Source organism: Mixophyes fleayi, chromosome 4 (assembly GCF_038048845.1).
Source record: "Mixophyes fleayi isolate aMixFle1 chromosome 4, aMixFle1.hap1, whole genome shotgun sequence".
Classification (NCBI taxonomy): Eukaryota; Metazoa; Chordata; class Amphibia; order Anura; family Limnodynastidae; genus Mixophyes; species Mixophyes fleayi.
Window position 1 is genome coordinate 327,046,099 of NC_134405.1, and position 72,089 is coordinate 327,118,187.

Genomic DNA, 72,089 nt, shown 5'->3' on the forward strand with positions numbered 1-72,089 from the left:
AAACAATATGTGACACGCATATTAGCTATATGTTTGTTAAATTGAGCATGGTTTCATTGTAGCAGTATTGATACTATAATTTGCTACTAATACCATCAACCCTTCCTTTCTAATCATTAGATAACTAAGAATTATATCAGTTGTTATATAATTATGGGATATTAGCTTGTTTTTATCAGTTTATTTCTAGGTATTCATCTCCATTTTACAATTTTAATATTTCGATTACTTGTCATGTTCTATAACAAAGTTTTATTTTAACTGTTTATCACATATATTTGGAAATATAGGGCCTGATTCATTAAGGATCTTAAATAAAGAAGATCCTTATTTCAGTCTCCTGGACAAAACCATGTTACAATGCAAGGGGTGCAAATTAGTATTCTGTTTTGCACATAAGTTAAATACTGACACACACATATCAACTTTACATTTCAGTGTACAAATAAGCTATCAAGTAGTTGTGTGCTACATGAAAAAACAGACAGTATGTAACTTATATGCAAAACAGAATACTAATTTGCACCCCTTGCATTGTAACATGGTTTTGTCCAGGAGACTGAAATAAGGATCCTCTTTATTTAAGATCCTTAATGAATCAGGCCCATGGTTCATAAGAGTGCCCTATTTACACATATTGCCCTTTACCTCTTTATGTGAATTAATCAGTGTGTGGGTGCACCACCTTTAGGAGGTTTGGCTATAAGAAATATGTTCCGGTCACATATCAGACCTTCCTCCTAAACGGTTGGGGAATTATATAAATACCTGGGGGTAAATGTATCAAGCTGAGAGTTTTCCGGCGGGTTTGAAAAACCAATCAGATTCTAGCTATCATTTATTTAGTACATTCTACAAAATGACAGCTAGAATCTGATTGGTTGCAATAGGCAACATCTCCACTTTTCAAACCCGCCAGAAAACTCTCAGCTTGATACATTTACCCCCTGGTGCGGTATATTTCTCCTTTCTCTTGACCTGCAATTAATAGGCTACTGAGCGTTGTATCTGCAGTCACTGTGCCGGGCTGCCTCAGTTCGCAGTATTGCAGACCTTACCTCCTCTGTACCTCCCCTCAAAGCCTGAGGAAATCTCCCTACGCATGTAGGCACATGGTTTTTCTTGTGAGCATGCGCGGTACAAATTTGCATATTTTCCGCTAAAGAAATGTGTATATGTCCAACACAGCACAAGACTCTCTAGCTGTCTGTAATGTATGTGTAACAACACTTCCTAAACGCCGTTAAGCGCTAATTTTGCACCGTTTGGGCTTGGTACACCCTCTCCCTCTTCAGCAGTGCATGCTGTAACATGGGTTTTCCTGGTGGGCCCTTCATGCTCAAGTCTGATACTGAGTTTTAATAGTAATATTAAACAACAAGATAAGTTTTTACCCATGCCAGCCACACTAGCTGTCCCCAGTGATTTTGGATGAGATCCCCAGGATACCTCTGCATGCTTAGGGGGGGAATTCAATTGTCGGTTATGTGGCGTACAGACATTGCGCCGCCCACATTGCAAGCAATTATGGTATTAATCTCTGCTCATTTTTTCCTCGTAACCCATAGAGGTGAGAGAAAAAATTTGCAGAAATATTTGTACAATCTCCTCTGCAAAATGTCTTGCAGACCTTCCAGAGACACTTCGCGGCTAATTGAATCTCTCCCATAAAGTTAATGGTGAATCAAAATTAACACTCTGCTGCTGACATTTGACACATAAGTTGTGAATAATGGACCTTCCTTAGAAACATCGGGAGCCTCAATAAAGTAGGAACACAAATTTTTTTCAGCACAAAATTTTTGGGGCATAGCTATAACACTGGGGACAGATTTTCCGGAGGCAGTTTTAGGGACCATGAAGAGGGCGCACACCTTGTAATGCCCTAGCCAGACAAGTAAGAACCATTGTGGACCCACAGTGTTTATGGTTTGCGTACGACGCTCAGTGACTCCAAGTAAATAAAGAAAACAGAAAATAACGAACCTGTAATGTTTTTGCCGTCATTGTGAGCCAGTTCTCTATACTTAACGCAAACCATAAACATGCTTTTTTTTCTCATGAAGCCCATTTAAGTAATCTATAAATTAACACAAATAATTATCTACATTATATAAAAGAGAAAGCTGCTTTATAGTTGTTATTTAAATATGATTCTTTAATGCATTGAATGTAAATTGACAGTAATTTTACAGGCTGCCAATAAACCATTTCCCCAAATTTGTACCAACATTTTTGGGGGCACAGTGAGCCGCCTGGTACTTACCCGAAGGAGAGAGAAGAAGCACCGTCATCCACAGGGATAGTAAAGTCATCTTGTATGACCGATAGCTGGGAGACCAGAGTGCTGGTATTATCTGCTGCCTCCTTCTCACTGATGTGGGTGATAGGAGGAAACAACTTGTACTAAAGATTAAAAAAGAAAGAGGAAGTACTCGGGGTTAACCCATTGATGACTGGAGGTCGTTTAATGACTGGACCAATTTTTGCTCAGCATATTTGATAATGTTTTGTCCTGAAGAAATAGGGCTTTAGTTTGGTAACGTATTGTGTTAAATATTTATTTATTTATGGTCATTAGACACATGCTCTGATTTCTTCACACAGCGACTTTTATGCAATTAGTGCAACTCTAGACAATGAACCCCAAATGTTGTTGCCTTCTTCTGTCTAGTAATAGGATACCAAATAAAGCAGCCTATTTAAGGTTTGAGGTTACCTGAGGACCAGAAGCTGTGGTAGAACAACCGCACCGGGAGGTGAGGAGTCAGGTCGCCCCCTCCTCTTAGGACTCCTTCCTCCCCCTCCCGTGTCCCGTGCTCTGCTGTCATAAGAGCAGATTGGAGGCCTCTTCTGAGCACGGGCAGGACCGGTGCATGTGCAGTGAAGCCTCTAGTTGATGGTGACAAATATTTTAATATAGATTTAACAAACAATAAAAAAAATTGATAATAAAACCTGCATGCCCAGCCCCCAAAAGTGACCAAGCACCAGTGCTCATAGCCTGGACTGGATAGCAGTAATGTGGGGGGACGAACAGTGGGGCATCTTCTCCACCTCTCCCTGCAAAAGCTACAGCTAGCACCAGCCTATGACAGACTGGGCTTGTCACACTATAACAGGGAATTCTGCTGTGTTACATCCCCCTGTCTTTGTGGGACACAGTCTGTTCAGCACAGAGCTGAATCCACTAGGGGAACCAGGCCCACAAAAAAGGCAGCCCCCCGTAAGATAAACTGCTGTGTGCTGATAGCATTGGGGTTCCGCACAACACCAGTGGTCAGTGGGCAATGGGGTAATATTGTTTTAAAAGTAAAAAATATTTTTTATAAGTGTCAACCATAAATTATTTGCATATTATTTGCATATGCTGGTGCTTGTAGAACTACAAATTCCAGCATACCCATGGCTGCCAGAGTATACTGGCACTTGTAGAACTGCAAGTAGCAGTACGCCCTAGTATCCTGAGACCTGTAGTGTTACATAGGAAAATACTTCCCCAATCCCCATCCTTCACTTTATTAGGTTCTTAAATCTGAAGAGATTTGATTCTCTTCTTCTTTTCCTTTTTTTATCTCCTTCTTTTCCATGGTAATTTAAATATATTTAAAATCAAAACCTGTTAGACGACAAGTAGTCACACTTTGCGGAGCCGCAAAGCAAATTATACATTGTGGGGAAAAATATTGCGTAAATTTATAAATAATTTTATTAAGAGCAATAAAATTATTATTAGCAGTATTAGTCGATGCAGATTTAAACCCATAAAAAAAATAATTTAACTTGTGATGTAGTTAGAGGTATATATGCTAGATTGAAAATACCACATTTTGGGATCGTTTCGTTCTTGGATGTTATCTTTTTGTTTGAGGCTTTTCCCCTTCCTCTATATCTCATACTTGCCAACTCTCCCGGAATGTCCGGGAGACTCCCGCATTTTGCGAGAGTCTCCCGGACTCCTGGGCGAGTGTGGCAATCTCCCGAATTCTGCCCACTTCACTAGGAAGTGCCCCACTTCCTAGTGAAGTGGGCAGAATTAGATCCCAAACGCCGTGATTCCCGGTGGGGGCGGGACCAAAATGACGCAATTTTGGCCGCCCCCTCACGCCCACCTCCACTGGCTGGCTCCCGGAAGAGAGCTGAAGAAAGTAGGTAAGTATGCTATATCTTATCTTGTATCTTAACATCTTTTTCAACATATAATTACACTTTACACTGTGTGTGTTTTTGACAATGTTGGGTTTCTCTAAAATAAAGAAGGGGTGGGGTGGTAAATTATGTATCCCTAACCTCTGGCCGCATCAGTATAAGTTTAAAGGAATGCCCTTTAAATGTATTTCCATGCAGATGCATTTTAACACACTATGCTGAGTTGTCATGTTAGATACGTGCAACTGACCATAACCAATGTAATTGTGCCATTTTCGTGGCACGCATCTTGCAAGTACGTTTTTGGATGCATCTAACTCTACACGTATAAGAGCTAAAGGCAGTTTTCCATTCATCCCCTATTATCAATCATCGTGGTACCCCCTGATTTCGTCAAACCTCTGAGAAATAAAAGGAAGAAGGTACTTGTTTTTCACAGTTATCTTATTGAGACCTCTTTAACAAATGCACAGACACAAACCCACTTCTTTCTTGGGCACAAAGAAGAAACCAATGGCATGGAAGGTCTATGAACCCTTTCTCAAGTTTCTCCTTAATATAGTCCTCAGTAGCCTTCTGGACCTGTTAGAGCATAACCCTTACTTTTAGGACATTTGTAATGGGAAATAAGTTCAGTGGCACAATCAAAGTCTTTGTGAGGTGGTATTTTGCCTTCCGATTTCACCCAAATTCCAATCAATACTTGAAGTGTACATGCAAATGTCCCAGGGTTGGTGCCACATTAAGTGTTATGTAGGGAATGGTACCTCCAGACAAAGGACCGCCATCTATTCCACAAATACTGATACTAAAACAATGGCCGGAACTTTCAAAGACAGGGATGAAGTTGTATTTAATAAATTGTCACAGTCCCACTATCAATGAAAGAAAAATAGTTTACAGACATATTACCAAAGACTAGTTCAATTAATATGGAAATACCTATGTACTTAGTGAGGCTCCTTTGCAGGGCCGTAACAAGGGCGGTGCAGCTGGTGAGACCGCCCAGGGTGCAATGTCGAGGGGGCGACATGGCCGCCTGCCATTTGCCCCAATCACACCCCTCCTGGAGGAGCAGATGACAAGAGGAACGGAGGAGAGAGGGAGCGGATGACAAGAGGAACGGAGGAGAGGGTGAGCGGATGACAAGAGGAACGGAGGAGAGAGGGAGCTGATGACAAGAGGAACGGAGGAGAGAGGGAGAGGATGACAAGAGGAACGGAGGAGAGGGTGAGCGGATGACAAGAGGAACGGAGGAGAGAGGGAGCGGATGACAAGAGGAACGGAGGAGAGGGTGGGCGGATGACAAGAGGAATGGAGGAGAGGAGGAGTGGGTGACAAGAGGAACGGAGGAGAAGGGGAGCGCATGACAAGAGGAACAGAGGAGAGGAGGAGCGAATCACAAGAGGAAAGGTGGAGAGGGTGAGCGGATGACAGGAGGAACGGAGGAGAGAGGGAGCGGATGACAAGAGGAACGGAGGAGAGAGGGAGAGGATGACAAGAGGAACGGAGGAGAGGGTGAGCGGATGACAAGAGGAACAGAGGAGAGAGGGAGCGGATGACAAGAGGAAAGGTGGAGAGGAGGAGTGGGTGACAAGAGGAACGGAGGTGAAGGGGAGCGCATGACAAGAGGAACAGAGGAGAGGAGGAGCGAATGACAAGAGGAAAGGTGGAGAGGGGGAGTGGATGACAGGAGGAACGGAGGAGAGGGGGAGCGGATGACAGGAAGAACGGAGGAGAGGGGGAGCGGATGACAAGAGGAGGAGAGGGGGAGCGTGAGGATGCAGAGGGGGCAGAGTGAGGATGCAGTACACCGTAATACTTCAAATAAACTGGATAAAGAAGCCGCGATTATTAAATTATTTAATAAATTGAAAAAAATCAATATTTAATCAACTAATTGTCAGACAGTCGAGGTATTTGGCAGAAATAGTTGTTTTGACATCTTGTCTTAACTAAAAAAAAATCAAAAAAATCTGAGATTGGTGGTGGACAATCCTGGATGAACTGACATGGAATGACCCAAAAGCGGAAATTCATGGCATTGAATGGAGGGGACGGGGCTTAATGACATAATTAAGCTCCGCCCCCTCCATTCACTGCCATGAATTTGGCAAATGCAAGAGCTTTGCCTACTCTTCCGGGAGTCTGTGAGGACTTCCCGAAATTCGTGAGCCTCCCGGGGAGTAGGCAAGTATGCATAAAGTTCTAAATATATACATATACATATACATATATTATAAGTTCATGTCTACTCACAATCTGCTGTCACCCGGATGGAAAATGTTCTATAGAAAGCCTAGAACATTGTACAGCCGGCGCCTCCTTAAATTACCAGCTTAACAGCACGAATGATAGTGGGGAGCTTGAAACTGACGTCACTGCAGGCTGCCGGAATGTTCATTCATTGGAACTGTTTCTACTTTTCAAGCTGTCACTATTACCACGCTGACGTGCATGTCACCTTCAGTCTAATCATGTTGGTATATTCCATGTCGGCATTGTCGGCTTCATGATTGTCACTCACCGGACTGTGAGTGCCATTTCTCCTGTGTTCAGGAACCGTGGCCGTCCGCCATCCTGACGATCTGCGCATGTGCAGCCCTTATTAAACCTTCAGTACCTGTTGCTTTTAATTGATTGGATGATCATGCAACCCTCCCTATTTAAACCACCTGTGATCATTACCTGGTTGCCTGATCTTGGAGTCTCATTCCCCATGAGCCTCTGAAGGTGTTCCTGTGTTTCCTCGTGTATTCAGCTCCAGCTGATTCCCGTCTACTACGTTTGTGGTTTCCAGACCACTTCAACTCTCCTGTGTTCATCGTGCCTGCACTCAGCTGATTCCTATCTGCTACTGCTGCTGGATTCCAGTCCGCCTCAACTCTCCTGTGTTCATCGTGCCTGCACTCAGCTGATTCCTATCTGCTACTGCTGCCGGATTCCTGTCCGCCTCAACTCTCCTGTGTTCATCGTGTCAGCTCTCCACTGATTCCTATCTGCTTCTACTACCAGATTCCAGACCGCCTCTACTCTCCCGTGTTCAGCGTGTCTTCCCTCCGCTGCCTCCGCTACTACTGCCGGATACCAGACAGCCTCAACTCTCCCGTGTTCATCATGTTTCCAGTTTTACTTACTACTGCTTCCTGAGTATTGCTCCGTTGATACTGGTTACCTGCCGTGCGCTGCACCAACCTGATTACCGCTTCCATCCTCCAGTGGTCTCTGCTCCTGCCGGCGTTCAGCCTTTCAGGTATCCCTGCACGTCTCACTGACAGCCTGCTCTCCTGAACCGCGGTATGCATACTTTCCATTGACTTTGCTTTTGTATTGCATATCCGTCTGGACTGTGTTGTGTTCATCTCCGGAGTCTTCTATCTACTGAAGCTATTGTGACTATTGACTTTGTGTCCTATTACCTGGATCGCTCTAGTGACTTTGTATACTTCAAGCAGCGCTTGTCAGTTATTATTGTATTGTGGATATCATCGTGGGATCAAGTTCTGTGTGCCCCGTGTATCCTCTGCATTACATTCATCTCCTCGTGTCCCTCCTCACATATATATAGCAGTGGTACAACTTGCTGACGCAGACCACTGACTCCTGTTTCCCTGTGACACCAGTTTCTAGTATCCTCTCACATAAGCAGTGGTACAACTTGCTATACGCAGACCACTGACTTCCCCGTTACCTACTTGCACCTGGAATCCATTCCTTCACTATAGACAGTGGTACAACTTGCTATACGCAGACCACTGACTCTCACTACCTCCTCGCTACTCCTGGACATTCCTCCTCACTATAGCAGTGGTACAACTTGCTGTACGCAGACCACTGACTCTCCTCACGTTTACTTGTCCATCTGGTTCCTCGTGTACATTCATCTACTCATTACCAGTTGCTGCTAGTCATAGACTTTCTTTGAGCATTCTCTCACCATCTGCTGATTCTCCTGTTCCGTTGTCACCCTGCTACCAGAGAACCATAGTACCAGCTATATTACTCTGGTAAGTTCATCATCTGGTGATATCCTGGGCAAAGACTCCTAGTGCCCGTGACAATGATAAAGTACCAAACCCTTTCAGGGATGTCTCCTGGAGTGAGGGCTCACTCCTTCACAGGGAAGTGAATGAAAAATGCAATAACATTAACCAATATGTGATAACATGTCTTGGTATGAGAATACAGGGTCACTGGAAGGGCTTAGCTTCTAACAGAGTCTTTCCATTGTGGGAATAGGAGATTTCTGGATCTACCCCTTCCCAGCAGTCCCAGGTAAGAAGGTTATACCAAGCATACAGTTACCAGGCTGGACACCAGAAACTTGACACATGACCTTCACTTCACCAATGGCAATCTAACATGTCTCTTAGAAGCCTGGATACTTACTGGGTTGATATAATAAATTGTCATAAGTAGGATACATAATACAATTTATACCACTTGGACGCTCACCCATAACTTTGACTTGGCATATTGGAGGCAAGAAATCTGCTGAATGGAGCAACAGTTATGATTTGATTTTGGCATTAAAATGAATAACAATAAATTCATGGGCAATAAACATATATGCTATTTCTGGCAGTCTCGGAGAGACACACACAGTCACAAATCACACTATACAGGAAGTTGAGGGTATAAAAAACAACTTTACTTATCTTCGATTATGATTATCATACAAGGAGAAACATGGTGGAGATCCCGCCTCTATCACTTGGGGAGCCCTCTTAGTTTGAACTCCAGTGGAAACAAACTATATGATGATAGTTAGGCACAATCTCTGATGACGATGAGGTTTCAACTGGGGTTTACCACCCAGCCTTTAGCTGCAATATTTCCAGTTCTGCACCAATAGCATTTAATTATGAAATAATGGAAAGTAAAGCAAAAAAATGAGTAACTTTGCATATTGGCATAACCATGTTGCATTGGAGGGGATGTAAATTTAAAATGTGATGGCAGATTTTTAATTGGGGTAGGGCATATCCTAGATCAATTTTAAATTTCAGTGCCCAAATAAAGCTATCAAGTATTTCTGTACTACATGAAAAAACAGCCAGTATTTAACTTATGTGCAAAATAATAAACTAATTTGCACCCCTTGCATTGTGACATAGTTTTGTCCAAGAGAAAACTTTTCTTTGCCTTACTTTCCTTAATGAATCAGGCCCAATGAGTTTTGCACACGGAACCCCAGCACCACTTGCAAGTAAGTGTGCACTGCTAGCTTCTGTTAATGAAGCTATGATGCTTTGTGGTTTATGCATTTCAAAGCTGTTATAGGAAGTTTCATTAACCTATGCAGCCGCCAAAACTATAAAAATAACAGCATGGAGACCCACCTTTATCACTCAGGGAGCCTCCATAGTCCATTACTAGACTCCCAAGGAAGCAAACAATATGATGATAGTGAAGGCACAATCTCTGTCCAAGATGAGGCTACAGCGGGGATTTACCGCTCTGTCTTTATCTACTTACATTATTTCCAGGTCTGCACCAATAACATGTAATTATAAAATACATATGAGTAATTATAATGAGCTTTGTGCACGACACCCCAGCACCACATACAAGTAAGTGGGCACTGCTAGCATCTGTTAATGAAGCTATGATGCTTTGTGGTTTATGCCTTGCAAAGCTGTTATAGTAAGTTTCATTAACCTATGCTGTTACCAAAACAACAAAAATCAGCACCTGTCCTTACAAAAGACAGGATTTATCTTAGGTTATAGCTCATGCTCTGGTTTTAGAAACTGAGAATTAGCAGGAAAATAACATTTATTGCATCACAAAATAATAGGTTTTGAAGGCTTATTTATAAACTTTGCTGAAAGGTGCAAATAACCACACACAGGCAACATTTAATTTCTGATTGATAAGCTAGAGATTTAGTCTAAATTTTCACCATTGGCCAATGTTTGTAAATAACCTTTATACAGTTTGCAAACTTGTGGATAATATATATTATTCTGTCTATAAGCAGATGATTGCAAAAGTTATTTTTTTCCTCAATCGTCTTTGTATTCTTCAGTTTTTCCGGTTGCTTCAGCCCTGCGGAGAGAAAGTGAGATATATTAATAAATGATAATTTTCTCAGGCTGTTCAAAGTACACACATGGAAAAACAAATAGAGGTGAATTACTAACCTGCGTTTTGATCAAACTGCAGGTTTTTATGCTCTTTGATGTCCGGTTTTAAAGCCCTGCGACTTACTAAAAGTCAAAACGCACATAAAAGTGCATTTTTTAAAACTGCAATTCCGATTTTAATACATGGAAGGTATACAAACCGATCCATGTATTAAGTGGCGTTTTTTCCAAAACAAAACACAAACACGGCTTATAAGTAAAGATGTGATTCACACAGGCACTATTGCTCAAACAGAATGCAGTTTGAGCTTACTTGTCTTATTACAAACTAAAAAAGATAAGTCCATCCCTTCCATTGTCTTACAGCCTTGCCTACTCTGCATTGCTAACATAACAACAAATGGAGAGAGCTAACTAATTTTTATTATAAAAAAATATTAAATAATGAATCTATAATATAAAAGCCTAGCGGCGTGTGTTAGTCTGTGTGTGAAAAAAAAACAAACAAGCTGCAGCGCCACCTGCTGGGCGGAGATATACACTGACCTACTAAATTCTTAGCATTATCTAATATATAAAAGTAAAAGCCTTGCGGGGTGTGTTAGTGTGTGTGGAAAAAAATATTTTCTCAGAAAGGGCTCATCCAATTGACCTGAAATTTGGTATACAGACATTATTTGACAAAAAAATTAGAATAGTGTAGTCAGTTAACTTCCATCATCCCCCCTTCCCCCCGAGGGAGGGGTAGTAAAGGCTAAATTTACGAGTTGAGGGCTCAAACTCATTTTCGTGAGGTAATTTTACCTCATGAACACACATTAAAAAGGGCGCTTGCATCGGGAAGTAACGCTCTTCCCCTGAGGAGGCCTGGGCTAGGCCCAAATGCATGACAAGAACCTTTTTAAGACCTTAAGTAGCTTGATTTGACTTGAATGCATGAGTATCATGCACGGGTTAACTTGTATATAATAAACACCTATGTCTGTTAGTATTCAACAAAATCAATGTTTACTGAAAACATAAAAACACTCTAATGGCCAACTGCAACGTAACCATTTAAATCATAAAACATATATAAACTCTGATTAAGATCCAGTAACCTCTAAGTAATCTGTTACCACCTTTGAGAATGACTGTGACCTTAAGTGACCAAGAGTTCCATTAGTCGCTCAGCCAATCACAAGTGTTTTTCCACTGTGACTGCTTGTGATTGGCTATTGGCTTAGAGTAACCTAAGTCAATTAATGTCACAGTCATTCACCAGTGGGCATTTCTAGTGAACAATTGTGGTGAGTGTTATGTTTTTTTTTTAATCCCATTGGATTATTAACACAGAAGGATTTCCAATTGGATTACAAAAAAAGAAGATTTTATTTTGTAGACAAAATGATGAATGACTTTTGGTGAGGGTTTTATTCATTTAAACTTTATTTTGAAATTCATCCGTGAGTTTCTATTTTTTGTTATTGTGTAAATGCATGTTCCATTGACTGGAAGGGCATCCTGATGCATGTAGTTACACAGTAGGTGGCAGTAGTTACTCAATAGGTTAGGCAGAAACCATTGGGGAATCAGCTCTGCTCAAGGCTGCGCAACATAACTTTTAGCTTCATGTCCAAATTCATGCTCCCCAACCTCTTTTTGTTAGAAATCCGTTGAACAGGAACTTTAATTGGGTGATAATTTGGGTGTGATGAGTGTAATTGTGGTTGTAAAATGTAGCATTTTTCTTTGTGTGAATAAAAAGTTCCACTTATCTCGCTGTACTGAAGCTGCCCCTCTGTGTCTAAGGTGCAGGATTTAAACATTCTCATAGTATCAGAAGCAGGGGAATAGGAGGTGTGTATTTCTGGGGTGGTAGAGGTCCCATATTTCAGACCCCTGCCTTTCTAATGTGTTTGAGTGAACATCTCCTTTAATTTTAATTCTCATTCACATGTAAGCATCTATGAAGTGGCTGGGACTACAAGCCAGTCATTACATTAGGATAGTCATAGACTAATATAAACTAACTAACAGAGCATTAAATAATCAGAGCATTGGAACAGACACGACTAACAACAACATTTAATTTAAACACGTCTGTATATGAAGCAAGGTTCATAGATCCACATTAACGTTTTATAAAGGGGAAAGACTGTACCTGGTTTTAGATGCTCGGAGTGTCGGTTGGGGAAGATTCTTCATTAGTTGGATTTAAATCTGAATCTTCAGGACATTCTTCAACTGAAAATTTATTGAAATAAAATCTTCATTACACTAAGACAAACCAGCTGAGTAATTGCATAGACTGTGGTGTATATTTGAACATGGGATAATAAAAACACAGAACTGTAATACAATATTGCAACGCTCAAATGTAAATCGCAGATGGATTGTCAAGGAAACTATTGTCCAATGCTTTCCAAGTACAACCTGTGTGTAGATTTATCCCAAGTAGTCCCTACTGTGTATAAATACTGTTCAATCAATGCAATTTCTTATAAAATACCCATTATAATATGTTTTGAATATGTTGTTATATTTTGAGTTTTTGCTGTTATTGTCTGTGAGCTATTTAGTACTATCCAAGGCCGTATCTAGGCAAGGATACAGGGGACACATTGCCCACAGACCGCAGGCCAATAGAAGCTTCCAATAGACAGCACTTTAAACTCAAGCACTTTTTATGCAAGCCGGTGAAATTGGACTATGTGTTATTTATGTTTGATCAATTTTGCTATTTTTTTTAATGACTTTATTTAAGTTTTCAAGTATAACAAAACACACCCGTCACAGACATTAGATGAATACATGAAGGCAACAATGATACACAAAATAAACAGCAAAATCCTTTCTGACACCACAGTAATACCCAAGTAGAAGAAGACCTGTGTGCTGTGTATGTATGAATTAAAATTTATTAGGAAGGGGGGAGAGGAGAATGGGGTAGGGGTTACGGTTGACCTCTGGGGATCCTGAAAACTGAATAGATGATAAATTTCATGGAAGGAACAGCCAAGACCAGCACATACAATTTAAATTACACATATGTAACTACCAAATAAGGCCATATTTTGATGTGGCAAAGCTTTTTTTTTTATAATATCATAGGTTCCAGATATGGTTTATATTAGTCATATATTTGGAATTTATTTCTATATTTTGTTTTACACTCATAGCATGGATCTAGTTGTATTGGGAATTTGAGTAGCCAATTTGTTGGAGGTCTTCTCCAAGACCTCAATCGGCAGGAACTGAATTTTTAGAGTTGGGTGTTAAAGTGACATTGGATATGAGGGTGGCAATGTCATCCCAGAATCTGCCAATTTAAGGGGTTGTCCACCAGATGTGGAGAAATGAGCTTAATTCGCTATTATTTTTTAATAATTTAGCAATTCCTACCATTTCCTGGCTTTGGATACTCGTGGTTTCATGGGCCTCAGTGGGTGTGGATTCTACCAATTACTAATTTATTGTTGTGTTTATATAGTACATATCCAGATATCGTCACTACACTATCTCAGCAATACACTAACATTCTAAAAAGTTTACACGGCATTTCCATTGTTGATATCTATTGAATTGTGATTGGCTGATAGGGATAATACTCTTGCAGTATGTTCATACCGTATATCCTATGTAGTAGTAGCAGCATAGAATATTTATCGCACTATAAAAACCAGTCTAGGATTTTTTACAAGAGCCCCATTCCAATGAGCTGCTCCGGGGGCCCCAACAATCTACGGTGTGGCGCTGGTATGTTACAGAAAGTATCAGGTAGTGCCTTTTAAAAATTTTGTCCAAAGTGACAAACTGACCCAGTCTGTTTAATACAATTGTAAAGCGCTACGGAATATGTTGGCGCTATATCAATAAATGATGATGATGATGATGATGATGATGATGATACATGGACTGCAACTAATGTGACCAAAAAACTAAAATGAATTAGTAGCACACATCATAATATGGTCATTTTATTTATATAGTCACATTGTTGCTGACATGCCCGCTATTTGTATGATTAAACGAAAGCCAATAGGTAGATGAAATGGTCATGTCATACTAAGCTTAGCTTCAGCATTGAGCTTGATTTCTTTGCAAAGTTCCCATCCATTAGCCCTGTGAGCTGACATTAATCTCATGGAGGGGATGTCAAGTGGCAAGAGCAGGGAGGCATGAGGCACCAAATCGCATCAGCTTGCTCAAAATAGCTCCATTCATCATGAATTGCATCATTGAGCCCCTCATCTTGCCCTCTACATGTCACGAGCCGCGGCGGTACTCACAGCCGCCGCGGCTCGCTTCCTGCCTGCCCCAGCGCCCCGGCCGTCACCATGACGACCGGGACGTCACTTCCCTCCAACTCCCGACCGTTGCCAAGGCAACGGCCGGACGCTACTCCAGCGCGGCGTCCCGGCAGCCGGGCGCGCACGCGCATACTGTGATTATTAGATTCAGCTTGTAGGACTGAATTAGCAGGCATTAGTCTGCAGGCGTGTATGACAGGGCTAAGCCCTGATTGGTCTCTAGTGTAGCAGGCAATTAGCCTGCAGGTGTGCACTGTCCAGGGGCAAGCTCTGATTGGTCCATCTAGGTATTTAAGGCAATGAGGTCTGCTGCTTCATTGCCGGTTATAGCTTCTGTGCTCCAGTCTGCTGACCTGCTTGTTCCTGTTCCTGTATTCTGATACTGCTTCTGATTTCCCGTGTATGACCCTTGGCTTTGAATTGGACTTCGCTTGTGTTTCCTGTGACCCTGATCTCTGGCCTGTTTACCGTTTCTGCTATCCGCCTGTGACCCCTGACCTCAGCTTGTTTACCGATACTGCTGTCTGCTGCCGGCCCTTGACCTCTGCGTGGACCTCACTCCGCTTACCTGGGTTCTCCCCAGCCAGGACACACTTCACGACCCTCTGTCAGTCTGCGGCCCAGTCTGTCCCCACCATCAGGGGCTCCAGTGAACACCTGATTGGCAGAGTAGATTCCGGGTTGTGTTGTGCCGGCTGGGGGGGTTCCTAACACTACACTAGGAAGTGGGTGGGATCCAGGAGAAAGACCTGCTGTCCCGGGGGTCGGGTGAGGTAGCTGAAATTCGAGAGTTTTAGCTCAACCTTAAATTCTAAGTTTGTAATTTTCCCCCCATGTTTGTAGTGCATATTACCCAGCATTGAACCAGAAATTGCCCAGATTGCAAATGGGCATTTCTGTGTGGAAGGGTTTTTTTTAAATCTGATTGCTCAGAGCAGTTATTTGATGAGCACAAAACTAAATTGGTCAACAATATCTGAAAGGATGTGATCAGCTTAATTAATAATTGTGCTGTTTATTTCACTCATCTCTGAACATTTTTCTCTGTCTAGTTTTGTAGAATTTATGGAATTTCAGTGATATTATGCTCAATCATTTTATATTTATCTACGTTCTTATTTGTCATAGTACCAGAGAAAGTACATACTGTATTCTAGCATCACATTTATCTCCTTTTTCAGGTCATTCCCCAATCCGGAGATCTCCACCCGGCAGCAGTACGTTCCTTCATCCTCCTCGGTCACTCCAGTGATGGTCAGGGACACGTCCCCCTGTGATATGTTCCCCAATAACTCGTATCTGTCAGATGTCCTCTTGGTCACTCTGCTGCCATCTGTCTGTAGGATCACATTACTACATCCTAATAATGTACAGGTGCCTCGTCCCCAGCACATTGAGTATGTACCAAGACTGACAGAATAAGTGCAGGGTAATGTCAATGTTTCATCTACTGATCCTGTCACATTATCAGCTAACATGAAAGCTGTAAATAAAGTAAGTTATAGAATAAGTGTCCATAGAATGTCAAAGCCTTCCTAGATATCTTTCATTCCAAAATCAAATTTTAATTTTGCATTCTGCAATAACCATGGCTTGCTACTAGGTGGCACTACAGCACAAATAATACAGTTAATAACGCTAACAGTCCAGTCACAGTAATGAATGTCCTGAGACATCTGCTTATTACTATTTGTCTATAAATAAAACACATTAAAGGTCGTTTGCAAATGTGCAAAACCGCAGAGCATTTGTAATGGCACAAATGTGAGTGATCGTCAGCTGGCGCATTCATAGGTACGTGCCCACAATCTGGTGACTGAAACAGCCTCCTGAGAATCACCTTGAGCCTACATTTGTGGGATTCCGTTTGATGTCTTTAATTGTTCATGCTGGGACATGTGAATCAAAAGCTATCATGGCAAGGACAGTTTAACTAGATTTTATATTTTATACTTATTTATATAAACTTGCTATTTAATATTACTGTGGTGGAAACATGCATCCACAGCATATTTGCCTTCCCTCCCACCATGCCCCGGTCTCTTCGGAGAACAGACACCCTCCCGGATATCAGACAGAGGCGGGACTTAATGATGTGATTTGCGCCATTACTCCTCACCCCCCTGCTCAGCAAATGCAGCGAATCGAGACATTGCAAGACAGGAGGCGGGGCTATGCTGACGTGTCACCACACCCTCTAGCTACCTGCCAGTTGACCTCAGAGATCTCCTGGAGTTGAGACACAAAGGGCTAGATTTACTAAGCTGCGGGTTTGAAAAAGTGGGGATGTTGCCTATAGCAACCAATCAGATTCTAGCTATCATTTATTTAGTACCTTCTGCAAAATGACAGCTAGAATCTGATTGGTTGCTATAGGCAACATCCCCACTTTTTCAAACCCGCAGCTTAGTAAATCTAACCCAAAATGTTGCCAAGTATCATTCACAGTCCGGAGAAATCCAATACTTAGTCTATTTAAATAAAATAAAAAAATAAAATCATTTAAACACTAAAAGTAATCTCTACAAAGCACACGTAAGAATAGAGTCTGACCCATCTGAAGATACATCCAGCTCTGCCCCAATACCATATGAACCAGGCTTACGTCAGATACACTTACACCCATCCAGGTCATAAGCGCAAGAAAAGTTTTTTGAACATTTTTTTCTTTATAGCGAAATCGTATTGGGCATTAGGTTTGAATTCAATTTTAAAAGACCGCTCTAATGAAGCAGATATAATCTTCTTGTGTACAGATGAAAGTAGCAAACAAAATCACTCTAAAATAACTCTACCAAAATGTATAATATAATGAAGAAAGCTTCAGAGGTGTATCTGCAATAAGACAATCAGAAGTGGCTGCTAATACTGGAGACTGCCATCATCAGCATCATCATCATCATCATCTTCATCGTGTATTTGTATTTTTACTCTAAGGAAACCGGCGTATGTCCAGCACAGCATGACACTCTCTAGCCGTCTGTAATGTATGTGTAACGGCACTTCCTAAACGCCGTAAGGTGCTAATTGTGCAAAGTGTGGGCTTAGTACACCCCCTGCACAGGCTGAAGTCTCCCTCTTCAGCAGCGCATGCCATAACGTGGGTTTCCCTGGTCTGTTACTGAGTGTTAATAGTATTATTAAACAACAAGATAACTTCTTATCCATCCCAAGGACACTAGCTGTCCCCAATGATATCGGATGAGACCCCAAGATACCCCAGCATGCTTAATGTTAAAGGGGAATTATACTTAAAAATAACACTGTGATGCTGACATTTGACACATAACTTGTGAATAACGGGAACACTATTTTTTTCCAGCACAGAATTTTTCAGGTATATCTATAAAACTTGGGGCAGATTTTTCCGGGGGCAGTTTCTGGGACGGTGACGAGGACGCACACCTTGTAAGGCCCTAGCCAGACAAGTAGGCACACCTGCCTACATAAAGAACCATTGTGGTCCAGCAGGGATTAAGGTTTGTGTATGAGCCTCAGTGACTCCAAATCAATAAAGAAAAGAAAAAGTCACAAACCTTTAATGTTTTTGCCATCATTATGAGCTATACTTAGCACAAAACATGAACATTCTTTTTTTTTCTGATGTAGCCCATTTAAGATATATATATATATATATATATATATATATATATATATATATACAGGGTGATTTAAAAGTCGCAGTACACCCTTTTATTTCAAAAACTCGACAGGAATTGGGTCGATTGGCCGATTTCAAGATGGCGCCCATGTTTGGAACATACCGTAATAGATAGACCACGTTACCCATACCTTACTGGAGTATTCAGGTTTCCCAATTTCCTGTAGAGTTTTTGAAATAAAAGGGTGTACTGCGACTTTTGAATCACCCTGTATAATCTAACACAAAGGGGCATATTCAATTAGGATTTGCGGCCACGATTACGGGCGGCCGCACGGGTCCCGGTACCGCAACATCGCAGCCGCACGTAATCGAGATCGAGAATCCTAATTGAATATGCCCCAAAATAATCTACAGTATATAAAACAGAAAGCTGCTCTATATTACTCAAATAAATGATTCTTTAATGTATTGAATGTAAATTGACAGTCATTTTACAGGCTGCCATTAAACCATTTTCTCAATTTTGTACCAACATTTTTTGGGGCACAGTGAGCCTCCTGGTACTTACCTGGAGGAGAGAGAAGAAGCACCGTCATCCACAGGGATAGTAAAGTCATCTTGTATGATCGATGGATGGGAGATCAGAGTGCTGGTATTATCTGCTGTCTCCTTCTCACTGATGTGGGTGATAGAAGAAGCGACTTGTACAATTACAATATATTAAAAAAGAAAGAGGAAGTACTCTGGGTTAACCCATTCATGACTGGAGGTAATTTAATGACTGGACCAATTGTTGCTCAACACATTTGATATTGTTTTGTTCTGAAGAAATAGGGCTTTAATTTGGTCACGTGTTCTCTTAAATATTTATTTATGGACATTAGACATTAGAAAAAAAACACCAAAAAATAGACTAGCCCTGATTTCTTCACACAGTGACTTTTATGTAAGGCTTGAGGTTACCTGAGGACCAGAAGCTGTGGCAGAACTACCGCACCGGGAGGGGAGGTGTCAGGTCGCCCCCTCCTCTTAGGACACCTTCCTGCCCAGAGCCGTAACTAGGGTGGTGCGGGCGGTGCCGTCGCCCCGGGCGCAAGCCCAAGAGGGCGCAGCAGCCGCCCGCTACCTTCCCCTCCCCGCCAGCATGGTTAAAAAAAATAATTTGCGGCAGTGTTAATAAAGAAAAAAAAAAAAAGGGTCACCTGATCCTGCGGCGGTTCCCTTTCTGTAGTACTTTAAAATCTGTAATCCCCATTGCTGACTGATGTCCCTTACCCAGTGGCATGACTTGGCAGACACATACACTATAAACAGTCACCTCACAACAGGACTTGTATGTTATCTATGCCGAGTGCTGCATACCTCAGATTCCTCCGGCACAGCTCTTATCTATCAGACAGTAGCTGAGAGCAAGGGGGAGCTCCGGAGCACGTAACGAGGAAGGCACCGGAGTGTCTGACCTCCTAAAGGTAGGGACCTTTCACCTTAGAGCTTACTTCCCATGTCCAGATGCTGGTATCTTTCTGCATTGCGTCCTATTCTCTTTTTAATGCATTATATCATTTGACACATTATAGTTTTGAAGTGGAACAAAGTCTAAAAAATAATATTGATTTGTTAGAATAATTGGCAATTGTATTGTCTTGCATTCTTTGTATCTCAGAATAGCAGTTTAAACTGCCAGTAAAATGTATTATGTTTGCCTTATTGCCTTTTGTTCATATTTTAGTTTGTCTTTTACAAATAGTCCAGGCTAACATTTCCATTATCTTATACATTTCTGCACAATCAGTGTTTTTACATGTATGAATACATGCCTCTAACTTGGGGGTTAATTCCTCTATCACACACATTAGCAAATTTCCAACACCAAGGTGAGAGTAGCAATAACAAGTACTGACAAATATACACATGTAAGGTTGAACGCAAGAGTTGTCAAACCTTGTATACAACTTCTCCTGACCTCTATATATGTGTCCAAATATTCTATAACCCATAGCAACATGTGTTTTCCTTTCACTTTGTGAACTTTCCTAGACAGTTATATAATCTGATTTATATGGATTACAGCCCATATACTCAATTTTCTTAAATAATGCCTGATTGCAAATACATACGAGACTGTCATAACCACTGCCTGTAGTTGGAGCAAGAGATACGGCAGAAAAACAAGTAATTTTGAGATGCACAGAGCTTGATTTAGACGTGGATGGGTGCACTTGAGTTTTACACCCCTTCCCCACCCCTTCTACAGGCTTTTACTTACCCGCAGTGGAACGTTTCTTCCACTGACAGGAAGTTCGGCATTTGGAACGCAAACTTGCGTTCCAAATGCCGAACTTCCTGTTGGTGGAACGCACATGCGTTCCACTGCGGGTAAGTGAATGAAAGATCTCTCTCTCTCTTTATCTCTCTCTCTCTCTTTTTTCTTTAAGGTACCTTAAATGCCACATGCTGCAACCCCTAAAAGAAACTGTCTATTAAGTCACTCAGGCAACAACAGTTACAAAGTACTTTTGTTGTACTACATAAATGCCGGGCATTACAAAGAGTAAACACATCAAAATAAAAAGTGGAAGCGTTACCCATAGCAACAAGATTATAGCTATTTTCTAACACGTTCTAAATAAATTATAGTTATAATCTGAGGGGAGGTGTTTCTCTCTCTCTCGTAAATTAATGACACTTAATGGAACAAACACCTTCTTTAGGAATATTTATTAAATGCTAGTTATTTAAATTAGATTTTATTGTTCTCTATTGCACAAAGCACCTTTTTACATATCGCAGTGTTTTGAGGGGCAAGGAAGACAAACGGTTGTTAAGTTATTTGAATCCCGTCACTGTATGTGTGTGTATATATATATATATATATATATATATATATATATATATATATATACATATATATACATATATATATACACACACACACACACACACACACATCATGCATTTGCAAATATGTGTAATAGAATTATTTCAGTAAAGTGCTAGCCACATCCCCCACTTTAAGTTGGCCACACCCACATGGCAAATGCCACTCCCACTTAGATGGGGGGCGCCGGTGCCCTGTCTCGCCCAGGGCACTAAAATGTCTAGTTACGGCACTGTTCCTGCCTCTCCCGTATCCCGCTCTCTGCTGTCATCAGAGCAGATTGGAGGCCTCTTCTGAGCATGGGCAGGACCGGTGCATGCGCAGTGAAACCTCTAGTTGATGGTGATAGATATTTTAATAATAAAATAAATCTATAGCAAAACCTAAATGTCATTAAGCACCAGTGCTCATAGCCCGGACTGGATAGCAGTAATGCAGTGGGATGAACAGTGGGGCACCTTCCCCCCCCCCCCCCCAGCAAAAGTTGCAACCAGCACCAGCCTATGACAGACTGGGCTTGTCACACACTATATATATATATATATATATATACACAAGTTAACCCGTGCATGATACTCATGCATTCTAGTCAAATCAAGCTACTTAAGGTGTTAAAAAGGTTCTTGTCATGCATTTGGGCCTAGCCCAGACCTCCTCAGGGGAAGAGCGTTACTTCCCGACGCAGGCGCCCTTTTTTAACGTGGTTTTGTCCACATGTCACCTCATCATTTTTCTCCATCACCTCATCCTTCATCTTTATCGCCACATCTATGCAGATGTCTATCCAGACACAGGGATCTCTCTCAGCGGTCCTGAGTATCACACTCCTCTCACTCTGTCACCCCCTTAACTTTCATTTCTCTTAATTGAATCAAATCAATAAACTAATGTGTAACCTCTGAAAAGGCTATATCAGGCAACTGTTTGACCTTAGTAGGTACTATCTTTCCTTCATTGTTCTTAAGACAAATTATACATATTTCACATTTAAACTTAGCAACTGTTGTAATTTCACCTGTGGGAACAAAAGATTGCAAATGATTCTGCAAATATTATAACAAATAATTAGAACTATCTATGAAACCTTATGAAAATTGAATTATACAATTATATAATTTTGACTGCTCATTTTCACTTATTAACAACTAACAATTAAATAACATTTTAACTGTCTTATTTTTTTTTCACTTTACTCCTATTAGAGAATTTTACCCCTCATTACGTCTAGGGTTCAACATTAAAAATTCCAGTTTCTGAAAAACACATTTCATAACTTATTTGTTATTTTCCCCCTGCACCACTTTTCAGAGTTTCATGCGATCAGGGTTGAAACTCTACAGGCACACCTTTGCCCTGGTGCTACCTTTTTCTCTCCTTAGAAATAACAGATCCTATCCTGACTTATGTCCCAGCACTCCTGACTTTGAGGACATCTAGCACCATAATGTAGTATATAAAGAATGCAGTGTGTACATAAAGAGTTCACAGTCTTGGCCTGCCCCTTACATTGGGCTGAACAGTCACCAAAACTTTTGATTGTCCCACTAGAATCACAACATTTCACAGACTGTCCTGCTCTCTCCTACCTGTTCTTGTCACTCTATTACCACCTGTGGCTGCATGTTTCTTTAGTTGCAGCTTTTCTGGATCCTGGAATGTTGGGGGCCCTATTTGGAAAGAAAATGTGTACATTTAGAAAATTCCAACCCTGGAGTTAAATCAATAGCACCCACGATTAATAATTAGGCCTTCCTCCAGCCACGACATTAAAATAATAGTATTTCCATTTAATAAATAAACCTATTTCCCTCCTGCCCTGGTGCTACCTTTTCTACTCACATAATAATTTATTACCTTTCCAAATAAGTCTACAGAGTAGTTCACAAAACATCACAATGCCTTCTGCCAGATATAGGAGATCAGCCTATACTGCAAAAGCATTTCATTTAACACATTACCTTTGCAAATCACATCTCTTAACTTTGCAAACAAGTATACACAGTGTTTAAACACTAAAATGTCTTTTGCCAGTTATGGGTGGCCAGTCCGTCCTGAAGAAAAGCACATTTTAGCAACATTTAAAACTAACAATAGTTTCTGCAGAAACACATTAATCACACATTTAGCAATAAGGTCCTAAATTCTTTACCTCTTAGCATCCACCCTTACCCTCTCTTCACTTACTGCTTCGGAACCTCGATACACTTCGGAGCACAGATATATTTAGCACATCTGATACTCACCAGTGCAGAGGTGTGTCTTCCCCTTGTCGAAGCAGTCATGAAGAGATGCCCGCAGGACGAAAGATCCCAGCTTCTATAAAATTTTCTGTTCTTCTCTTTAAATAATAATTGAGATGAGCAGGTTTCCAAAATATAATATTTCTAATCTTTATTAAAAGATATTATGCATAGATACAGCCATTGCTAGTCAAAGCAGACATACGCCCAGGCAGGGGAGGACTGGCAAATTTCAGCTCGAGGGGCAAGACTCGATTCAGCAGCCTATTTTAAGGGGAAAAAATGCAGGTGGCCCAGTGACTCAGCCCAAGATAGCACACTATGGGACCGGCCCGAGGGCCAGATGCCCCCCAGGCCAGCCTGCCCCTGCGCCCAGGGTCTCAAATGCCAATTGACAATCTATATAAGATTAAGTCATTCTTTTATAGAAAATGTTACTTATCATTGCCAAAACCACACCTTTACAGCTTACATCACTGCTGACACTCTGAGTCTCTATCATTAATCTCATTAAAGTGACATGTTCTTGGAGGGGCCTTTTGGAAGGGTCTTCTTGATCTTATTTGGAGCAAATATTTCCTCTGGCCTTATATTGTGAAATGAAGAACATGTGACCCTTATATAACCTTTTTGTTTTCTGTATTGTGCAATATGTAAGAGAAAGGTCCGTACTTTTCCTCTTAAAAGCACAGACACATAAAATTCAAGTTCATTAGTTCATTCTATTGAAACAATTGGTAAATAGCATTTTTACTGTCTTATTTTTTTCCCACTTTTCTCTTATAAGAGTAAAGGGTTTTTGTTAATTATTACTTCAACATCATTTTGTTCTACAATCTTATCTCTTTGCGGCTTTTCTCCTTCCTCTATATCTTATCTTGTATATAAACGTCTTTTTAAATATAATTACACTTTACAGTGTGTGTGTGTTTTTAGCAATGTTGGGTTTCTCTAAAAAAATAAAATAAATGGGGTGGGGGTGGGAAAGTTATGTATCCATAACCTCCGGCAACATCAATGTACGTTTATAGGAATGCCCTTTAAATGTATTTTTATGCACACTATGCTGAGTTATCATGTTAGATACGTGCAACTGACCATAACCAATGTAATTGTGCCATTTTCGTGGCACGCATCTTGCGAGTACGTTTTTGGATGCCTCTAACTCTACACGTATAAGAGCTAAAGGCAGTTTTCCATTCTTCCCCTATTATCGATCTTCGTGGTACCCCCTGATTTTGTAAAACCTCTGAGAAATGACAGGAAGAAGGTACTTGTTTTCACAATTATCTTATTGAGACCTCTGTAACAAATGCATAGATGTACCACCCACTTCTTTCTTGGGCACAAAAAAGAAACCAATGCCAACTGATGACATGGAAGGTCTATGAACCCCTTCTGAAGATTCTCCTTAACATAGTCATCGATAGCTTTCTGGACCTGCTAGAGCATAACCTTTACTTTTAGGACATTGGTAATGGGAAATAAGTTCAGTGGCACAATCAAAGTCTTTATGAGGAGGTCTTCCGAATTCACCCAAATCCCAATCAATACTTGGAGTCCACATGCAAACTTCCCAGGGTTGGTGTCACATAGGGGCATATTCAATTGTTGGCGTTACTGGCCAAAGTAACGCGGCGCGTGCACTATTACCCTCATTACGGTACCTTTCATGCTGGATTTCATCTCACGGCTCAGGGAGCTGCGAGCTGAAATCCGGCTTAGTATTACCGTAATAACGGTAATACTTTTTCCGCCACGGAAACGGGAACAATTGAATATGCCCCATTGAGTGTGTCGAAGTCAAATAATTGTATGAAGTATGGTAAATTGATTAATATTGTTTTACCGTGAGATTGAGATTAGGACGCTACGGTTAAATAGCACAATTGCACTGGAAAGCAACACACACACTTACATTCACACTTACATTTTGTAAACAGTACACATTTATTAAAGTTCCAATCCACATTCATTTATTAGTAAAGGTATTAGAGATTTATACATAGATAATACTACAGTAAAGGTAACTATGGTTTAGGTCCACAGAAATGTGTGGAGTTCTATCTATATTTTACTAGCTGAAATTCGGTGTCAATAGGGAAACGATCGCATATTGCATAAGTTATGAATGGTATCAGATTAATACTCCAAAGCACATTGTTTATTGGTCAGTTTAAGCTGGTGTTTTGGCGGGAATACACATAGGCAACAGTTGTAGTAAGTTGCCCTCACCTTTGTAGAGAAATCAAATGAACTGGCCTATGACCAGCAGTCTACTGGAACATCATTAATTTTGGACCAATGAAGACCCCTCTTAGTGTTATCTGTGCATATTTGTGATATCATCACTGTTTATGTTAATTCAAACTGTATATAAGCAAACCCCTGGCCCAGTATTAAATCTCTCTTTCTTGACTGTAGACAACAAGACTGAATCTGAACCTGGGCCCAGGATTGTGTATTGTATTCAGCTATACTTTCCTGTATATTGCTATACCTTTTATGCATCAACATGGTTTGCTGTTATCCTGCTATCTTTTGCTATTAAAACTCTTTGTGCTTTGGAACCACATTCATCGCATCATACAATATTTATTGGTAGCGACAGCACGAATATTAAAAGTGTTATGTAGGGAATGGTACCTGCAGACAAAAGTCCAGGATCTATTCCACAAACACTGATATTAAATTCTAAATCGATGTCCGGAACTTTCAAAGACAAGGATGAAGTTATATTTAATAAATTCTCACAGCTCCACTATCAATGAAAGAAAAATTGTTTACAGACATATTACTATTACTGCTATCCCTGTAGTTACACCACTGCTTCTGCTGTATATACACATGCCTTTTGCCCAATGCATATATGCATGGGGCAAAAGCATCATACACACCAACCTCATACACACATATCAAACACATACATGTGCACTGCATCATACACATATGTGCAAAGAGGTGGACCAGCTAAGTCTCCATGAGAAGTGGGGACCTTGGAGATTCCAACATTGCATTTGCTTGTTTGCATTTTTCCCAATTATACCCAAATGTCCATTCAGCCCTATACACAAATGCATTACACATGCCTTCTGTACCATACACACATGCATCAAGCACATGCCTTTTACCTCAAACATACACTGTATGGACAAAGATATTTGGCCACACCTGTTAATTATTGAATTGAGGTGTTTCAATCAGGTCCGTTGCCAGAGTTGTATAAAATCAAGCCCCTAGCCATGCAGTCTCCATTTGCAAACATTTGTGATACAAAATGGGTCATTCTGAATAACTCAGTGATTTCAAGCGTGGTACTGTGATAGGATGCCACCTTTTCAATAAGACTGATCTTGACATTTCATCCCTGCTGGATATTCCACGGTCATCTGCAAGTGATAGTGAAAGTGGAAGCTTTTAGGAACAACAGAAACTCAGCCAGGAAGCGGAAGACCATGTAAAATCACAGAGCTGGGTCAACGACTGCTAAGGCGCATGGTGCGTAAAAGTTTCCAACTGCTGATTCCATAGCTGAAAAGTTCCGAACTTCCACTGCCATTAATGTAAGCACAAAAACTATGCATTGGGAGCTTAATGGAATTGGTTTCCATCAGGGCCGGATTTACCGCTAGGCAACCTAGGCACCTGCCTAGGGCCTAGCAGCTCTCGGGGGCCCAGCTTTTTTAAAAAAAAATAATTCGGCCCCTCCCCCGACTCGCGGCACACCCCCACCCGTGACTCGTCGTGGGGCGAGGAGGGGGGGGGGGGGGTGCCGCGAGTCACGCCACTGTTTTCTTACATTTTGAGATGTATTTAAAGTAAGGTATCATACAAATAGTGCAAGGTATCAGTGCAGCGTCATCCAAGAACAATAAAGCACCATAATGGACGGAACAGCAATAGAAGGCACACTGGTGGTCTCTCCTCCGCATACCCATAAATGATCATTGGCAGAGAGCTGCATAAGTCTGGCGACAAAACATGATATACATATGTGTAAGAATTTCTGTACAGCATATAATTTGGTAATTATGTATTACTGTTGCACTTTACTGGAATGGGATACGGATTGGAGTAAAGGAATAGGTGCCATCTTTACTTGAAAGCCCTCGAATTGCAGGAATTCCAACCAGCCTACGAGATCCAAATTAGAACTTTGGATAATTCGGTTACTTCTTCCCTGTAATTGGAAGTTGTTGCTCATGTCTCTTTCTGTTTGTTTCTATGAATAAAGCAACTTTTGAACGTTTTATCCTTACTTCAAGCATTGATGCTTTGCAATAATTATCGGAAGTTACCGTTGTTCTTCTGGTCTTCCTTAGGCACATTTCATAGCTGCACTTTTTCCTGATGGAGTTAGTTACTATTTTTAGCGTACATGGTGTTTTGACAATAGACTGGTCCTTCTGAAGATCATACCTTGTGCTAAAACCACCATTCAAATTCAAATCGGACTTTAATGTATATTTGATCACTTCAGTGGCATTTCCAGTGTTGGACACTCCATGTGTGTCACATGGGACGTGCACCACATGACAGGTGCCGTCCCATGTGTGAAGGGGATGAAGACTCCACAGCTCCTAATTGGAAAAAGGTACGTTGGGGGAGGGGTAGGGTAGTATATTAAGTGTGTGTGTGTGTCCACTGTTTGTGTGTATTATGTGTGTGAGGGGCCACTCTCTGTGTGTATTATGTGTGTGTGAGGGGCCACTGTCTGTGTGTATTATGTGTGTGTGAGGGGCCACTGTGTGTGTGAAGGGGGGGCCCAAACCGATATCTTGCCTAGGGCCCCATGAGGTGTAAATCCGGCTCTGGTTTCCATGGCCGAGCAGCTGCATGCAAGCCTCACATCACAAGACCAATGCCAAGCGTCGGATGGAGTGGTGTAAAGCACACTTACACTAGACTGTGGAGCAGTGGAAACGTGTCCTGTGGAATGACGAATAATGCTTCTCTGTTTAGCAGTCAGATGGACGAGTCTGGGTTTGGCGGATGACGAGAGAACGTTACCTGCCCGAATGCATTATGCCAATTGTGAAGTTTGGTGGAGGAGGGATAATGGTATGGGGCTTTCTTTCAGGGTTTGGGCTAGGCCTCTTATCTCCAGTGAAGAACAATTTTAATGCTTCAGCATACCAAGTCATTTTGGCCATTGTTATGCTTTCAACCGCGGCAGAATCAGTATCATCATCATCATCAACATTTATTTATATAGCACCAGCAAATTCCGTAGCGCATTACAATTGGGATGTGTATGCGTTCAACTGTGGAACGCAGGGCCGTCACTTCTGGGTTTGAAGGGACGAATAGACTTGCAGGGGCGTGTTTCCAACGCATTTTGTCCCCAAGGAGACGTTCTCAAGGGTAAAGTGGACATATGTACCAAAAGGATTGAATGGACCAAAAGGATTGAATGTTGAATTTGATTTTTCTATATAATAGTGAGGTGGGACTATGCATCATGCACTTGAAAAACAATACCGTCCTTGTTAAATAAAGGCACCCATCAACCATTGTCATTTTCATAGGATGGCATGTGTGGGACAGTTAGTCTACGGTCATACCTCCTTGGCTATGCCCAAACTCGGCCGATCTTGGAAGCCAAGCAGGGTGGAGCCAGGTAAGTAACAATATAGGAGACTACCTGAGAAAACCTGCTATAGTAGGAATACTGTCCCCCCCATGTGTGCCAGAATATCCATATATAGTGGATTTGTCACATGCCGGTCCCATAGACAGGTACCGGCATTGTTACCTTCTGCATGAAAGCGGTGTTCAAACTCACTAACTTAATTATCAAGGCATCATCTGTATTTGATTCTGCGCATGTGCTACTTATTACCCTCCCTTATGACCTCCTACCTGTTCCTATTGGTTGTAAGTATTTTGGAGCACTATTTAAACCTCCCATTGCCCTCTGTTCAAATGCCTGTTCTTTGAGTTACTTACTCTCTATAGGATTTGGCTTCCTGTGCATTCCTGTTTATGCCTTGCTCATACGTCCTGGATCAGCTGGACTCCTCTCTGCTGTTGCTGTAACGAACTGCCTGTTGCACCTGTATTCATTACGGCTGCCCTGGAATCATCATCTACGAACCAACTAGTTCAACACCACTGATGCTTCTCCACTTGAACTGGCGCTGCACCGGCAACTTACCAGCAGTTCTGAATCACCTCCATGGATCAGCTAAGTTCTATTTCTCCGTTACTCCTGTATATTGAACTGCTGTTAACGAACTGCCTGTTGCACCTGTCCTCATTACGGCTGCTCTGGAATCACCATCTACGGATCTGCCAGCTCAGCGCCATTTCTCCTTCTACGCTAGAACTGCCGCTGTACCAGTAACTCACCCGTTGTTTTGAATCACCATTCACAGATCAGCTAAGTTCTATTTCTCCGTTACTTTCATATATTGAACTGTCGCTGTAACCAGTAACTCACCTGTTGCTTGAATCATTATTTGTGGATCAGCTAAGTTCTAATGTATGTCTGCCTCTGTTTGAACTGTCGCTGTGTCAATGATTTGCCTGCTATGCTCTGAGTTATTACCTACGGATCAGCTAAGTTCTATTTCACCATTGTTCTTGTCTGAACTGCCGCTGTACCAGTTGGTTCACCCACCATATTCTGAATTACCACTTTGGACCAGCTAGTTCTATCTTTGTCTCTACTTTCGTTGAACTGTTGCTGCATTAGTGATTCTCCGCAGTCACTTGAGCTATTTATCTCTCTCCATTACAGTTTATATTGAACTGTTGCTACATCAGAGTTTCTTCTGCTGTTGCCCGGAGTTACTAATTACGGATCAGCTAGTTCTATCTCATCATCACCATCATCTGGACTGTTGCTGTATTAGTTATTCTGCTGTTTCCCTGGGTTACCAATTACGGATCAGCTAGTTCTATCTCATCATCAGCATCATCTGGACTGTTGCTGTATTAGTTATTCTGCTGTTGCCCGGAGTTACCAATTACTGATCAGCCAGTTCTATTTCATCATCAATTCCATCTGAACTATTGCTGTATTGTTTATCTGTGATTGCTCTGTTTTGCCAGCTACGGATCAGTCAGCCCTAATCCAGTATCTCTGTGGTTCAACAATATTGTATCAATATTCACTTGCAGTAGCCCTCATCTATATCATGTTCCAGTATTTCCATCATTTGTATTGCCACTGAACCAAAGGCTATTAAACTTTTGCTTCCATTATCTCTCTGACTGTCTGTTACCAACCCTGTTGTTTCAAAGGATATGCGACAGCATCTCTTAGCACTGGTCGAACAGCAAGATAATACACAATGCCAACTTCTCCAGTGCCTCCAGACTCTTGCTGGTCGTCTTGATACGCTTCAAACAACTCAACCTGTTGTCTCTGTTTCTCCTCCTGAGCAACCTCTTTATCACCAGGCCTCTGCTGCAACTTCTTCCACACTCCTAATTTATGCTCCTTCAAGTGGGTACTCAAAACTCATCTTTTCCTCAAAGCCTACCAGCCATCCACCTAACCTTCTATTTATACTTAAATACTGCACCCTCTCTCACCCCCCCTCTCTTTAGGATATAAGCTCTCATGAGCAGGGCCCTCATTCATCTTGTTTCTCTACCTATCTTCTGCTCCTAATTCACTATGCAAGCTATGTTTGGAGTGTTTGAAGCATATTTTGTTTAATGTTTGGTATAATTTTACCCTGTATGGTCTAATGTCTTTCTCTGTACGGTGCTGCAGAATTTTTGTGGTGCCCTATCAATAAAGACTAATAATAATAATATTAATAATAATCATTTTCTGTGTGACTGCTGAAGATTTTTATAAGGGAAAACTGATTTACATTGCAATGTATTATAATAATGTATTATAAAAGCACTTTGTTAAACTCTTGTTGACTGTTGATTAGCACTGAGTATCAAATACCATTTGTTGTGCCTTTGTTATTTAGTTATCTGAATTGCACTCTATTCACCAATCTGTATGACATGCTACTTACAATGTTGTGTTGTATTATAAATTTGCAAAGCAGATGCAGGCACTATTATTGGCTACATGTAGTTTCCATCCTTGAATACTGTAAACAAGCTTATATACTGATGCAGGCTCTCTGATTGGCAACATGTGGTTTCCACAGCACGGTAGCTCAGTGGTTAGCACTTCTGCTTCACAGCACTGGTGTCATGAGTTGAATCCCGACCATGGCCTTATCTATGTGGGGTTTGTATGTTCTCCCCGTGTTTGCGTGGGTTTCCTCCAGGTACTCCAGTTTCCTCCCACTCTCCAAAAACATACTAATAGATTAATTGGCTGCTAATAAATTGACCCTAGTCTGTGTCTGTGTGTGTATATTAGGGAATTTAGACTGTAAGCTCCAATGGGGCAGGGACTGATGTGAGCGAGTTCTCTGCACAGAGTTGCGGAATCAGTGGCGCTATATAAATAGCTAATGATGACTACTGTAAAAAAGCTTATATGGTGACGTGTAAGAAAATCATCTAAAACACTCTCTTCCATATGTTAAAATGGTATAAATAGTGTACACTTTGAAGCATCATTTCAATTAAGCATCTCTTAAAACAAATATTAAAACAAAAAAATCATCAGACTTACGTAATAACATCATGCAATTAGCACAGAGGTGCTGAAACCTAGATACTAACCAGAGATTATATTTTTTATCAGTTTTATGCTTCAAAACTAAAAAAAATAAATAATATCTGGTTGGTTGCAGAAGGTTACATCACATCTGTGCTTCTTGTACAATTTTTTTATACGCCTGGTTGGTTTTTATTTTGAAATAAGTTATTTTCCAGTATAACGCCCCATTATGTAGAAACGCGACTTCATTTTCTGAGTCACTAAATTTATATTTTTCTCCGGTCATTCCACAGTCCTAGGGGGTAACTGACCTATATTAATGAACGCATGCTAGGACAGGGCTGATTTTAGATGATTTTACTACAGCAGAGATAAGTATGTATTCATGTTATTATTTTTGTCATACTTGCTACCATTGAATGCAATTTTCATGGAGCAGTCTTTATATTTGTTGCCTGAGTTGTGGTTTTGGCAAAATTAGAGCACTAATGGATGGATCAGTGGCGTGGCTAACTTGTACCCCATGACCCCCTCCCCCCCAGGAACATTGAGTGTACGGTAGCCCATTCTTGCACAACTGGCGCAGCGAGCAGGAAAGAAAACTGTACAAAACCAAGTTCCTTCCATGAATTAACACGGACATGTAAGAAATATCACTAATTGTGTTATCTGAAGGTCAGCCCAGAGAATAGCAACCAACACCAGCAATTCCTAGTCATGTAATATGTCTATGGGTCCCATTGATAATTTCATGTTGAATAGGCAGATTTTGTCTGCCTATTCGATAATTTTCATCCAAATTAACTTTATTTTGCCCAATAATCATCATAGGCTAGGATAGAACATCTGGTGGGCAGTTGTTAATCATAAAGTGACCACACTGCAAATGCCCCCTGCAATTCAGCATTTTTCCCTCTGTCACGCGCAGTGGCGGATCCAGGGGGGGGGGGGGGCGATCGGGGCAGCAAAAAGCTAGGTCCCAGCCGCCAATTAAAACGAGAGGGGCGGGGCTAAGCGCGAGCAGGGGGCGTGGCTAAATGTGGGCCAGCCAATCAGAGTGGTCCCAGCCGGCGACCGCAATGGGAGGGGGCGGGGTCAATCGCGGGTGGAAGGCGGGGTTAACGCAGGCCAGCCAATCAGAGCAAAGGAGGGGCGTGATTATGCAAAATCGCCCCCCCTAAACATAAAGTCTAGATCCGCCCCTGGTCACTCGTAGCCCCAAATGACCAGATCTTCTCCAGACCTATGGCCAAACTGGTCCCTGATGTAGTGATTTGGTGACCAGGCCAATAGTATTAGAGAACTGCTAGGCTGACTTCTGTGCAATTTCGGTCTTTAGAAAAGTGAAATAATTTTTCGACCATACAGACCACTTTTTTTAATTACAGAGATGCCTCAACGCAGCATTTTTATTAGGAAAGCAAAATGAAGATTTAAAAGATTGAAAACAATCAAAAACTCAATGGTTGTGGTTATAACAAAATAAGAAACCAGTTACATAATGTAATCTGATACATGGCGAATTAGTAGTCTTGTATTTGCTATAAAACTGTGAGATGGAAAAATACATTTGAAGTAAAATGAAATTAGTGTTACTGCTGTTGTACATGTTTGGGATAATATCCGTTATCTGGATTATCCATACGCCGCAGTTCAATCTCTGTCCAAGGTTTGGTTCCTTGGGTCACCCTGAGCCTCATTCATAACTACAGAGAGATTCAACGAGAAAGATTGTGTTAAACAGCAGATAACACAGACATTAGCGTTGCATGCACATTCAGGGCAATATACTATTACACAGGTTATTATTATTGGATTAATGGGGTAATACAGTGGCTCAGTGGTTAGCACTTGGGGTTGGGTACGCTTGAACGATGTCTAGAAATCCGACAGCAACAAGCCCTCCAAATAAAATCCGAATTGCTGAAAATCCGATTGCAAAATAAACACACTTACCTGAAACCCGACGCTGCAGATCTCTGACGGCACCGGGATGCTGACAGCAAATTCTTCCGAATGGACGGGTCTTGGGCGCTGCAGCTTCACGTCATCGGGACCTCTGTCAATGTTAATTTAATGTCGGGACCACTCTGGTTAAGTGTTTAAAGACTTAACCAGAGTGGTCCCAACATTGGCGCTTTAAATTAACATTGACAGAGGTCCCGATGACGTGAAGCTGCAGCGCCCAAGACCCGTCCATTCGGAAGAATTTGCTGTCAGCATCCCGGTGCCGTCAGAGATCTGCAGCGTCGGGTTTCAGGTAAGTGTGTTTATTTTGCAATCGGATTTTCAGCAATCCGGATATTATTTGGAGGGCTTCTCGCTGTCGGATTGGTGGTAATCGTTAAAAAGATTACCAATGAGCACTTCTGCCTCACAACGCTGGGGTCATGAGTTCAATTCCCAACCATGGCCTCATCTGTGTGAAGTTTGTATGTTCTCTGTGTGTTTGCGTGGCTTTCCTCCCACACTCCAAAAACATACTAGAAGGTTAAGTGGCTGCTATTAAATGGACCTTAGTCTCTCTTGGTCTGTGTATGTTAGGGAATTTAGACTGTAAGCTCCGATGGGGCAGGGACTGATGTGAGTTCTCTGTACAGCGCTGCGGAATTAGTGGCGCTATATAGAATATAGGTAGCCGATGATGATGATGATATGATGAATGACCAGGGGTCTACTTACACTATAAAGGAGCCGGTGCAACACTGTATAACTATAATTTGAAATTTTCATTGGGATAGTGTGCTTCATTGACAAACACAGCACATTTTTATCATATGCAATGAAGTAAAAAGCTTTGGAGTTCTTCCAATGAAACTTAGGTACAGCATAGGAACGAACTATTATAATAATGAACAAGGAGTACATTTATAACTCATAAGTAAATAACATTCTTCTACTCCTGCAGTGCCAGATTCTGTAGCTAGATAGAGACCGATGTATGTGCATCTACCGGCTGCTCAAACGAAATCATTGCTGCTTGTCCAGGAATTGTCACAGCGCTAAGAAGGTCTCACAGATGGGGAAATTCAATTGGCTACGATGTCCGGCTATGCACATTGCCAGCCATTAAAGTTAGGAACCGCCACTAATTTTACCTCGCAAACTCTATGGGCAGAGATTCCATCCTGAATATCGGCACAATGTGTCTCCATGGACTGTTCTGGAGACACCTTCTGCTGAATTGAATATCCCCCAGTGAGTGAGGCTGTTTATTTAATTTCCTGCCCTTCCTGCTTTACAGTGAATTGAAACACATAAAGTTGCTCCAATTTACTGTAAACCAAGGACAGTAGGAACACGAAACAGATTTGGAAGCAAGACATTTATGGTGCAGCAAAGAAAAAGGCATCGCCTCCTCCTGTTCTGACTGTCTAATTATTAAAAAAGAAACCCCTATTTTTGGTGAAGATAGCGCTTCTCCTTATTTAGCAAGGGCTTTTTGGGAAAAAGCTTCCTCATGCAAATAGGAAGCCTATTTAACAAGGATTGTGGGGGGAACATATCTTGCAGCAATCCTGCTATCACTATTGCCATCCCAGAATGGTGACAGCAGGTATATTCATAGAAAAAATGCTTTATTTATTTAAAAAAAGCATTTCTTCTAAGAGGAATGCCAGCATATTTTTCCAGTTCCACTGTGCATGCGTTGCACTGGCGAGCAGGGTCACGCATGTGCAAATGCATCCGGACCGGTTGGCGAGGCGATGAGGTTACTGGTGCTTCCAGACAGTATCACAGCACAGCTTACTATCACGCAGCTGCTCTGACGATATTTTCTTGGTAAATCGTAGCGGTAGGAGATTTTCTATCGCTGCGATAAATGGAAATAGAAAACTAGCCCTGTTGCCACATTTTAGTAAATTTACCTGTAAGTCTCACTTCTGTTACCAGTGTTCTGTGGCAGCACCTCTACCTTTTGTTGGCTGCAGAATTGCTGTATAGAAAACAACAACGCTATGGTGGTACCTAGACCAAGTCCATTGAGAGGGTGTCTGGGTAGTTGCCCACCTGTCCTTATTATAATGCTGATGATGGGTCTTGTATTTCCACATTTGCAGGAGAACCACCGATTGTCTGAGCATGGTTCCAGATAACAAGTTCTTAGGGCTAGATTTACTAAGCTGCGGGTTTGAAAAAGTGGGGATGTTGCCTATAGCAACCAATCAGATTCTAGCTGTCATTTTATAGAAAGTACTAAATAAATGAAAGCTAGAATCTGATTGGTTGCTATAGGCAACATCCCCACTTTTTCAAACCCGCAGCTTAGTAAATCTAGCCCTTAGTGTTAAATGGTATTTATGGATCATATCGGGGGTTATTTTTTTATTTACCTTCCTTTCTACTGTTGTGCCTGGAATCCATCTGCAGAAAACATTAGAGAAAACAAAAACATTCAGTCATTAAACTATGATTACAACTAAAAGGTCCATCCATATCCAGCCACAGACTCCAAATAGTGAAAGTAACTCTGGAGTGATGTGTCCGGAGTCCAGAGTGGTTCTAGACATCCTACTACCTGGGGCAACTACTAAAATGAAGCCCTTATTTTTCTTTACACAAATCAGCATAAACGTTTGTATTAGTGTAGCATACACCATGAAAATAAACAGTGTGACTTGAAATATTATTAGATCTTCCATCATGAAAGATAACAATCATTTTGACAAAAAGAAGCCATAAAGCCGAATGCACATAAATTCATGTGCTTGTGCGAATCCCAATCACTTACCCATTCCCCAGCCAATAATATCATCATGGAGGGCCTTTGGCTTCTCTATATATTCTCCCCCCATGCTGGGCCTCTTGTTTGCTGCACCAAATCACAGACGGGAAAGCTTTGCAGTCAGCGCCTAATTCATATGGTGCTTGCGCTGATTGGCCACAGGTCACTGCCCCCTTCGAAGTAACTTGACTCTTGGTCGTTACGTGGGAAGGACCCCTTGACCTGCTTTGTGTGGGCACATCATTGTGAGAAGGGGTGTAGTCCCTCTGTCGCCAGATTTAGCACCGGCCAATCGTAAAGGATTATATCTTGGGACCAGTGGTTTAATGGCAATTTGGCCTTCCACTGTTTGGTTTCTGCTATTAGTTGTTAGCTGACCCCCATTGCTTTCTCAGCCACCGTTCTTGTTTAATAAAATCTGTGACCCTTTGCCAAATTTATATCGGTGTCTGTGTGTTTATTTATTCATTTATAGTAATAAATCTGAACATGCGAGTGGGCTGTGGGTGTAATGAAATAGAGGCATAAACACTATGCAGTTTAAGATTATTGCTGGTTGTAGGCAGCCATCACTGAGCTATCACCAGAAGATGTATTTATAAATGCCCACTGTTTTTCATATTATATATAGCATTCATATTCTATGAAGGCCGTGTAAATATTCTCCTAAAATCAAAGATGCAGTAGAAAAACTATCAACATTTTATAATGCTGGAAGAGAAGATGGACAGTCACCTAAAATAGACTTAATTAATAATGATCTTTTTGTTGTTAGGTGGAGGAGGCCTCAGTGAGGCTATCTATATAGAGCTCTACATGCTGACCAGAAAATCATGTCCTGCACTGATGAGCCTTAACAACTGCAAAATAGTCTGTTGGTGGTAATACTGTGACTCCATGTGTAAAGCATTGACTTAAGAGCTGCTATGTGAATGGCATTTCCCAGAAGTTTATGCTCCTGAATAGGAGTGGTTTATTTGCACTTAAATGATGCATACTTGCCAACTGGGAGACTCACAAAATTCGGGTAGGTCTCTCGGACTCCCGGGAGAGCAGGCAAGTATCCCGCATACGACAACTTGCTCCTCAAAATGAAGTGATTTGCGTCATTTTGGCCCTCCCCCCACTACAAAAATGACGTTTTGTCGCGGGGCAGGGCCAAAATGATGCAATTCGCCATGCCCCGCCCCTCCCGCCATCCAACAACGCCCCCCTGCCCAGGATCTCCCGGAATTAAGTTTCCAACAGTTGGCAGGTATGAAATAATGTGACAATGGCCTTCTGTTCTGTGTAGGAAATACATTAGTAAATAAATGCAATTTATTTATATAAACTAATGCTAGGATTCATGTTTAAATGCACTTTTAAAAGATGAAGCATGTTATTTGTTGATGAAAGGCTCCTTATAACATACTGAGAAGGAACAACTTACCATCCTCTACTTCCAGACTTATTTCCTTTATCTTGTCATTGAACAGTCCGGGAATCTCCACACGGCAGCAGTACATGCCTTCGTCTTCCTTAGTCACTCTTGCGATGGTCAGAGACACATCCCCTTCCATTATGTCCTTCCTCAGTTTATATTTCTCTGACGCAGTCCAGGTCACTACTTCGCCGTCAGTCCAGACAATGGTATTGTCACATTTATTTAATGGACAACTGCCCCGTCCCCAACACATGGTGGTGGTACCTTCACTGACATTATATGTGCAGGGTAACGTCAGTGTATCACCGGCTAGCCCTGTCACCTGATCAACTGTGAAAATAGCAGAGACACAATTACTTCACAATTAATATGTTTCATTTAAAGGAGCAACATAAAAGAAGATTATTTCACTGCATGTTCAATACAGTGAAATAAAATATCATTTTTGCACAGATCATCATCGTCATCCTAATTTATTTAAATGGCGACACAGAATCTGCAGCGCCGCCCAATCAGCAAAAAATAAACAGAAAAAAAAGCAGATAAGTGACAAGAGAAACAATAGAATCAGTAAAAATAAATACAAAAGACTATAGAGAAAGCAGCTCCATAAGAAGACACAAAGGAAATATTACAAAGAGGATGATAGGAGATAGGAGGTAGGGATGATATAGTTGTGTGTAACATAAACTCATGGGCAATGATCATTTATTTCACTCTTAGATAACTTTAATTTATTGGCTTGTTTATGTCTTCCTATAAATTTTTATTTTGTTTACTTATGTGCTATCTATTTAACCAATAAATGTAAGTTATGTGAAGGTGGAGCCCTCACTGTATGTTCTCATCTAGGGTCCATGTTATCCTAACTTGGTCCTATCAATATGTACCACTGATGTGGTCAGTGTTAGATTATATTAGGGGTGGTAGAGCAGTAGGGGTCAGTGGGGGGCATGGATCTGCCCTCATCAGCCCTAGGACGGGCAATATACTGGTATTATAGTCATACTAGGGAGATAGATCTACAGGAGGAAGATTCTGGATGGAAGGGGAGAAGAGGAAGGGGAAGCTATAGCGGAGAGAAGGGAGGGGTGAAATTCATATGTCTGTGTAATATACAAACACAATCAAACAATCACAGGCCATCAATCACATTTAATCCACAAAAGTGTCAATGTGCCAATGTTTCGACCAGCTAGGGATCTTCTTCAGGACATGGAGTGCAGACTTGCACCTAGAGGCGCTCACTGCATTACATACAGCCCAGTGCTCCAGATCATCTCAATCCACCACTGCATTTGGCAGCCGGAACAGAACATGAGATCTACAGAGCTCATCGATCCCTATGAAGATCTCTAAAGGAAAGGCACATCAAGCTCCTTAATGGAAATGAAACATGGACACTTTCCCTGCGTAAAAAGTCTATGGGCTAGATTTACTAAGCTGCGGGTTTGAAAAAGTGGGGATGTTGCCTATAGCAACCAATCAGATTCTAGCTTTCATTTATTTAGTACCTTCTACAAAATGACAGCTAGACTCTGATTGGTTGCTATAGGCAACATCCCCACTTTTTCAAACCTGCAGCTTAGTAAATCTAGCCCTATGTGCCTTGGGTTATGTCTTTCTCTATAGGGATTATAAAAATCCCTAACATTCTCAAATAGAAAAGTTGGGCACATTAGGACATGTTCCAATCTGCTCAGACCACGTTCCAATTCACAAGATCCCACCTCTCCCGCACAGGGTTTGCAGAAGGTTATCCCCCCACCCCTCTTTTCATAACAGATAACCATGACCATTGGGAAGTGTGGGATAAATGAAACCTTTATGGTGAATTCGGTTAATCTGGACCCTTACAGTTTGCTAAAATATTATAGAATTATTTGTTTGCCATATTGCCTGGATTTATTAAATCTTTGGTTAATTTTGTGTCTTTGCAGTGACTGAGATAATAATGCCAGAGAAAATGGAGCGGGCACAAAAAAACAGAGAAACAGCCATGGCATATATAATTAGTTGTTGTAGTCGCTACAAGAGATACTGTACCATCATGGATCTGTAATCGGATTTCCTTCATTATATCATTGAACAGCCCAGAGACCTTCACGCGGCAGCAGTATACTCCTGCATCCTCCTCCGTTACACTAGGGATCGTGAGAGACACATTCCCGCTTTCGATGTTCCCTAGTAACTTGTATTTGTCAGATTCCCTCCAAGTCACTTTGTTGTCATCAGTAGTGAGGATCTCATTGAGGCAAGAGACTATTCCACAGCGCCCTCTCCCCCAACACGTAGGATGAAGGCCACCATCGCCTGAGTATGAACATGGTAACGTCAGTGTGTCCTTCAGCGATCCTCTCACCAGATACACTGTGAATACATTGAATAGAGAAGAGAAAAAAACAAATATTAGGACATGTACGGTCCTCTTTATGTCACAGACGTTGCTCCCAACCTGCCTGTTTCATTGTAATTGGCTATGTGCCATCAAGTAATCAATGTGGTCCTGGGGGTATATTTACTTAAGTGTGTGGGCTTGAAAAAGTGAAGATGTTGCCTATAGCAGATTCTAGTTATCATTTTGTAGAATGTACTAAATAAATGATAACTGGGATCTGATTGGTTGCTATAGGCAACAACTCCACTTTTTCAAACCCGCAGTTTAGTAAATATACCCCCTGGAGTCTGAATTTCTGCTTTCCTTCATCATATATGTTCTTTTGTGAAGCTTCAGAATAAATTTAAGAGTTGTTCTTCAGGTGTGTTTTTGCTACCACAGGTAGAATTTAATTTTCCCATTATATGGTAATAATCCAAAAAATGTACATCACAAAATGTGCCTGTCTTCAGTGGCGGACTATTATCTCAGAGGATGGACAATGGAGCTACAAGAGAACGGACCACTTCTCTGTTAATGCGACCCCCCCCCCCCACCCCTCAACCCCCAGTAAATTTTACTATGTGGCTCAGCTATTTAATGATCGGCTTCTGCCTGTCTGAATGCTTCCACGTAGATCCTTTGTTTGATGACTTGCGGAACTGCGGACTGACATGGGAAAGTGCACGACGGAAAGAATAAAAACTTGCCCTAGGTTATTTCTCAACCAGCTAGAATTAATTGATGGTAGTGATATGACAGACCCATATCATACCCATATAGGGTTAAACCCTATATTTTAATTTTCTATGTCCAGAAAGTATCAAAACATGACACAACCTCCTGAGTTTACCCACAGTGTGCACAGATGGATGATGGAATACTCATATGTCAGGCGGGCTGCATTTAGTATTTTGCAGTATATGTAGACTGTTCTTTTGTGGTGTTTTGTATGTATGTCACATTTTATTTTGTACCCATTTTATCTTTTATTTTGTGATATATTGGAATTATACTGTGTCAAAATAATCCCTGGATAAATAATGCATATATTGATTTTGTGAAGCCCATTTCATCTACAGACACTGTTTATTTCTCTGTATATATAACTGCGAGATAATCAATTTACCATCTTGTATCTTCAGTTCTACGTAATGCTTCAGGTCATTGAAGGGACCCGGGACCCTCACGCGGCAGCAGTACTTCCCTTCTTCATCCTTAGACACCCCCTTGATGGTCAGGGACACATCTCCCTCTCGGATGTTCCCCAATAACTGGTATCTCCCAGATTCGCTCCAGGTCACTGCGCTGCCATTGGTACTCAGGATGGGATTGGCACAGCCACTGAGTCCACAGCTGCCTTTACCCCAACACATCTCCTGTATGCCTTCTTTAACAGAGTATTTGCAAGGTAACCTCAATGTGTCACCCACCGAACCCCTCACAATTTTGTCTTTGGTCATGGCTGTGGAGAAAACAGAGTCATTAAACAAAACATGCTATGAGGCTTTTCTTTTAAGTAAATATTGATGCAAATGTAAGTTTTGGGATATCATTGGCTAGATTTATCAGACCTTCTAAAATGGAGAAGTGAAGGTGCTGCCCAGGGCAACCAATCAGATTTTAACTCTCATTTATCTACTACATTCTATTAAATGATAACTAGAATCTGATTGGTTGCTATGGGCAACACCTCCAGTTTGCCTTTTTAAAATGTTTGATTAGTTTAGCCCCTATTTCTATTTTAGTATGTTTCTTAATGATTAAAAAAAAAAGGAGTCAAGCACAATTCTATAATTATTTTGACTAAGGGGTAAATTTATCAAGCTGCAGGTTTGCAAAGGTCTACATGTTGCCTATAGCAACCAATCCGATTCTTGCTATCATTTTGTAGAATGTACTAAATAAATGATAACTAGAATCTTATTGGTTGCTATAAGCAACATCTCCACCTTTTCATAATATAATAAATATACCCCTAAACCTTCTTTTATTTTATGGATAGCAAAATAGTGACAGCTATGGGTTATAGGAAGGTACAACCCAGAGTATTGGGAGGATAGGCAATCTGCCAAAATCCAACATAATTGTTTACAGGGGTTAGCCAATTTGGAAATCTATTCTTAATTAAACATGCCCCACAGATAAAGAATATACCCTGGGAACCCCCTATATATTACCTGGGGTACATGTTTAATTAAATAGAGATTGGGAGCTACAATGACACATTTGTTAGTATTTGGCCATGGTGGAGTTTGTATGTTCTCCTCGTGTTGTTGCTACGGTTTCCCCCCAAAGTCCAAAAACCTACTGGTAGATTTATTAACATTTGGAAAAAATGGACTCTAATGTCTGTGATTGCTTTAAGGAATATAGACCGTAAGCCCCAATGTGGCAGGGACTGACCGATTCAATATTCTCTGGAAAGCATTGCGTAATATGGTGGCACTATATAAATAAACAATAATAAAAATTGTCCGTAAGTAAGCAAACCCTTTAAAATGGCTAAATCAAGTTGATAATTTCTTTGTGTAAAACGAAAGACGGGCACATCAGAACAGCTTTGGAGACAGGACTGAAAACTAGCAGCAATAAGCCTGTTTTGTGCATTTAGAACACAGTCAATGACACTGCTACATTTCAATGTTTTAAGGGGTTGACAACCTTCTAAAAAGCTAGATTGTGACATTATAGCGCTTTACACAAGGTTTTATTTTGGAATGTGGCAACCAGATTTACAAATGACGAAACTATAAGCACAGAACATTCGGTACCTGCACTCTGATTTCACCACGCTATATGGCTGCCAACATATTTTCTAAGGGATGTCCAATCTCTTTAGATGCAAAATTCAAGCACGCTATGATCTTTGCAGTAACCTTCCCAGACCTTTAACTAACGTCATTTTTAAAATAATTTGAGTAGACTCCCTTCAAATGACTCTTTCTAACATTACACAGTAGGTACACAGGTCAAGTAAAGGGTTATAGAGACTGGATGATCTAATTTTTTCAAAGTGGTTCTCAAACCAACGCTACGGCTTTAGATTTGAACATTTCCTAACCTGTCTGCGCTTAAACTGGCAGCACTTTATACTGGGTTTCCATGAGAAATCAAACTGAAACAGTAATGTCCGCTGCTTATATGCACTTTATAAAAATAAATACTATAAATTTAGCCATTTAATCTTGAAGAGGCAACATTTTATAGCTTAATTAATGTCTTTTAACTGTGAGCTGCTAACTCGAAATTTGAGCTGCTAATTCACCCATGGCAGCCGACCCCAAATCGAACTAGACGGAAAATCAAAATTGTCTGGTGCACAAATTCCCGGTTCTCGAACCAGTCATATTCCATTGATTTCTGTCCCCTTGTTATAATGTGATACAGCCCCAGTCTGTCCAGCACGGGGCTGAATTTCCTAGGCACCCTTGCCCTCTGGAAAACATCCCAGTGCTTTCAGCAATGGCGCCCTTCCCAACAACTATGGTCAGTACGGTAGCTAAGTGGTTAGCACTTCTGCCTCACAGCACTGGAGTCATGAGTTCGATTCCCAACCATGGTCCTATCTGTGTGGAGTTTGTATGTTCTCCCCGTGTTTGCGTGGGTTTCTTCCAGGTGCTTCGGTTTCCTCCCACACTCCAAAAACATACTAGTAGGTTAATTGGCTGCTATCAAAATTGACCCTAGTCTGTCTGTCTGTCTGTGTGTTAGGAAATTTAGATTGTAAGCTCCAATGGGGCAGGGACTGATTTGAATGAGTTCTCTGTACAGCATTGTAGAATTAGTGGCGCTATATAAATAAATGGTGATGATGATGATGGTCAGTGGGTGCTGGGGTAGTAGTTTTAAATAGTGAACAGTATTGTATTTTTCTATGTGGTCCCAGAAAGGCATGGCAGTCAGAAACTGCTTGGGCATGCCTGCGATGTAGAACTACAAGTGCCAGAATGCCTTGATTTGCCCTCTTGGGCCTGCTGGGACCTGTAGTGACAGATTGATTTTAAAAGTTTGGAAAATCGGGCTAGCGGACCAACATTTACTGAGGTCTCGGTGTGAAGTTAAGGGGATCACCATTTGGATCGTACAGAATACTGATTGTGAGCTTGTGGATGCTATATATAACTATACAGATAGGAAATATAACATTTTATTACAAATATGGTGCATCATTATTAAGGTAATTTAATGAGGAGGCAAGATAAATGGATAAATGGATTATAAGCACAACTTGTCCTTGATGCAAGGAATCTCAGTGATCACGGACAAATGTACACATCAACTCATACAACCAACTAGTTAATGACAATGGAAATAACTTACGTTCCTGTATCGCTACAGTTATCTCTTTCTTCAGTTCAAGGCCCAATCCTGGAATCTTCACAAAGCAGCAGTAACTTCCAGCATCGTTCAGCGCCACGTCACTGAGGGTGAGAGACACTTCTCCATTGGTTAGGTCACCTGAAAACGTGTATGCGGCACATTTGGTCCAAACCACTTTGGTTCCATTTACTTTGGCGACGGGATGGTTACAGCCGGAAGCTGAACAGCTTCCTCTACCCCAGCACATGACGGCTGGGTTCCTGGTTACAGGGTAGGCACAGGGTAAAACCAATGATTCACCCACTAACCCTGTTACCTGATAAGCTGAGATCAGGGCTGGGAGAGAGAAAAAAACAATTAAGGCAATTAATATGATATGAAACTATGAAGTGTCAATGCAAGTGAAGAATCCTCAATAGCATTTTAGTGAAGCGTTTACCACCCCAACAAAAGCATTACTCAAACTTTTATCCCATTAAACTTATTAATTAGAAGATCCTGGTGCATCATCCGGATTGTTTGCCGAGCTCTGTCTTCCAGCTAAGTCATCTCATGGCCACTGTCAGCATTTGGGTACATGTAGACCGTTGGGAAGCAGCTCTCCGGTAAGCACAGGCTATATTAGGTGATACTACACCTTTAAAAGACCACTAAGAATAAATGTATATTGTTTTATATATAAGCTGCTAATATATTTCACATTAGATTGAAGAGCCAATAAATTTGCCAGAAGATTTAACTATACTCCCCTATTCCTAAGGCTATATACTCATGAGCGGTTTTGCCCTATGCTGTACTCATTTCATTATTCATTCATTTTAAATGAACCTCAAAATAGTAATACCAGGAATCTGTTTTTTTCATATTCTCTAGAGCAGAAATAGGCCCCTGCTCGATTAATGCCATATTATACTTGGTATCAACTGCATGACAATAGAAATACTCTATACGTATATAAAACAAGAAGACATGTTGTCCTTAACACTGCATATCTGTGTGTATCTAGCAAAATGAAAGCACGCGGTGTTGGTTCATATTTTAATCAAAACTTTCAAGCCTGCATCCCAGCATCAAAGAGGTAGCTCGTTGCATGCAGGTCCTACACTACCTTATATACTTCAATCAGCATTAAAATGCAGTTAAAATCAGATAAAACAAAAAGACAGATGTTGTCAGCACTCGTCCTTCACACTGCATATCTGTGTGTATCTAGCAAAATGAAAACATGACGTGTTGGTTCATATTTTGATCAAACCATTTAAGCCTGCATCCCAGCATCAAAGAGGTAACTCATTGTATGCAGGTCCTACACTAACTTATATTCTTCAATCAGCATTAAATTCACTATATCTCCATATTCACTGCACTTTTTTTTTGCTGGATGGGCTGTCCAACAAGGGCATGGCATGGCTGCAGGGGTATTAAGGCAGGATGAGGACACGCGAATATGGTAATTATATTAATCATTACCATGCAACTTATTAGGTCGCCCCAACCTGTTTCAAATCCGTCACCTCCATTTTTAAGCAGAACTACAATCTATAATAACTAAATATTACATATAGTACGTTTCTGTACCAAAAAAAATAGAGAACAGGGGCCCTATGTATGTTTCCTGCTTACGTACCATTGTGTCTTCCACAATAGACCACATAAGCTAGTCATACAATGCTAGAAGGTCTATGCAATGCGTATAACCCACCTGAGCTCATCAGTAAGACTTTCAAAATTTGTTTGCTATAAAATATATTATTTTCTGCTCTGTAGTGATTCCATATAATATACTAGTGGACTAAATCATAGTGTAGGAGGACTGCTGTCCCAAGGTACATAGATAATTTAAAGTTGATCTAGTACATGCTCTACCCCAACTATAAATCTGTCCCCACATTTTAAATTTACTCCAATGCAACATGGGTTTGGTGCAAACTTACTCATTTTTTATACTTTTCTCTCCTTAATGACTCCTACAAGTTCAACCTTTACTGCATTTGAGTGAAATTGTCCTATATAGCATCCAAACACATTCATAGATTGAGTTTTATATGTGCAACTGAATGTTGCCCCCACATTAATACTAGACTTCCCTGATTTAACATAACTCCTAAACTAAACCCCCCAAATAATGTAATAGATTCTTAATTCTGGTTCCATTCCATCCACACCTGTCTAGTAGCAATGGCAGTGCAGACCGCAGGAGCAGAAAGGGAGCAGGTTGGTTCCTTTATTACAATTATCATATGCAAGTGTAGCTGTGTGCGTGTCCTATTACATAAATCTGCATCCAAAACAAACATGGCTTGATAGTTAAACTATGAAAGTAGAACTTTGGACAAGGATTTTCAACCCAGAACCCTTCACTTCCACCCCTCACACACACCAAAGATTTTATTATAAAAATTGCTCAGTAAGAGTTAAACATCTTGGAATATGCACAACAATAAATTATTCACTGAATTATTTGCTAATAAACTGGTACTGGTTAAAGGTTGCATTAAACATCAAATCAAAGATACTAGTCACATAATTTGTGCAAAGTATACATACGTAATCCACCTACCACATGCAAGTGTCCTGGATGCCCGTATATATGTGCCACTCCCTAGAACCCAGGCAGGCTTATTTACTAAAATTGCTGAAAAGTGCAAAATTGCACTAAAATCTTATCAACCAATCAGACATTTGCACAAGACAAAGGCTAATTGTTGATCAATTTCGAAGGTAGATTTGCACCATTGAGCAATGCATCATTGTGGTTGATTTACTGAACTCCCTAAAAATCTGCAGACCATTGTTATGTTCTTATTAGATATCGTACGAATAGTATTCATTTTGCAGTTAATTCTTAGGGGTAAATGTATCAATCGGTGGTTATATAAAACCATCGATTCTCAGTGGGGTTTTCCGTCAACATTTGTTTTTTAAATAACTGCCGATTGATACATTTACCCCTTAGAATCATAAAATGTAGGAAAGCACATTTACCCCCTTCTTTTCAACATATAGGAATATACAGGGTGACATAACTTGGTTATCGAGATAAGCGTAATACTTAGAAGTCTAATACAACCCAAAACTATATTTATTTCCCCCTTTAGTTCCTAAATCCTCTAGAGACCAAATCTATCTTCCCATATCTATCATCCTATATTTCCAGTTTACTTACCTGGGAATAAGAGCAGGAGCACAGATAACCATACTATGAACAGCCCCATCCTGTGTAATACTCTGGAGGAGGTTGACTGCAAAATAAGTAAATTTGAGTGGTGAGAGGTAGAGATATATATTTGGAAAAGGAAGAGGAAGGACATGTGGGGAAAATCAATTCCACATTGTGAAATTTGAAACTTCACATAAAAATAAATGATTACATGGTGAAAAACAACCGAATTTTGGGAATACTCCAGATAAATGCAAATTAGAGCAGCTATATTCACAAGCAGCACATCAGGAGTCGGGACAAGAGCAGGATTTTCATAGCTTAACTTTTCAGATACTTTGTTTTTTTACAACACACATTTACAGACTTACAATATTTATTCTGGCAGCAAAAAAGCTAAAGGCAAACATGCTTGACTCTTAGCATATGGCACAATCCAGCTACAACAGGCTAAAGAGCTGCAGGTATTTGCTAAATAATCTCTGCTCTTCCATTGTGCTTGTGAATCAGACCTACTTTAACTCTGCATTTTTGCTATGATCTTTACAATGGTTATTTTCAAATTGATAATGTTGTTAAAGAGAACTATTCACAAGTCATCAAACAAATGCGACACTCTTTCACAATTATATATATATATAGCGTCAGGATAGTCCACAGAGCTTTACTTGGAGTTACCAGACAGATAAGAGGTAAGAGGCTCCTGATTTCCAGCTCACGATCTATAGAACAATAGGGGGTATATTAACTAAACTGTGTGTTTGAAAAAGTGGAGATGTTGCCTATAGCAACCAATCAGATTCTAGTTATCATTTATTTAGTACATTCTTCAAAATGATAGCTAGATTCTGATTGGTTGCTATAGGCAACATCTCCAATTTTTCAAACCCTCAGTTTAGGACATGAGGTTAATTGCCCCATGGTCCAGCTGCATTGCAATGGGAAAGGCGTGCTTAGTGGGGCTCTATGATCCAGTCACACATCCATGCTGGTTTAGGGGTCAGAAGGTGGTTTATTTACAGAAGGAGAATAGATCTAAGTTTAAGTTGAACAGGGCCCAGCACCAGCCCACTCCTGATTTACACTTTCAAGAAATTAAACAGTCTACAGCTTAATAAATAAGCAATAAGCGAATCCCATTGAAAATGACAGGTAACTCCATCCTGAGATATATTTCTTTAACACAGATGATATGGGGGAAAGTTTGAGGCTATGGAGCTGTACAGCCAGTGGAAGAAGGTCGTTAATGGCAAAAGTTTTTTATGGAAACAAAAAAGAGTCAGAGTCTGCACTGTCTGTACTGAGCAGGAGACGAACTCTGGTACAATGAACTCTGCAGCTGTCACTCCTGAATCAGCAGCTCTGTGTGTTCCACAGATTCCGCCACTGAAATTATGACGTAGCCCTTTAATTTAATTTTTTTTTACCTTCGAGAGTGATATTGGTGGGAGTGGGGGTGGCAGTGTGAGCCTCAGTAGGGAGTACCCCACCCAATAAATCTCTATATTTCTTCTTCATGTATGAGAGATTAAATCCTGCTCATAAACAGGGTATATTGACTTTGCATGTTGCTAGCCAGAAGAGGAAATAGGAAATTCATTTTCCTCCAATTACTGCTAAAATAAAGTCTAAAATAAAAATTATATTGTTATATGTAGAAGTCAAACCTGCAGAATACAAAGCTCTATAAAACCATACATTCAGGTAGTACGTATATTTTATACCATAAATGTACAATAATCAACACTATAAGTACTATGATATTAGAGGGCAATAAGTTAACCTTTCATGCTCTTACCTCTCATTCGGTTCACTTTTAGATTGATTAAGATTAATTGATTGATTGATAATATAAGTTGGATGTCTAAAGTTTTCGTTTCATGCAGAGGTGGATTTCATGCCACAACATTCCATCACCCATGTAATAATAACCTCATATCACTATTAATTCTTGCTGTGGAACCTGCTCCTTCCATAAGGACTGTACTATGCCTTTGTTAAGTGTTATAGTAGAAAATAAAAACAATAATTAATAGAACTCCACAACATTTCTTTTTTGAAGGGATACAGCCAAGTTTACTGCTGAAAAGTAAGCATTAATAGCAACTTCCTTTTGTATTACCACACCAAAGCTGGCCTTAAAGCCAAACTTGAGTCTAATTAATAAAAATCACCAACAAGTAGTCTAACAACAGTAATATCATGCAATAAAAATCGGAGCACAATAACCTCTTTCCGACCAAACTTTGACCACAAATGGACAAAACTATTTTCTTTAATGTCTCTACGTTACAGCAGGGTGCACAGGGATAGTGCTGCTGGATCTAAGCGGTGCACATTATATCCCATTATTTGTTACATAGAAAGCCCCATGTACAGTGTCTGGAAAATATATTCAGTCCCCATTTTTTCGAATACAACGATATGGAATTTTTTAATTCTCAGAAGGGAAATTTTGTTGGTCACAGGTTCATCTCCACGAAATCTCCCCAAAAAAAGAAAGATAACAGTAAACCACAAAGTAATAAGCTTAATAAAAGTAAAATATCATCATTCAATACTTCCTTGAATCACCTGTGACAACTATTACAGACACTTATCTTTTCAATAAGTTTTATTAGCTTTTAACATGATAGAGCAATATTTTTCCTCCTTGCAAAATCACAAAAGTTGGGACAGTTAGAGATTGGTGATGGACAGTCAGTCTTCCCATTGGTTTTATTAGGGATTAAAGTCATGACATTGGTCACCCAAAGGCATCTGTTTTCTTCAATTCAAGGAAATCCAGGGTTGCTCTTGCAACAATCTTTGTTCTGCTGGAAAAGAAACTTCCTCTCCAATTTTTTGTTTTTAAACTCTTTATTTGAAGAGGAAACAACTGGAGAAATACAATCATATTGAACTCAAGAATAAGAATATACAAGGTGTCTCCTCCATGTTTTATACATTATATCAATGGGGTAAGGGGGGGGAAAGGGGGGGGGAAAGGGAGGGAGAATGGGAGGGAGGGAGGTAGAAAGGCACAAATTACCCACTATTGACAATATTGCTAATAAGTATACATGGAACATGACTAGGAGGAACTAAACCAAACAATTAAATAGGGAATTAAATAGCAGACAGGTGTTACTCACCAACAGCGCGCCGTGCCCAGCCCGGAGGATCCAGAAGCGGCCCAAGAACTATATTCCAACTACAGGAGGGGGAGCCGTACTGGATAGGCAACTACGGCTTTCTAGCAAATGCCACGGGGCCCACACCCTGTCGAAATTGTGTGATTTATCGTGCAGATAGTACGTTATACTCTCCATGCTTGCGACATGCCAAATTTAAGACCGTAGTTCCTGCATGGATGGTGCATTGGGGTCTTTCCAATGCTTTGCTATTAGGGATTTAGCAGCTGTCAGTATACGGGAGATAAGCTTGTTAGAAGGCCCGCTCTCATCAGGTATAGAGCGGGATAGAAGGAATGACCAGGGGTCCTTATTTATCTGTTGTTCTGACACAGAGTTTATAAGTGTAAGGACCATGTTCCAAAAAGGAACTATACGAGGACAGGTCCACCATATGTGTAGCATCGTGCCCCTCTGGCCACACCCCCGCCAGCAGCCCGGAGTGGCCGTGAGAAACATTTTGGACAGCTTGTCAGGGGTATAGTACCACCTATAGTACAATTTGTAGGCCGTTTACTTAATTAATGTAGAAATCGAGCTCTTGGCAATCGCCTCCCTGATCTCCTCCAAGCAAGAGTCATCTGGAGGAGGTCCTAGGTCATTCTCCCATTCCCGCTCATGCCGGCCTGGCGTGTTAAAAGTATATTCAATAAACCAATTATAGATCTCAGAGATCATCCCTTTGGTGAGTGGTGAGTGTAGACACATATGCTCAAAAGAGGTAAGGGTCTGGAGAGCATCAGGGGAGGGCAAGGACATGACGAAGTGTCGAATCTGGAAGTATTCAAAGAAGAGCGGGGGAAAGGTTCAAACCTATGGTAAAGCTCTGACATAGAGGCCCAAGTTCGATCAACCGCCAGGTCCGAGACCACTCGTATCCCCGCACTTATCCAGCGTTTAAATTGCTGTGTCGAGTTACCAGGAGGAAAGTGAAGATTGCCCCAGAGAGGAGTCAGAGGTGATGACAATTTATATTTGGCCCGGCATGAGTCCCATAAGGACATACAAAATTTAAGATTGAAGAGAGGAGGCTGCTGGTGGTCTGTCTATATTAGAAAGGCCCCAAAGTGATGCCATAGAAGGAACCCCAACAAAGTGGGTCTCCAAGTCCACCCATGCTATGGACTGGCAGGGGACATAGGTAACCGCTACCTGAGTTAAATGGAATACTAAATAATAAAATTTAATGTCTGGAAAGCCTCTACCTCCCCGGGCCCTGGGCTTCTTGAGCACTGCTACAGAAACTCTAGGAGGCTTGGCACGCCATACAAACTTAAGGAAGGAAGAATGCAAATCCCGAAACACAGTGTCAGGTACCTTCACTGGAAGAGTCTGAAAAAGATATAAAAGTTTGGGGATCAAATTCATCTTAATAGCGATGATCCTCCCCAGCCACGATATGATGTAGCTCTTCCACGTCTCTAGGTCTTGTTTGATTTAAGTCAGGAGGGGAGGAAAATTTTCCCGGTATAACCTATCATAGGTTGAAGTGATATAGACTCCAAGATACTTTATCTTATTCGCCTGCCAGCGTAGAGCAAAATTGGTCTGTAAACTAGTCCTAAGGGAAGTGGAGGCATGGAGGAGTATGGCCTCTGATTTAGTAAAATTAATTTTATAACCTGAGAGGAGGCCATATTCATCCATAAGTTTGTATAAGGCGGGTAGAGATACCTGGGGGTTCGTCAGGGAGAGGAGTATGTCGTCAGCAAAGAGGGAGACCCTAAATTCCCGTGGTACCACCGTCACACCTGAGATCAATGCCGTCTGTCTGATCATTGCCGCCAAGGGTTCTATGACTAACGCAAAAATTAAGAGTGATAAGGGGCAGCCCTGTCGCATCCCATTGGAAAAGGAGAGAGGGTCAGATAAAGAGCCATTAACCAGGACCCTTGCAGTGGGAGAGTTGTAGAGGGCAGACACTCCGATCAGGAATTCAGCTGAGAAGCCGTACGCCTTCAGGACATGGATCATAAAGTCCCATGAAATTCAGTCGAACGCTTTCTCGGCATCCAAGGAGAGCAACATGGCTGGGAGGCATCTCTGGTTAATGATTTGAACTAGGTCTATCGCACGACGAGTGTTATCCGTAGCTTGGCGACCCGGGATGAACCCCACCTGATCATAGTGGATCAGATCCGGAAGGACTCTATTCAGACAGGTGGCCAGGATCTTTACGTATATCTTAATGTCGACATTAAGAAGGAAGATGGGGCGGTAGCTTGCGCAATCGCTGGGGTCCTTCCCCTCCTTATGAGTGACTACAATACGTGCTTCCAACATCGATTTAGGGAAGGGGTCTCCATGTAAGACAGCATTGAACAGGGTGCGAAGGTGGGGAACCAAGTTCTGGGAAAATCTTTTATAATAAGCCGCGGTGAACCCATTTGGGCCCGGGGCCTTGGAGGTCTTTTGTGCCTTGATAACTGCCAATATTTCCCCCGATGTAATCTCCTCATTTAGTTGTTGAGCTAGACTACAGGAAAGGATGGGGATATTCGCTTGTCTCAGAAAGGCTGCTATAGTATCCGCAGGGGGAGCACTCCCAGGGTTTAGAGCCTCTAAATTATACAATGTAGAGTAAAATTTCTGAAACTCGCGGCCTATCTGGTCAGGCCTGTAGATGGGCGAGCCAGTGGGAGACTTTAGGGCCATAACGTTGTTTTGAGATCTCTGAGCCCTCAGACGGGCGGCCAAGATTCTGTCTGCTTTATCTCGCTTCTCATAGAACGTTTGCCTCAGCCGCTCCAGAGCAGTAAGCAGTGGATTCAGAGAGAAGGAGGTTCAAATTAGATCTCACTTTTAAAAGTTTGGTCAGGGTGTCTTCACCTGGGGAAAGTTTGTGTTGTCTCTCCAGGGCCTGGAGTTGGATAGACAATGACGTACGTTTAGAGACGGCCAACTTCTTACAACGTGAGGCCATGTTAATAAGGTGATCCCGTACTACCGCCTATGGGCTTCCCAGAGGGTCCTTCCTCTCCAATTTAAACTTTTTGTTTGCAAAATGTAGCTGCTTCCCCCCTCCAGGATTTGTCTGCAATGTGCACAATTCCTTGTCCCATCTTAACAAACTTTCAAGTGTTCTCTGAAAACCCACCTCTTCAGACAAGCTTATAATATTCCTCTACCACCCTCTAGGTTACCCTATTACCACCCTCTACACAAGACAACAACCCTCTGACCAACATAGTTGTGTGACTGATCACACAGCCCACTAAATACTTTGCAACCTTTGCATTCTAGCAATATGATGTAGTACTTACCCTTGTGTATCAAGCCATTGTCCCATAGATTGTAAGCTTGCGAGCAGGACCCTCTTACCTATCTGTCTGTGTGTATCACCCAGTATTGTTTTATTACTATTTGTTCCCAAATGGCGCTAAATAAATAAATGTTGATGATAATGATGATCGCCAGTCTCTGCCGATAATAAGCATCCACATAACATGAAGCTACCAGACCTCACAGCGGGTATGGTGATACCTGACTGGTATGCAGTGTTTTTTTGTCTGTCTGAATGGGGATATCATGCATGCAATATTATGTAAAGCAGGAATATGTTCTTTTTTGTTTTCTAGCCATGGCTGATTCCTTGTGACCCTCCCATAAAAGTATTTTTTGTGGAATGCTGCGGATATCAGTGACCTGGGCACACAGTTGTGTAGCAAGGTACCATTGTGCCCGTAGACCTCACCTGCTCTGGTGTGTCTCTCCCCCCCACCAACATCCCTGTTGGTACAAAAGCCTGAATGCCACTATGTATCAACGGTCAGTGTGGAAGGTGGACATTGTATTATACAAATGGGGGGGAAATTAGATACAGTGATATCTATATACCAAACCAGTACTGCCAAACAGATAACACCAATTTTTGGGCATACCAGTTGGTTGGATGTAAAATGTACTGGAAGCACGTGATCTATTTTGTTGGATTGTACCTCATTAATAGTGTTGTCCAAGATGTGATATTGGGGGGGGGGGTAAGATACTGAGGGGGTGGATGTGTGGTATCCTCTGTTGCTGGATACGGTGTTGGACTGGCGCATGAAGGGCCCTGGAAAGAAATGGTAAGGACCCACAAAATAGTGCATGCTCCTCTAAAAGGGAATGGCATGTCGCCAGAAAGGCACGGTCAGCAACTAGAAGGGGGGTGGCAGGAAAAAAAAAGAATCACTGCCCCGGTCACCTCACCTGTGTGATTGTCCTTTCCTTCTGGCAGTGTCAGTGACTGTCCTGCTCTCTTACGTCTTCTTTTTGAGTTTTTCACTCCCTGCTACTTGTGTCCTAAGCTCAGTAGCTGTTTGTATGGATCCTGGAATATTGGGGCCCTGTTTGGGAAAAGGATAGATACAGGAAATATGGAAAATCTAGTAATGAGTGATCCTTCTTGACTCCACTCCATCTGACGCTTGGTATCGGTCTTGGTGATGTGAGGCTTGCATACAGCTGCTCGGTCATGGAAACCCATTCCATTATGCTCCCGCCACACAGTTTTTGTGCTTACATTAATGCCAGTGGAAGTTCGGAACTCTTTAGCTAAGGATTCAGGAGAGCGTTGGCGACTTTTACGCACCATGCGCCTTAGCAGTCATTGACCCCTCTCTATGATTTTATGTGGTCTTCCGCTTTGTGGCTGAGTTGCTGTCGTTCCTAAACGCTGCCACTTTCTAATAATATCACTTACAGTTGACTGTGGAATATCCAGCAGGGATGAAATTTCACGAACCATCTTATTGCAAAGGTGGCATCCTATCACAGTACCACGCTTGAAGTCACTGAGCTCTTCCATATATATATATATATGGATGCACTCAATTCACAATAACTATATAAATCAAAACTTGAAAAAGCTGTGCAGGGCCCATAATTCAAAGAACAGGATTCATAGTTGTTCAACAAATGAATAGACCAGCACCAGCAATAAGAAAAATACAAAATTTAATAGACAATACATCACAATAATATGTCTTTTTATAAATGTAAAAAAATTGCAAAAGGAAGAACGTACAGGGGACATTTGAGCATTGGTATAATATTAATGGAGGAGTCCTGCTGGAACATCTTAAAAGCTACATTAGGATTTGGAAGTCTCGAATGAGGCAAAATTCATCTAAATTCTTTACAATAAGACACAGTTTTTCTATCATGTTGTACAACCTAGTACATCACTTGATTGTGATCCTGGAATATTGCTCCAGATATCATTTCTATAGTTACTTCACTCTCTTATAGTAACTTGCAAGTGATTTCTGTGTGCTGAGGCTCAGATGTGTCCCAGGATTCACTGTATGGTCTCCATTCTATCCACCCACAATTTATTTATATTATCCTGAAACACCGAAGTTGATAGGATAAGTGGGAAATAGTTGCTAGAACAGTTCTATGATATTTGGGACCCAAAAGGAATTGGATTCTAGTTATCATTTCTCTAATACATTCTAGAAGATGATAGTTAGAATATGTTACTATAGGCAACATCTCTAGGCTTCCTTTTAAGAATGTTTGCTAAATCTATCTCTTAGACTTCTGTTTAGGTAGATCCTTTATATGTCTGTAAGCCCAGAGTTACCAGATTACAGCTGAGTAACACCAGTATTCACACCCAACAGAGAGCGCCAGAGGTAAAAACTCCTTCTGGATATGTGTATAGTAAATGTGATCCAGGACCAGTACCACCAAGAGGAATCTCAGGCCCCAGTGCGTCCTTTTCTTGGGGCCCCCACTGGGCAGCACAAGCAGAGGCGGATTAATAATGGACCTAATGGAGCTGCAGCTTCACACCTGCACATTAAAATAGGTCCACAAATATCAGTACCTAATATATTTTTTATATTAGACACTGTTCTACTTTCATATTCTACTTACTGCGGCCAGGCTGCCTTATACTGTGCCTGCCCCACCTCCATGTTGGCTGTTTCCTTCTCCCTCCTCCTTTTTGGATGCTTTCTCCTTTCTCCTCAATACCTCCTTTCCCCTCCTTTTTGGTTGTCTCATCTTCTCCCCACCTCCACATTGTCTGCCTATAACGAGCACCTCAGGATAGAACGTAAGTAAAACAGTAAACAGTTCAAATGCATAGTATCAATGTTACATTACAGACCAGGCAGTGGCGGATCCAGGGTGGGGGGGCGATCGCCCCAATCGCCCCCCCCTACCAGGGGCTTGCTGCCGACAGCTGCACACTGTGCAGGTCCGTTCAGCAGTGACAGTGTGCTGCCCGGCTGCTCTGATTGTGTTTTAAACACAATCAGAGCAGCGGGACAGCACACTTTCACTGCTGAACGGACCTGCACATACTGTGCAGCCGCCCAGCAGCCTTAGAACACAGAAAGGGGGTGGGGCCTAAATCGCCCCCCCCCCCCTAAAATCGCCCGGGGTAGGACAAATGTCTGGGTCCGCCCCTGATACCAGGTTCATCTGCTCAGAGTAGTTCCACAGCTACTCACAGTTTAACTTCTCCATGCTCTCTTTCTGCAGGCATGCTTTAGTCTCTCTCTCTTCTGTCTCCTGCACATGCATGCTCCTTACACTCCAGACCTCAGCTGGATCTCATACTCCCCCTTTTTCAGTGCCAACATTTGGATGCTGACATGTAAAACATTTCCCACATCCAGGGTCACAAGACTCTTCAATGCAGTTCTGACACACTTTCCAGATTGTGAATAGTAACTATGTATTTACTAAACAGGCCTGAAGATTCCAGATAGTCAGAGCTACAAGGACAGGTAGGAAAGAAGATAACAAGGAAGGAAAGAAACATGTCAGCATAATAATTTGCTATCTATCACTAGTGTTACCCTTTTCCAAGTGCCAGTATATTTTGCCAGCTATCGGCTTGTATTTTCAGAACAGGTTGTCCAGGAATGCAATAGGGATTTCTTTTGGCAGCAATTTGAAACGACTATATTTTTTATTTTGTGGACACTATATATAGAAAAACAAACAAACTTAGAAAAAAAATGGCACCTTTCATCGATTCTGCCCATGGCTACTTTTCGTCACCTACTTTTAGCAGTTGTATCAAATTTTTAAATTTAGCTTCTGAACAAAGTCAATAAATTCTTTTAAAACTAACAACGCGAACAAATGTACATTGTAAATTAATTTTCATGGCCTTAAAACATCTTTAAACAAACTTTTTTGAAACATTAATACAAGGTTTATGAATTGATTTGCAGAAAAAATACTTATGGGTCCAATGTTGTGAATTTCTATGGGAACTGAATATCAGGAAATTCGCTCTCTCGCACCTCTGGTTTAGGAATTGGACAGCTAAGGTGTACATGGCCTCATTATGTCGGTGGGACATTTGCCCCAGCAACACCCCTTCAGTCAACCCTGACGATTTGCAAAACAAGAAATATGAGATTCTCCATAGCACAAATTTATAGATCAACACATAGAAATTAAACTCAGCTGCGATATAGAGGATATAGACAGATGTGCACTTTATGCACAAAGACATCTTTTATGTTATTGCGGTGAAGAGAACATCGTAGTTAATTTTATAGTGACATTTATAGTCATTTTTATAGTGACGTGTGTTTCTTAACAAATAAGAGGAGGAAGTTGTAAGGGTGTGAAGTGCCTATCACTTACAACACAGCGATTGTTATATTAATAAAAAAAAAATTAACTCCAAAATGCTTATGGGTTAATGACCATTAGATAACTTATAATGGCATATTCATTTGTTCAAAACACACAGTAAACAGGGACCTACCAGAGGGGTGGGGTAGTCGTCGCCAATGCTGTTAAATCCGACGCTGAGGACACCTACAAAAGAAAACCGATTTGAGAAGACAACGACAAGAATATACACAGACTTACCTGATCAGTGACAAAAAGCGGCAATGTTAACGCAGGTTAACTGTTAAGAGAGGGGTCCCGACATTGCCACTTTAAATGAAAATTCATTGAGGGCGCACTGACGTCAGGCACTACTGCCGGACACCTGTGCATTCGGAAGACGCTGCTGTCAGTGTCCTGCTACGATTGGATATCTGGACCGTCGCTTATCAGGTAAGTCTGTTTATATTCTTGTCATCTTCTCAATCGGTTTTCTTTTGTAGGTGTCCTCAGCGTCCGATTTAACAGCATCGGTGAAGAGACTACCACCGTACTAGGGAAGCATTATAAATGAACATAGATTGACTGGCCAGTGTATTACCTAAGGTACCTAGTGGTGATTTGCTCTTAGAACTGCCTGCATAATTTGGGGCATGAACTCAAAAAGGTGTAGGAAATGCAGCACAAAGATGTTTGCCCAAGGCAACAGCAATATATTCCATAGATGTTGCAAATTGGCTAGAGGTGGAGTGGCAGGGCAGTAACTAACCTGGTATAGGTGAGACAGTTCCAATTTTGAGGGAATGTCCCACTGATCTGACATCTGGCACATTTGTCCCAACTGCTGGTACTGAGAGGTGTGTTTGGCTCGCCACTGCTCAGCGAAATGCTTTACCTGAGGACTCAACAGTGTCGCTCAGCTGCCAGGGCTTGTGTAGCTGCCACCTGTGCCTACTTTAGACCCTGAACACCTCTGCCATGTTAAGAAGGTGATTAATGAGTTCCCCGCTGTGTGTCTGTTGACACCGCAAATGATTAAGACTGCTCCTAGAGGAAGCTATCTGGCTGTAATTTTTAAATATAATTCATCTTAGTCATCTATATAACGAAATGGAGTGCAGTAAGCCCAAGCAATAACGCTACCGTTTCACTAGGCCATTGAAGATTCAACACTGTTAAATTGGGGTTTAACGTTAATATTCAATTTCATCAAGTAGCATTGCAACTCATGATAAACATCTGCATAAGCAAAATACATCCCCTAACGAATCACAGACCTGTATTTATGTATAAGTTTACAAATATGGAGCTGCAAGATGGAACACATTGCAGCACAATACCTCCTAACTTTGTGACGGACACACATTGAAACCTTGGGTTGTGCTAAACAATTCTAAAGTGTTAACCTGGCTCATAATCCTCTCCCCTAAAGCTCACATACATTGCCGCATGCACTAGAGACAGGTTCACGCATAACCTGTTCACTGCTGGCGCTTCTATCCAACTTTATAAAAGAAGTTTACAGCCACTGGGACACTCACTGTTGTTAGACTGTACAAGGGAAGATGTCTGTGGATGTTCTCTGTGACTGATAGTATCTGAGACTTCTGTACACTTGTATGCACTGCATTTGCTACATCTTTGGAGATGTAACACCTACTGCCATACCAAGGCAAACCTTTGCAAACCTGTAGGCTGCATTTTTTTCCAAGTTACTAACTTTCTTCCATTGCTCCATGGTCCAGTTCTGGTGCTCACGTGCCCACTGTAGACGCTTTTGGCGGTGGGCAGTGGTCAGCATGGGCACACTGACAGGTGTGTTGCTACGCAGCAAGCTGCGATGCTCTGTGTGTCCTGACGCTTTTATCATAGCCTGCATTAACTTTTTCAGCAATTTGTGCTACAGTAGCTCTTCTGTGTGATTGGACCAGATGGGCTAGCCTGCGCTCCCCATGCGCATCAATGATCCTTGGGTGCCCATGACCCTGTCACCAGTTGTCCTACCTTGGACCACGTTTGGCAGGTACTAACCACTACATACCGAGAACACCCCACAGGACCTGCCGTTTTGGAGATGCTCTGACCCAGTCTTCTAGCCACCACAATTTGGCCCTTGTGAACGTCGCTCAGGTCCTTACACTTGCCCATTTTTCCTGCTTCCAACACATCAACTTCAAGAACTGACTGTTCGCTTGCTGCCTAATATATCCCACCCCGTGACAGGTGCCATTGTAATGAGATAATGTTATTCACTTCACTTGTCTGTGGTTTTAATGTTGTGGCTGACCGGTGTATGTAACTGGTTTATGACAAGTCGTCACCATCAGTGTTATAGCAGGTGTAAAAGACTTATCTCCTAACATACATATATGCGTGTTTCTGCAGGTGTGCTTAAGCAGGGGCTTGCTGCCGACGGCTGCACACTATGTGCAGGTCCGTTCTGCAGTGACAGTGTGCTGCCCTGCTGCTCTGATTGTGTTTTAAACACAATCAGAGCATTCGGGCAGCACACTGTCACTGCAGAACGGACCTGCACATAGTGTGCAGCCGCCGGCAGCATCAGAAGGCAGAAAGGTGGCGGGGCCTAAATCGCCCCCCCCCTAAATCGCCCCCGGTACACCAATTATCTAGATCTGTCCCTGCTGCCTTGGCTGAAGGAAGCTCAGGTCACAATCCAGCCACGAATCAAGCCAACTTATTATTAAAATGAAAGCTGCCTTATCTGATCGAACATTATACATCCTGTACAGTAAATCATTATAAGATATGTTATCTGGCTGTACATAACAGTAGCTGTCACAGTTTAATAATATATAAACCAAAATACACTAAATAAATAAATGTTTAATTGAAAAACTGTACTCCATCCCCTCCCGACCATTTATTTATTTATAGCACTTGGTTTAAAATAACCTTATTTCTTTCTGGCTTATGTTGTGCTCCTTTCTCATATACTGAAATCAACTCCATGGGGTAAATGTATTAAGTAGCGGATTCTGCAAGAAAGAGTTCTAGTAGTAAGTAGAGATGTTCACTGACCCCCGTGTTTTGGTTTTGATTTTGGATCTGGATCAACTTCGTGTGTTGGTTTTGGTTTTGGCAAAACCGCCCTCGCGTGTTTTGGTCTCGGATCCCGATTTTTTCCTAAAATCCCTTTTTTTTTGTTGCTAAAATCACATAATTTGGCTCTTTTTTTTATCCCTACATTATTATTAACCACAATAACATTAATTTCCAATAATTTCCAGTCCATTTTTGTCAAGTGACAAAAACACTGCTACCCTCTGAGCAATGTCACTGGAGACTGGAGAGTGACAAGAACACTGCCACCCCTGTTTCTGTGTGAGCAATGGCGCTGGATCTCCTTGGGAGGGAGGTACTATGGAATCCAAAACCTGCGAGATCCGACAACAATGATGTTTCGCCTCGATTCAGATCCGAAGACGCGCGAATGTACCGAGCCGGCTCGTGAGCCTACTCAGATTCCCTAAGTTCGGGTGGGCTCGGTTTTTTAGAAAACTGAACCCGAGCATCTCTACTATAAATAAGGAGGGAAGTGGTGCAGTATAAGTGGTGTCTTTGAATGGCGCAGTAAGGAACACTTGGTGGTGGTTGACTCTTACTCTGGCTGGTAAACTAGTCATTGCCAAACTTGAGACAGTTCTCTGTACGTAGCATATCACAACAACTCATCACAGCTAACGCCAAGCAGTTTGTTAGCAGGAGTACAAAACATTTGCTCACACGTGGGTCTTTAGCCACATAACAAGCAGCCCTTTGTACCCACAGTCAAACAGCCTGGCTGAAAGGGCAGTACGCTTAGCCAAACCCTGGCTGGAAAAAATGTTCACGTGATGGCTCTGACATCTTTGCAGCAGTGCTCATTGTGTGAAACACAGCAAGCGATGATCTACCATCAGAAGCAGCTCAGCAGTTGTTTTCTAGGCGCACCAGAAGAGTTATTCTTATAACAAAGCATTGGTTACTGCAGAAGGTTGAAACTCAGGTACCCCATTCACTAACTAAGATGCCAATGTGTGGCAAATCAGCTTTTGACAAAACAGCACATCGCCTTGTTCCACTACATCCTGGTCACACTGTCCGTATGCAAAACGTGGAAATCTGACAAGTTAGCCACTGTTCTAAAAGCGCCCAGTCGACCTAACAGTTATGTGGTCCAGGCTAGTGGTACCTCTTAACAGAACACCGTTAAGTGTGCCCGATACTGTCATCCTATTATAAGCTCCCCTTCTACCCTTCCTGTCCACTTGAATCCATAGACAAAGAACTACAGGTCAAATCTTCTGATTCAAGAGATTTCCCAGACCCTATTAGAACCTCTGAGTATGCATCAGAGAACCTTCCTTCGCCAACAACCACCTTCGTCATAAGATCTGGTAAGGTATCAACCCAAAGTTTCAGGACCTTGTGACTTAAACACCACTCACACTTCACTTCTTCGCGCCTTGCTTATACCCTTTTCTCCTACTGACCTATTAACTCGTTGTTTCCTTTACACTTTTTGTATGTTCATGAAGGGAGGGATGTAGATGCCTGTCCTGCTGTGAGCCCAATGGAACTGACTACGGTGTGAGGGGTCAAATATCTTGTCAGCTGTTACTGTTTGCACCTGTCACTGAGTTTCACAATGCTCTTCTGCACTTGCATACAGTTGTTATTACCCCTAGTATACATCTCCCTTACTGTAAAAGTCCATCTAGTCAGCCCACATGTCTACTTGTTTCATTGTTTTACCTTTTTGTCTTCAAATTTGCCCGTTAGTTACAATCAACCTTCCTCACACTTCAACTGGTGGCAGCTAAAAAGAATGTTTCGGTTCTATGTGTAGTCATGTGTAGTCTATGTGTAGACACTGCAGTCATGGTTTAATCAGGTTATTGGACAGGAGCAGCCCAGAGCTGGTATTGGCAGTAAGTAGTATTTCTAGCAGTAAAAACGGAATTCAAAGAGTGTCTGACAGAGAACCCTCCAAAAAAATCCTTGAAGGTCTCTCCCAAGAGAGAGAATCAACTGCTCGTTCAAGCCCTCAGGGAAAAACTTAATTATTGTAACTCTCATTTGAAAAGTGTGACACTACACCTCCCACGGGGGGAAGGGGGGATGATGGAAGTTAACTGACTTGACTATTCTAATTTTTTTGGCAAATAATGTCAGTATACCAAATTTCAGGTCAATTGGATGAGCCCTTTCTGAGAAAATAGTTTTTTCCACACACACACACACACACACACACACACACACTAACGCACGCCTCTACACATGTGTGTTCATGAGGTAAAATTACCTCACGAAAATGAGTTTGAGCCCTACCAAATTTCAGCCCTTTTTGAATTTTTTTTCCCACACACACTAAGAATTTAGTAGGTCAGTGTATAACTCTGCCCAGCAGGTGGCGCTGCAACTTGGTTTTTTTTTTCCCACACACAGGCGCCACTAAGCATTTATATATTAGATACATGTGTAGGAGCCCCAGTGCACTCCTTTGCCCGGGGTCCCATAATGTTGTTAAGACGGCCCTGATAGGTATGGGCATTATATCTACATATACACAATATATTCTCTCCTAAATACATATGTTGGAAAGCTCCAGGGGGTACAAGTATTAAGGAGCGAATTTTGTAAATCGTTGATATTGGACAACTTTGACAGCTAAATTTAAAACGGCATTGTCCCTTAAAGACACTGGTCCTGATTCATTAATGAACTTAAATTAAGAAGTTTCTTATTTAAGTCTCCTGGACAAAACCATGCTATAATACAAGAAGTGAAAATTAGTTTTCTGTTTTGCACATAAGTTAAATACTGTCTATTTTTTCATGTAGCACACAAATATCAACTTTAAATTTCAGTGTACAAATAAGCTATAAAGTATTTGTGTGCTACATGAAAAAAACTGTCAGAATTTAACTTCTGTGCAAAACAGAAAACTAATTTGCACCCCTTGTATTATAACATGGTTTTGTCCAGGAGACTTAAATAAAAAAACTTCTTAATTTAAGTTCCTTAATGAATCAGGCCCATTGACAATATAAATTTAGCTGTCAAAGTCGCTGAATATCGGCAAATTGCAGAATTCACAGATTAATACGTTTACCCCCAGGAGTTTCTCTCAAGCAGAAGAATCTTGTAACAGGCAGTACAGCATCAGCTTGCATTGGTAGATGCCTGTCTTCTCTGGCAAAATCATCATCATCAAAATGATATGGTCCTCAAAGATGTGTTTGCAAATAGACTTCCCCTATTTGCAACCTTGTCTTCCGCACAAGGACTGCTGTGGCAGAATGTGATTCTCAGTTTCTAGAGAGGAGCATTCAAGACCAGGGGCGGATCTAGAAAACGACCGTACCCCGGGCGATTTAGGGGGGCGATTTAGGCCCCACCCCTTTCTAACAGTTTAGGCTGCCGACGGCTGCACAGTGTGTGCAGGTCCGTCCAGCCGTGACAGGCAGGGACAGTGTGCTGCCCGGCTGCTCTGATTGTGTAATCAGAGCAGCCGGGCAGCACACTGTCCCTGCCTGTCACGGCTGGACGGACCTGCACATACTGTGCAGCCGTCGGCAGCAAGTGTCTGCTAGGGGGGGGCGATCGCCCCGATCGCCCCCCCCCCCCCCTGGATCCGCCACTGTTCAAGACTAAGCATTGTCTTCCACTGAGGGGCTATGTTGCAATTTATAAACAAATATTAAATGTGAAACAATACTTTGCAAGAGGAATCCTGAGGAATCAAGAGGAATATGATAGTCAGCATCGTATTGTATAACAGACCATTATAGCAATGTCTGCTATGTTGGCTTAGGATCTGCATTCGATTTGTGCCACAATTATCTCAGATGTTTGCAGGTTGAGGTCACATGACCACGCTACCAAATTCTGTTCCGTTCTATTTCTCCTGAACAAAAAATTCTTAGCTGGACAAACTAAGGTCGACATGTCCGTGATAGCCTGCTTGATGGTGGTATCAGTTTAAGCAACAGCAGCACACAACAAGTCATTCACAGGCGAGATACTTTTAGTATCACTGGAGGAAGCAACATTGGTTGTGCCTAATGACTGGGTGAGCTACAATTTGTCTTTGCAAAAACAAAGTTGGTGGTCCAGATATCATCCTTCGCAGAGACCAGACAACAGCAAATCGCAGACCTCTAACTCTGCCCCCTTTTTATAATACTGAGATAGACCAAGCAACCTGGGGTACATTGTAGTTTTAATTCATCTGTGTGATAAGAGATTCAGAGATGTTATTACCTTTCAATGTGATGTTGATAAATGTTATATGAGTAAATTTGTTGTATAACCTATACATAAAAATAGGTATACCTGCCTAGGTGTGAACTTTATTCCAAATAGATAGTATCCAAATGGTATCCAAAGTTTGCAAAAAATGGACTCTGGTAGAAGCATATTGGAAGTTGTAGGAAAACTCAACCACAGGAAGTAACCAATCATCTTGTAGATGGAAAAGATAGCACTGGAGTTATTGCTTCAGAGATTGGTCTGTGCTCTCAATTTCTCCATTGGGCTGGGGATGTGGTGTGGATGGCAACACGAAAACAATGTTAAGTGCTGAGCACAAACCCTTCTAGAATTTTAATTTTAATAGCACTCCAGTGTCTAAGACCATCTCATCAACATGGGTATTTGGGCCACCGAAAGAAGTAATTCTTATGAATCCCCCTTTGTTTAGCTGTTATTGAATTGTGTACTATTTTCAACACTCTCAACTTTGCTATTTTTGCTATTTACGCAAATAATGTAAATTGCATCTGAGAAAGTAGGCATTTTGTGCAGCATGCGGAGCTGCCGGTATCTTAAGAGACCTGCAACTCTGCATAGTATGTAAAATGCATATGGTTGAGTAAAATATGCTTAAAGTATAGAGAGGTGACAAACATCATCATCAAATTGATGCATTAATGTGTTGCTTTTTACTTTGAAATATATTATAGACAAATAAAAAAGTGTCCTTACATAGAAATAGTGACTCTGTACAATATTAAGATATGATTATTACCATTTATTTATATAGCGCCACTAATTCCGCAGCGCTGTACAGAGAACTCATTCACATCAGTCCCTGCCCCATTAGGGCTTACAGTCTAAATTCCCTAACATAGACACACACACAGACAAACAGACAGACAGACAAGGGTCAATTTTGATAGCAGCCAATTAATCTACTTGTATGTTTTTGGAGTGTGGGAGGAAACTGGAACACCCGGAGGAAACCCACGCAAACACGGGAAGAACATACAAACTCCAAACTCCACAGATAAGGCCATGGTCGGGAATTGAACTCATGACCCCAGTGCCTTAAGGCAGAAGTGCTAACCACTTAGCCACTGTGCTATCCAAGCATAAGGCACCAAGATATGATCAATAACTGTATTAAAGATAATGAATGAAAGGCTTTGGTGGCAGACCAGTTTACTGTCCAAGCTGGTCAAGCAGATGCCAAAAGCCTGGAATGGATATTTAACCTCCATAATGAAATTATTCTCTCCCACTCGCCAAAGCTCATGTAGAATATTCATAGCTGCTTGAGGAAAGAGACACACTGCTATCACCTTATACTAGACTCCTTATCGTGTACAATACTATTAATATATGATACCCATTTTACAGGGGCACTAAAGCCAACATTCTCCCTCCCCAAGGAAAAAATTACGGTCATTAAGATTTATTATTTGGTGACTGAATGCTGAGCGACACGTCAGGACTGTGTAGCATGTAGCTCTGGTGCTGCATGCTCTATGAGGATGCCTTGTTTGGCAGACGGATGATATTATTCACATCTCCGTTCTCACAGAGAGAAATAAAGGTTTTGTGTTCCTTTACAGATCAAACTGAACATCATTGTCGATAAAAAGTGGAATTAAATAAACAGCCACAACAATATAATAACAGGAATTGAAATTCTAAATAAATATACTTTCACACATTATAGAATAATGGCTAGCTAAATGACAGTTCCTGTGGCAGCTTTATTCCACACTCACATTGCGTGGCTGCATGCACCATCATTCGTCCTGACCTCGGCTTATCCCAGGAATTATTATATTCATTTTCCTGGGACCACTGAATTACAAAACATTACTTTCCTGTTGGAGATCAATAAAAATAAGGATACAAATCAAACACTTGCAGTTCACAAATTATATCTATCAACGTTCTTCCTGTGTAATATTATATCAGCTTCATTTGTGATCAGCACATTTCAAAGTATTTTCACCGTTCCTTATTTAAACTTTGATATTAAGCTACAATCTTTATTGAGCAAAAACGCTGATTAACAATGCTGACATCTGTGCTGATAAATGAGTTAATAATTGCAAATATAAATAAGGGGGAAATTGCTGTTTTTTCATTTCGTGTGTAGATGTTAGAACTATTCATATACTTGATCGAAACACAATATGTTCTTACATCCGATACAATGTCAGCGCTGAACAGGCAGGAAGAGGTGACTATTGAAAAGTTTGCGCAGGACTTATTTAAATGGTAACATCTTCCGGGAAATGCAGAGAAGTAAAAATGAAATATAATGTTATATATTATCTACATTAATGTAGATTTAGCATTAGAAATTAAAGTAGAGGTTAGGTGGCATGTCACCTAAACTATTCATTTTTAATGCTTTTGTGTGTTATGGAAGAACAGATATTATCTATAATTCCATTTTGTGTCCCCAGCAGTTTACCAAAATGTTTCCAGAGGTTTAAAACTTACATTAGACACCTATGCTATCTCTTGCAGGGTTTCCCCTTCCTGCAAACAGTGATTTGACCCTGGACTCTCTCTCCGATTCCAAACACTGTGAAACTTGTTCCCAGAATGTTTGACCTGAAATCACATTAGAAAGTCAAATAACATATAAATGAAAACATCATATCTGGATTGCAGGAGAAGTGATAGGATGAACAAAACAAAGTACATTATATTTCTCTCTGCAGAGGTGACGGAAACTAAAACTTGTCTTATGCTTATAATAATTTTCAAATACTCACAGTTCTGTGGAAAGTCACATTTTTAGATACATTCTGAGCAATGTACTAAAAACACTGAAGAACAGAAAAGTGACACATGTAACAAACACACAGTTACCTGACTTTACCAATGAAGTGTTCTCCACCTCGTTACAGGAATTCACTGATTTGATGTAATTACCGTATTGCTTTAAATCTAAGACTCACCTTTTTCCCCATATAAACATCTCTAAAACCGCGGGTGCGTATTTAGCATTTTATTTTATTCATAGGACTCATTCTTAGTGTGAGTCTTACAATCAATGGCATCTTAGAATTAAAGAAATACGGTACATGTTAAACTTTTTTCCTCCTAGGGGAAATCATAAGGAGAACCGGTTAAAAGCAAATTGCTAAGATTTAAATGAGCTATCACTACGTACATAAGTATAGAGCTCCCCCATTATACCACCAGCTTAATACAAGGCCAAAACTGGCATCTGTCACAATCTGCCTCCGTCTGCATTGTAACATCTCCCTTTTGAATACTGCTTTTCTTCTGCAGTCCTTGTTGGTTTGGAACTGTGCAGTATTTGTATTTAATTTTATGTGTTAGCAGCAGTACCTCTGATCACCAGAGGTGCTGCTATTGTGCCTGCTTCTTGTCCTTAGGAGTTAATCTGGCTGCACTAATTATCCCTTGCACCTGGGTGTTTCACTATGTATACCTGTCACTCCCAGCATACATTGCTGGTTATTGTTGTTACATGATGTTGTTGCGTCCTTTCTGCTGTGCTTCTGGGTTACTTGATGCTTGGGATCTCTCCATACCTCCTGCTTACCTGCATCATCTGTGAATCTGGTATTTACTTCTACATTTCCCTGCAAGCTCATTATTACACATGGTTTATACTTTTCAGCAAATAAACATTGTATGTTTTCACCATATTCGTGGCACCTTAGCTGTATTCCTGCATTGATCCATGACAGCATCAAAGGGAGGATGGCATTATAAAGAGGGTTATAATAACAATTCTTACTATGTTAGACTGCTACATGTTGATCTTTTCTTATACTTATATTGCAGTATACAACTGAAGGGTTTTCTACGGGTGCATCTTAGACATTTTCGCATATAGACGGGGGAGGGGTCAATAATGCAATACAATATTTGAAACTTTAAGGTAAATTTTCTTTTAACATATGAAGGCAGAATTATCTTCTCATTAATAAGCTTATTATTATCAGCACATTATTATCTAACCTGACTGGAGGCAGACACTGCTTGTGTGTGTTCAACACTACTACTGATAAGTACTACAAGCACCAGCATACCCATGGCTGCCAGGGTATGCTGTCACTTGAGGAATCACAAGTGCCAGCGTGCCCTGGTACCCAAGGCCCGCTGGGACCTGTAGTGCTCCAAGATAAAATGTAAATAAAACACAGACACAAGTGCAACAATTATTTTGATCTAAATATAAACACCCCAAAACAACCCTCATTCGCCCTCTTTATTTCTCACCTACAACCAGACTCTTTATCTGCAATAAATCCAGGGAAAATAAAAAAAAACTTATACACAATGCAGTACTATCTCCTAAGAGCTCCTGGCACATATGAGCTCCTACTGGTCGATCAGTCGTATGTATAACATGGGGATTTCCCACACCTGAACTCAAGCTCTGACAGTCGAGACGCGTTGTTCTGTGATTGCAGTGACATGACTGCAATCAACAGTCCCTGTGGGGGGCTCACTCCTATGACTCCTGGGCCCCTTGGAGTTTAAATGGCAGGGAGGGCCGGTTATAGTGTCCTTGCCCTGCAATTGTGTGAAGCCTGCTGTGATACCTCATCTTATACCTATTGATTGTCTACCTGTTGCCTGATCCTGCTTGTTCCTGGAATCTCCTTGTTTGCTGCCCGTCGTGACCCTTTTGGCTTTGTTATTGGACTATTCTTGCTCGATGCCCGCCCAGACTTTCTGGCTTGACCCTTGACACTCCTCTTTGCTGCATTGCTAAAGGGGAAGACCTCTGATCAAATTGTTCTAAGAGCTAATCCAGTTTCCAGTGGGAGCAGGAACAGTCACAATTTTGCACTTTGCTGTTGGCTCCTGTGTTTCTTGTTGGTGATAAAGAAATAAGTTCTTTGGCTGATGAAAATGATGTTCTAACTAGGTTTTTACCAAGCATCATGAAGTCAAAAATCAAAGGCCAAAGATCCAAAAGTGAATTTCTTTATTCAGGCATGCTAGCATGGGTGCAGCATTTTAACAAGAATCTGAACAATAATGAATGCATTTACACAGTCTTATATAACTTTCTTGTTACTGGGCAGATCTTAGTATCATACCCTTGATGAATTCGACCGTGCGCAAAGCCAAAATACTTTCATTTAATACTAAACACAGGTTGTGGTCAGATTGCGTACCTGGATGAATCAGGACCATAGTCTCTGTTGAGACTAGTATTTGTCGACTAATACCATGCCCAAGGCAGGTGTCTGATTACCTTTAACAAGTATTGATTAGTTAGGAGGATCATAAGTTAACCCTAGCTGTATTTTAACCTTTGAACATAAACATTTGAAGAGCACAGGTAGAAACGTAACACATACATAAGTGAATAGGAAAATGAATCCAAAGGGTCCCATCCTTCACTACCGATCCACCTAATTTCTTCCTGCTGTGTCTATCTCATCCATATGCCTACATCCCTTTATATTACATGGTCCACAATATATGTATAGCATTGCTGTCCTATAAGAGCACAGGTTCACACCTCAAAGGCCAGGATATGATCCAAAACCAATACGTACAACCAATATTTTGTAGGACTACTTTTCTAATTTGAGCATTCTCCTCATTAACATCTTTAAGGGCTACTTTAGTCTAATTTATAATAGACTCTAACAGTTTTCTAACTCCAAATTATCGGACAAAAAATGTAATACCTCCTTGAGGAAGGAAAAGTTAGTAGAACTACCTGTGGGACCCTTAGTGGGGGACTATACCATTGATCTGTTAGCTATATAGGAACAAGGAAGAAAACTCCAATCAATTTTTATTGATTCTCCTCTAGATAATAGAATTGCAACCATGGGAATACCATCCCTATCATTTAAAGGCAGGTGTGTACAACACTTTGATTCATAGTTTTAGCAAATTTAGTCATCATATTACTCCTTTTTGGCTACTAATAGTATTAAGATCAGAAAACAAAAGTCAATGAACCACTTCACAACAGGGCCGATTCTGAGACCCCAGGAGTAGCCCGTCTTTTCATTACAGAAGGCAGCTAGCTATCACAGATGCTTGCAACTCCTTCAAAGGAGTTTTATCTTTATCAGATGTGTTACTGACACATCTTGGACTATGGCTAAGTCAACAGCAGGGCTAAACATCAAATTGGGGAATTTCCGAAATTAGATTTTGTATGGGGAGATGGGCATGTAACACAAGTTGTAAGACCTCAGCCATTGTAGACCAGGCTGTTGGGTGACTTTGGCAAG

General features: G+C 41.2%; 3 protein-coding genes across 3 annotated transcripts in view; all 3 read right to left on the reverse strand.

Annotated features, from left to right (window-relative positions):
- The window catches only part of LOC142150209 (hepatitis A virus cellular receptor 1 homolog), a 10,445-nt gene extending 8,053 nt beyond the window's left edge, over window positions 1-2,392 (reverse strand). Inside the window, exon 1 of the mRNA XM_075205414.1 lies at window positions 2,267-2,392. Within this exon, the coding sequence (XP_075061515.1) occupies window positions 2,267-2,315 (49 nt within the window). The 5' untranslated portion in view covers window positions 2,316-2,392. The remainder of the gene's footprint in view (window positions 1-2,266) is intronic.
- Window positions 2,393-9,692: 7,300 nt separating this feature from the next.
- On the reverse strand, window positions 9,693-18,803 carry LOC142150210 (hepatitis A virus cellular receptor 1 homolog). The gene is made up of 4 exons (XM_075205415.1): window positions 18,703-18,803; window positions 15,678-16,013; window positions 12,382-12,464; window positions 9,693-10,200 (listed from the first exon to the last, which is right to left on the reverse strand). The coding sequence occupies exons 1-3, from the start codon at window positions 18,749-18,751 to the stop codon at window positions 12,388-12,390; spliced, it is 462 nt and encodes a 153-aa protein (XP_075061516.1). The 5' UTR covers window positions 18,752-18,803; the 3' UTR covers window positions 9,693-10,200; window positions 12,382-12,387.
- Window positions 18,804-33,474: 14,671 nt separating this feature from the next.
- On the reverse strand, window positions 33,475-47,966 carry LOC142153048 (polymeric immunoglobulin receptor-like). The gene is made up of 7 exons (XM_075210299.1): window positions 47,858-47,966; window positions 44,692-45,027; window positions 41,498-41,833; window positions 40,038-40,361; window positions 37,998-38,321; window positions 36,174-36,204; window positions 33,475-33,545 (listed from the first exon to the last, which is right to left on the reverse strand). The coding sequence occupies exons 1-6, from the start codon at window positions 47,904-47,906 to the stop codon at window positions 36,182-36,184; spliced, it is 1,392 nt and encodes a 463-aa protein (XP_075066400.1). The 5' UTR covers window positions 47,907-47,966; the 3' UTR covers window positions 33,475-33,545; window positions 36,174-36,181.
- Window positions 47,967-72,089: the final 24,123 nt, after the last annotated feature.

Excerpts from the sequence above, each read along its gene's own strand:
- LOC142150210 (XM_075205415.1), bottom strand. The coding sequence starts at position 18,751 with ATGACTTTACTATCCCTGTGGATGACGGTGCTTCTTCTCTCTCCTCCA. Across the intron at positions 16,014-18,702 it reads GCTTCTTCTCTCTCCTCCAG|CTTTCATGTTAGCTGATAAT; the intron begins GTAAGTACCAGG and ends CTTTATTTACAG. Across the intron at positions 12,465-15,677 it reads AAATGTGATGCTAGAATACA|TTGAAGAATGTCCTGAAGAT; the intron begins GTATGTACTTTC and ends ATAAATTTTCAG.
- LOC142153048 (XM_075210299.1), bottom strand. The coding sequence starts at position 47,906 with ATGGGGCTGTTCATAGTATGGTTATCTGTGCTCCTGCTCTTATTCCCA. Across the intron at positions 45,028-47,857 it reads GCTCCTGCTCTTATTCCCAG|CCCTGATCTCAGCTTATCAG; the intron begins GTAAGTAAACTG and ends TCTCTCTCCCAG. Across the intron at positions 38,322-40,037 it reads CCGATTACAGATCCATGATG|TTGATCAGGTGACAGGGCTA; the intron begins GTACAGTATCTC and ends CTATTTTCACAG.